Consider the following 72,089-nt stretch of genomic DNA (forward strand, 5'->3'; position numbering starts at 1 on the left):
CTACTTCTATCGTTCAATTCACCCCTCCTCCTCTCCCCCTAAATGCCTCTCCCTTCTGCTCTCCCTCTTTTTTTCTCTCCCTCCTAATCTCCCTCCTACTCCCCCATCTGATCTCTCTCCTAATCTCCCTCATACTCCCCCATCTGATCTCCCTCCTAATCTCCCTCCTACTCACCCCTCCTTCTCCCCCTCCTGCTCACCCTCATGTCTTCCGCCTGCTCTCCCTCCAGCTCTCCCTCCTGCCCTCCTCCTGTTCTCCCTCTGTCCAGACTAGCTCATAACAAATGAGGGTGATAATTTGAACCACAAAGAGACGGGGGCAGGAAATTAGATGGTGTGTGTGTGTGTGTGTGTGTTTGTGTGTGTGTGTGTGTGTGTGTGTGTGTGTGTGTGTGTGTGTGTGTGTGTGTGTGTGTGTGTGTGTGTGTGTGTGTGTGTGTGTGTGTGTGTGTGTGTGTGGTTGGGAAGTCCCAGAGAACCGTCTCCAGTGTCCTCTATTATTCTCGGACTAATTCCTGTAAGATAAGATTCTACCCAGGAGGATAAACCAGAAACAAATGTTTAGCAGAGACACATTTCAACACACACACACAGATCCTGTACACTGAAACACACACACACATACACACACCCACAGATCCTGTACACTGAAACACACACACACATACACACACCCACAGATCCTGTACACTGAAACACACACACACATACACACACCCACAGATCCTGTACACTGAAACACACACACACATACACACACCCACAGATCCTGTACACTGAAACACACACACACATACACACACCCACAGATCCCGTACACTGAAACACACATACACACACCCACAGATCCCGTACACTGAAACACACACACAAACATACACACACCCACAGATCTTGTACACTGAAACACACACACAAACATACACACACGCACAGATCTTGTACACTGAAACACACACACACCCACAGATCCTGTACACTGAAACACACACACAAACATACACACACCCACAGATCCTGTACACTGAAACACACACACCAACATACACACGCGCGCAAACATACACACACCCACAGATCTTGTACACTGAAACACACACACAAACATACACACACACACAGTCTTTCACACAGGTCTGGCCTTGATTTACTTTAAGAACATTTCTCACCTTTTCAATTGACAGAGAAAATAATCACTGATCCACAACACAAATGTTTGGCAGAGTGAGGTTTCTACACACACCATTGTTCAATCACCTTATGTTCAGTGAGGTTGACATTTCATTTTCAGTAGCATAGTCCCTCTCTCTCTTTCGTTTTTTTTTATTGAACTAGGCAAGCCAGTTAGGGACTAATTCTAATTTACAATGACGGTGTAGACCGACCAAACCCCGATGACGTTGGACCAATTGAGTGCCACCCAATGGCACTTTCAATCACGTCCGGTTATGATACAGCCTGAAATGGAACCAGCATGTCTGTAGTGATGCCTGTTGCACTGATACAGTGCCTTCGACCACTGCGCCACTAGGGAGTCCTTTCATACTTTCTTCCTGATGGTCTGTCTTCTATCTGCAGGCTCTCCCCCTCTTTCTTCCTGATGGTCTGTCTTCTATCTGCAGGCTCTCCCCCTCTTTCTTTCAGCTCAACTTCACCCCCCCCCCCCATCTCTCTCTTTTATTCTTGCTCTTTGTGTCGTTAAAACTCTGCCATCCTCTTCTCTAATCAAACCCACATGCCTGGTCAGCCTGCCATCCTCTTCTCTAATCAAACCCACATGCCTGGTCAGCCTGCCATCCTCTTCTCTAATCAAACCCACATGCCTGGTCAGCCTGCCATCCTCTTCTCTAATCAAACCCACATGCCTGGTCAGCCTGCCATCCTCTTCTCTAATCAAACCCACATGCCTGGTCAGCCTGCCATCCTCTTCTCTAATCAAACCCACATGCCTGGTCAGCCTGCCATCCTCTTCTCTAATCAAACCCACATGCCTGGTCAGCCTGCCATCCTCTTCTCTAATCAAACCCACATGCCTGGTCAGCCTGCCATCCTCTTCTCTAATCAAACCCACATGCCTGGTCAGCCTGCCATCCTCTTCTCTAATCAAACCCACATGCCTGGTCAGCCTGCCATCCTCTTCTCTAATCAAACCCACATGCCTGGTCAGCCTGCCATCCTCTTCTCTAATCAAACCCACATGCCTGGTCAGCCTGCCATCCTCTTCTCTAATCAAACCCACATGCCGGGTCAGCCTGCCAGCAACCCAACGAGCTAAAGAGTCACTGCTGCTGTTTGTGTGTGCGCGCGCGTGTGTGTGTGCTGTGTGGGTGAATGAGTTTACTTGTGCTACAGTGGGATAAACCTCAGCTATCAGAAACAAACAGACATATTTACAGGAAAGTCAGATCTCGTGCTCTCTCTCTCTCTCTCTCTGAATCGGAATAGAGGAACAACCATCTCTCAGTAGCATTCTCTAGAATTAGAGGCAAGTAATGGGGTTCAGGGTTCAGAGTTCAGTGTGTATATGTGTGTGTGTGGCTCTCAGTGGTTTCCTGTGAGAATAAAGGCGGTAATGAAGGTCAGGGGTCAAAGGCTGTATAGGTCAGGGTCAAGTTAATCTCTGGTGGGGTTACCGGGGTGACTGGTTTTACTTGGGGTCAACTGGATGATAAAGTGGGGAACGCCACAGACGTGTGTCTTTACTGCAGGCTGGCAGTACACATACGGTCACAGACGTGTGTCTTTACTGCAGGCTGCCAGTACACATACGGTCACAGACGTGTGTCTTTACTGCAGGCTGGCAGTACACATACGGCCACAGACGTGTGTCTTTACTGCAGGCTGGCAGTACACATACGGTCACAGACGTGTGTCTTTACTGCTGGCTGGCAGTACACATACGGCCACAGACGTGTGTCTTTGCTGCAGGCTGGCAGTACACATACGGTCACAGACGTGTGTCTTACTGCAGGCTGGCAGTACACATACGGCCACAGACGTGTGTCTTTACTGCAGGCTGGCAGTACACATACGGTCACAGACGTGTGTCTTTACTGCTGGCTGGCAGTACACATACAGTCACAGACGTGTGTCTTTACTGCTGGCTGGCAGTACACATACGGTCACAGACGTGTGTCTTTACTGCAGGCTGGCAGTACACATACGGCCACAGACGTGTGTCTTTACTGCAGGCTGGCAGTACACATACGGTCACAGACGTGTGTCTTTACTGCTGGCTGGCAGTACACATACGGTCACAGACGTGTGTCTTTACTGCAGGCTGGCAGTACACATACGGCCACAGACCTGTGACTTTACTGCAGGCTGGCAGTACACATACGGTCACAGACGTGTGTCTTTACTGCAGGCTGGCAGTACACATACGGCCACAGACGTGTGACTTTACTGCAGGCTGGCAGTACACATACGGCCACAGACGTGTGTCTTTACTGCAGGCTGGCAGTACACATACGGTCACCGACGTGTGTCTTTACTGCAGGCTGGCAGTACACATACGGCCACAGACGTGTGTCTTTACTGCAGGCTGGCAGTACACATACGGCCACAGACGTGTGACTTTACTGCAGGCTGGCAGTACACATACGGTCACAGACGTGTGTCTTTACTGCAGGCTGGCAGTACACATACGGTCACAGACGTGTGTCTTTACTGCAGGCTGGCAGTACACATACGGCCACAGACGTGTGACTTTACTGCAGGCTGGCAGTACACATACGGTCATAGACGTGTGTCTTTACTGCAGGCTGGCAGTACACATACGGTCACAGACGTGTGTCTTTACTGCAGGCTGGCAGTACACATACGGCCACAGACGTGTGACTTTACTGCAGGCTGGCAGTACACATACGGTCACAGACGTGTGTCTTTACTGCAGGCTGGCAGTACACATACGGTCACAGACGTGTGTCTTTACTGCAGGCTGGCAGTACACATACGGCCACAGACGTGTGACTTTACTGCAGGCTGGCAGTACACATACGGTCATAGACGTGTGTCTTTACTGCAGGCTGGCAGTACACATACGGTCACAGACACAGACACACATGCTCAGCCTGACACACACTCCCCATTCAGTCATTCAAGGAGCTTGGGAGGCTGTGAGTAAGAGAGAGCTTCAGAACCACCATAGAACTGACAGAGACTATCCAGAACCATACGTCTATATGACCCTGATGACTGGGAGGCTGTGAGTAAGAGAGAGCTTCAGAACCACCATAGAACTGACAGAGACTATCCAGAACCATACGTCTATATGACCCTGATGACTGGGAGGCTGTGAGTAAGAGAGAGCTTCAGAACCACCATAGAACTGACAGAGACTATCCAGAACCATACGTCTATATGACCCTGATGACTGGGAGGCTGTGAGTAAGAGAGAGCTTCAGAACCACCATAGAACTGACAGAGACTATCCAGAACCATACGTCTATATGACCCTGATGACTGGGAGGCTGTGAGTAAGAGAGAGCTTCAGAACCACCATAGAACTGACAGAGACTATCCAGAACCATACGTTTATATGACCCTGATGACTGGGAGGCTGTGAGTAAGAGAGAGCTTCAGAACCACCATAGAACTGCTAGAGACTATCCAGAACCATACGTCTATATGACCCTGATGACTGGGAGGCTGTGAGTAAGAGAGAGCTTCAGAACCACCATAGAACTGACAGAGACTATCCAGAACCATACGTCTATATGACCCTGATGACTGGGAGGCTGTGAGTAAGAGAGAGCTTCAGAACCACCATAGAACTGACAGAGACTATCCAGAACCATACATCTATATGACCCTGATGACTGTCTACTCTGCATATACATCCTTCTCTGCTGCAATGTAAATAGAAGTCAGTATGAGCCAAGTCCATTCTAAGCATTCTATTAGAGTGAAGTGGAACACTGTGTCATTTGACTTAGGGGGAACCAGGAAGTGATACCAGGGAGAAGAGGAAGTCACAGTGGAGATAGGGAATGGTAATCCGTTAGAGTTCCTAGGGGAGAGTGTTGACACAAGACTGAGCCTGATTTGAATGAGAGGGAGGCAGGAGGAGAGAGGGAGACAGAAGGAGAGAGGGAGACAGAAGGAGAGAGGGAGACAGAAGGAGAGAGGGAGACAGGAGGAGAGAGGGAGACAGAAGGAGAGAGGGAGACAGAAGGAGAGAGGGAGACAGAAGGAGAGAGGGAGACAGGAGGAGAGAGGGAGACAGGAGGAGAGAGGGAGACAGAAGGAGAGAGGGAGACAGGAGGAGAGAGGGAGACAGAAGGAGAGAGGGAGACAGAAGGAGAGAGGGAGACAGAAGGAGAGAGGGAGACAGGAGGAGAGAGGGAGACAGGAGGAGAGAGGGAGACAGGAGGAGAGAGGGAGACAGGAGGAGAGAGGGAGACAGGAGGAGAGAGGGAGACAGAAGGAGAGAGGGAGACAGGAGGAGAGAGGGAGACAGGAGGAGAGAGGGAGACAGGAGGAGAGAGGGAGAGGGAGACAGGAGGAGAGAGGGAGACAGGAGGAGAGAGGGAGACAGGAGGAGATAGGGAGACAGGAGGAGAGAGGGAGACAGGAGGAGAGAGGGAGACAGAAGGAGAGAGGGAAGGATGTAAAACAGTTAAGGAGGAGAGGGATTTTGAGTTACAACAGAGGGGAGAAAAGGGTCCCAATAAAAGAGGAGGTGATGAGGGAGGAAGTGAGGGAGGGAGGGAGTGAGGGAGGGAGGGAGGGAGGGAGGGAGGGAGGGAGTGAGGGAGGGAGGGAGGGAGGTAGGGAGGGAGGGAGGGAGGGAGGGAGGGAGGGAGGGAGGGAGGGAGGGAGGGAGGGAGGGAGGAGGGAGGGAGGGGAGGGAGGGAGGAGGGAGGGAGGGAGAACCAGAGATGGTGGGGTCAAGACTGAGAAATATCAGTCAGTCAGTTGTACCTACAGTGAGGGGGAAAAGTATTGTTTTCCCACTGACAAAGAAATGATCAGTCTATAATTGTAATGGAAGGTTTATTTGAATAGTGAGAGACAGAATAATAACAACAAAATCCAGAGAAACGCTTGTCAAAAATGTTATAAATTGGTTTGCATTTTAATGAGGGAAATAAGTATTTGACCCCCTCTCAATCAGAAAGATTTCTGGCTCCCAGGTGTCTTTTATACAGGTAACGAGCTGAGATTAGGAGCACACTCTTAAAGGAAGTTCTCCTAATCTCAGTTTGTTACCTGTATAAAACACACCTGTCCACAGAAGCAATCAATCAATCAGATTCCAAACTCTCCACCATGGCCAAGACCAAGGATGTCAGGGACACGATTGTAGACCTACACTAGGCTGGAATGGGCTACAAGACCATCGCCAAGCAGCTTGGTGAGAAGGTGACAGTTGGTGCAATTATTCGCAATTGGAAGAAACACAAAAGAGCTGTCAATCTCCCTCGGCCTGGGGCTCCATGCAAGATCTCACCTCGTGGAGTTGCAATGATCATGAGAACGGTGAGAAATCAGCCCAGAACTACACGGGAGGATCTTGTCAATGATCTCAAGGCAGCTGGGACCATAGTCACCAAGAAAACAATTGGTAACACACTACGCCGTGAAGGACTGATGTCCTGCAGCGCCCGTAAGGTCCACCTGCTCAAGAAAGCACATATACATGCCCGTCTGAAGTTTACCAATGAACATCTGAATGATTCAGAGGACAACTGGGTGAAAGTGTTGTGGTCAGATGAGACCAAAATGGAGCTCTTTGGCATCAACTCAACTCACCGTGTTTGGAGGAAGAGGAATGGTGCCCCCAAGAACACCGTCAAACATGGAGGTGGAAACATTATGCTTTGGGGGTGTTTTTCTGCTAAGGGGACAGGACAACTTCACCTCATCAAAGGGACGATGGACGGGGCCATGTACCATCAAATCTTGGGTGAGAACCTCCTTCCCTCAGCCAGGGCATTGAAAATGGGTCGTGGATGGGTATTCCAGCATGACAATGACCCAAAACACACGGCCAAGACAACAAAGGAATGGCTCAAGAAGAAGCACATTAAGGTCCTGGAGAGGCCTAGCCAGTCTCCAGACCTTAATCCCATAGGAAATCTGTGGAGGCAGCTGAAGGTTCAAGTTGCCAAACGTCAGCCTCAAAACCTTAATGACTTGGTGAAGATCTGCAAAGAGGAGTGGGACAAAATCCCTCCTGAGATGTGTGCAAACCTGGTGGCCAACTACAAGAAACGTCTGACCTCTGTGATTGCCAACAAGGGTTTTGCCACCAAGTACTAAGTCATGTTTTGCAGAGGGGTCAAATACTTAAATCCCTCATTAAAATGCAAATCAATTTATAACATTTTTTACTTGCGTTTTTTCTGGATTTTTTGTTGTTATTCTGTCTTTCACTGTTCAAGTAAACCTACCATTAAAATTATAGACGGATCATTTCTTTGTCAGTGGGCAAACGTACAAAATCAGCAGGGGATCAAATACTTTTTTCCCTCACTGTATAGGGCTCTGAGTTGTTTCTGACTATGTGACCTGACCTGGAAAAACTGACCTGGAAAAACCCTATAGTTATAAGGCCCTCATTGGCAACGTTGTTCTGAACAGGTAAAAGGCACCGATTATTATGGCATGAATGTTGGTGAATGTTAGGAGTGTGTGTCTGCGTGGTTCAGCTTGGGGTTGTATGAGTTGACAGATTGGAGATATCACTTACCAATACTGTTCTTGGCAAGATAAAGAGGAGTGAGAAGAAAGGAGAGAACACTGTGAAGGGGCTGAGAGGAGGGGGGAAGGGAGGGAGAGAGGGAGGGAGGAGAGAGAGAGGGAAAAATGTGCAGAAATTTGACAATGAGGCGGAAAATATTTCCGTACGCCTCAGAAGAATCAGGAGTCTCCTTTTACATCTGTCACCATCCCTCTGTTTACCAGTCTCTCTTTATTCTTCTCTAGTACCTGTCCATCTCTGTCTTCTTCCTTCCATACATCTCTCTTTCACTCCATCTCTGTTACTCTCTGTTTGCCTTTGATCTCTCATTCTTTCTCTCTCTCTGCTGACTCAAAACTCCTTTGCTTTTCTACAGGTGAAACAATGAGCTAACAAATGACCTGGATCTCTCTCTCTTCTCCCTTTCACTCCCCTTCTCCTCTCCACTTCTGTCTTCCCCCCTCTCCCTCACCTCTTCCTCAAAATGCTTGAGGAATGTGTCACACCAGCACAAAAGATAAAAGCAAGAGAAACAGAGGGAGGGAGGAGGGAGGGAGAAAGTTTGTGAGGTAAAGGAGAAGTAGAGAGGGGAGGGAGAAAGTTTGTGAGGTAAAGGAGAAGTAGAGAGGGGAGGGAGAAAGTTTGTGAGGTAAAGGAGAAGTAGAGAGGGGAGGGAGAAAGTTTGTGAGGTAAAAGGAGAAGTAGAGAGGGGAGGGAGAAAGTTTGTGAGGTAAAGGAGAAGTAGAGAGGGGAGGGAGAAAGTTTGTGAGGTAAAGGAGAAGTAGAGAGGGAGGGAGAAAGTTTGTGAGGTAAAGGAGAAAGTAGAGAGGGGAGGGAGAAAGTTGGTGAGGTAAAGGAGAAGTAGAGGAGGGGAGGGAAGAAAGTTTGTGAGGTAAAGGAGAAGTAGAGAGGGGAGGGAGAAAGTTTGTGAGGTAAAGGAGAAGTAGAGAGGGGAGGGAGAAAGTTTGTGAGGTAAAGGAGAAGTAGAGAGGGGAGGGAGAAAGTTTGTGAGGTAAAGGAGAAAGTAAGAGAGGGGAGGGAGAAAGTTTGTGAGGTAAAGGAGAAGTAGAGAGGGGAGGGAGAAAGTTTGTGAGGTAAAGGAGAAGTAGAGAGGGGAGGGAGAAAGTTTGTGAGGTAAAGGAGAAGTAGAGAGGGGAGGGAGAAAGTTTGTGAGGTAAAGGAGAAGTAGAGGAAGGGAGGGAGAAAGTTTGTGAGGTAAAGGAGAAGTAGAGAGGGGAGGGAGAAAGTTTGTGAGGTAAAGGAGAAGTAGAGAGGGGAGGGAGAAAGTTTGTGAGGTAAAGGAGAAGTAGAGAGGGGAGGGAGAAAGTTTGTGAGGTAAAGGAGAAGTAGAGAGGGGAGGGAGAAAGTTTGTGAGGTAAAGGAGAAGTAGAGAGGGGAGGGAGAAAGTTTGTGAGGTAAAGGAGAAGTAGAGGAGGGGAGGGAGAAAGTTTGTGAGGTAAAGGAGAAGCAGAGGAGGGAGAGAAGGAGAAAGAATAAGAGAAAGTTTGAGAGGACGATTGCATGGTTGAGTGCAGATGAATGCTGAGGGCTGCTTTGTCATCACGTGCTGATGTGCCACATCCCACACACATTCACAAGGCTGTATCAACCCCCTCGTTCCACTGCTGGGATAACATTTCCCTACACACTGATCTAAGATCAGTTTTGTCCCCCCGCTATTTCTAAAGGTTAGGATTGTGGATGTAAGATGAATAGCTGATCCTATCTGTGCCAACCGGTGCAGGCAACTTAGTTCCAACACTTTGAACATGTGTTGGTTAAACTGCTGGGGTCGTGGGCTTGATTCATGCTGTACGCTAACTAGGTCACTAAGGATCATATCACACTGGCCAAATGATCTGCATATATATACAGCACAATACCAGCCACATCTCTCACACCTTATTATATATGACCATGACAATGTTGTGGTCTGAATTCATATGACCACCAAGAACAATAGTGGCAATAAGACTCTTCATTCAAATTATTGCAAGTCTCCTTCTTGAGACAAAATGCTACTACCATGCTTGACAATTATTATAAACTTCATCTTGATATAATGTGGTTTTCTGTTTTAATCACGGTTAATGTACGTCACCCAAAGAGTTAACAGGTACTAGCCACCGCAACGAGCAAAACCAGAAAGAGTTATGAGTAACACGGAGAAAGAGAGAAGAAGAAAGTACACATGGAGAGATAGATGTATGGATAGATTAGAAAACTGATAAGTGTGGCTAATGACTCGTGTCTGCTGTTGGACAAGAGGAGGAACTTGTGTGGCATGCTGCAGTGTGTGTGTGTGTGTGTGTGTGGTGTGTGTGTGTGTGTGTGTGTGTGTGTGTCTGTGTGTGTGTGTGTGTGTGTGTGTGTGTGTCGGGGGCAGTGGATGATGCATGTGGTGGCGTAGTGAGTCCAATATCACTCATCTCCAGCCATCATTGCCAACAGCTGAAAACACAAGCAGCGACTTTGTTCACTACAAACTAACAACTCTCTATTCGAGGCGTTGGATTGTGTTCCTTGGACAGACGGCCTCTGCGTAAAAAGTGTATTACATTACCATATAGTTATATAAACGTACATTTGCAGGTTAGATTACAACTCGGCGGCGATGGTATAGTATTCCCTGTGCGGTTAGCCAAAGTGTCTATATCAGACGGATGTGGACATGTGTGAGGTGGTGTCTGTGGGGCTCTAAGTGCGTGTGGTTTCCGGGGAGTGCCCCCTTGGTCGCCACGGTTACCCTCGAGTTAATCCAGCGTGCAGTGTAGTGGATGGGATCATCCATCAAGAGTCAATAGTTAACGTCCCCTTTGTCCTGCAGTCATCCATCATACAGTGTGTGTCTTTATTAGGACCCTACATCCGACCCCGCGCCCCCCCCACCCCGACCCAGCACGAGCCCCGCCCGGAGCTCTGTGCCAAATACCCCCCCCCCCCTCACTCTTCTCCCTCTCACCCCTTTCTTCCACCGAACAGCGGGGGGCAACACCAAAGGCACTGAGAGGCTACCGCTCCCTGCCCTTCTCTCCAATCGCTGCTCTCTCTCAATTCAAGGGCTTTATTGGCCTGGGAAACATGTGTTAACATTGCCAAAGCAAGTGAGGTAGATAATATATAAAGTGAATATATAAAGTGAAATAAACAATACAAATTAGCAGTAAACATTACACATACAGAAGTTTCAAAACAATAAAGACATTACAAATGTCATATTATATATATACAGTGTTTTAACAATGTACAAATGGTAAAGGACACAAGATAAAATAAATAAGCATAAATATGGTTTGTATTTACAATGGTGATTGTTCTTCACAGGTTGCACTTTTCTTGTGGCAACAGGTCACAAATCTTGCTGCTGTGATGGCAGCAGCTGTGGTATTTCACCCAATGGGAGTTTATCAAAATTTGATTTGTTTTGGATTCTTTGTGGGTCTCGTAATCTGAGCGAAATATGTGTATCTAATATGGTCATACATTTCGCAGGAGGTTAGGAAGTGCAGCTCAGTTCTCCTCATTTGTGGGCAGGGAGCACATAGGACCAGTTTCTGCCTACAGGCGGCCTTTCTCAATAACAAGACTGTGCTCACTGAGTCTAAACATAGGCAAAGCTTTTCTTACAATTTGTGTCAGTCACAGTGGTCAGGTATTCCGCCCTCTATTTAGGGCCAAATAGCATTCGATTTGGTCAGTTTTAATTCTTTCCAATGTGTCAAGTAATTATATTTTTGTTTTCTCTTGATTTGGTTGGGTCTAATTGTGTTTCTGTCCTGAGGCTATGTGGGGTTTGTGTTAGTCTGTTTGTGTGTCTCAACTCAATTCAAAGGGCTTTATTGGCATGGGAAACATATGTTGACACTTGCCAAAGAAAGTGAATAGACAATAAATAAAAATCTCTATCTCTCAATTCAATTCAAATGGATTTATTGGCATGGGAAACATATGAAACACCTCTCATGTCTCTTTCTTGCTCTCTCGTGAGTTCGGTATGTTCTGCACGCGAGTCCGGTTAAATAGATATCCGCTGGTCGAGGCCAGTGGCTGTATCCCGTTACCACCGCTTTTTTTTTATGGACACATCGCTGCGGCGCTGGGGGAAGAGGGTAGAGAAAAGAGAGAGGGAGTGAGGAAGAATGGAGAAAGGGGGGTGAGGTGAACTTGTTCTCAACATACCATCCTGGTACCTGGACTGGTACCTGACTTCCTGACACTCAACACTACATCCATGCCAACGATAAATTGGCTAAATCCGAAAACTGGCACTCAGAACAGTTTTTCCGGTTTCAATTACAAACACAATGGTCAACCACGAACCACGTATCTGACAAACACCACAAATTAAATAATATATTGCACTCATAAAATAATGTTTCATGAGGTTATGCACCTTGTGCGCGTGCGTCTAGGGCCGCGGTCACTCCATGGCACATTAATTAAGGTGCGCGGGGATAAAGAGGCGTGACAAGTGGCTCAGCTGGGAGGTCCTGGAACGCACATGTTCTCTCCGGGCGCGTGGTCCGCTCGGCGCGGGGTGGGTTGGTTTAGGAACCATAGGCGATTCCGGTTGGCCTCCTGGACATGACCAGACCGTGGGTCGGGCGGTCTGTCTGAGTGTTGAAAGTGGGCATGTTATCAGCGGTTCTCAAAGGAGACGTGGCTAGTTTTCCATTCCATCCATTCATAGCGCAACCCGCTCATAACGTGCACTGCCGTCATAGGCGAGGATTAGGGAATTCAGCGAGGAGAGGACAGAGAGAGGGTTGGATTAGGGCACTGACAGCCACCCTCAGTTTTTTCAACAGTTGAGAGACCACACGGTCACAAACTGCAGCGCAGGGGGCCAAATCTAGCGGGACCGGGGAAATTCTAAATCCAATCCAGATCACCTCTTAACCGGTTAGGGAGAGNATACCAGCCACATCTCTCACACCTTATTATATATGACCATGGGGGGACAATGTTGTTGTCTGATTCTATGACCACCAAAGAACAATAGTGGCAATAAAACTCTTCATTGAATTATTGCAAGTCTCCTTCTTGAGACAAAATGCTACTACCATGCTTGACAATTATTATAAACTTCATCTTGATTATAATGTGGTTTTCTGTTTTAATCACGGTTAATGTACGTCACCCAAAGAGTTAACAGTTACTAGCCACCGCAACGAGCAAAACCCTGAAAGAGTTATGAGTAACACGGAGAAGAAGAGAGAAGAAGAAAGTACACATGGAGAGATAGATGTATGGATAGATTAGAAAACTGATAAGTGTGGCTAATGACTCGTGTCTGTGTGGACAAGAGGAGGAACTTGTGTGGGCATGCTGCAGTGTGTGTGTGTGTGTGTGGTGTGTGTGTTGTGTGTGTTGTGTGTGTGTGTGTGTCTGTGTGTGTGTGTGTGTGTGTGTGTGTGTGTGGTCGGGGGCAGTGGATGATGCATGTGGTGGCGGTAGTGAGTCCAATATCACTCATCTCCAGCCATCATGCCAACAGCTGAAACACAAGCAGCGACTTTGTTCACTACAAACTAACAACTCTCTATTCGAGGCGTTGGATTGTGTTCCTTGGACAGACGGCCTCTGCGTAAAAAGTGTATTACATTACCATATAGTTATATAAACGTACATTTGCAGGTTAGATTACAACTCGGCGGCGATGGTATAGTATTCCCTGTGCGGTTAGCCAAAGTGTCTATATCAGACGGATGTGGACATGTGTGAGGGTGGTGTCTGTGGGGCTCTAAGTGCGTGTGGTTTCCGGGGAGTGCCCCCTTGGTCGCCACGGTTACCCTCGAGTTAATCCAGCGTGCAGTGTAGTGGATGGGATCATCCCATCAAGAGTCAATAGTTAACGTCCCCTTTGTCCTGCAGTCATCCATCATACAGTGTGTGTCTTTATTAGGACCCTACATCCGACCCCGCGCCCCCCCACCCCCCGACCCAGCACGAGCCCCGCCCGGAGCTCTGTGCCAAATACCCCCCCCCCCCCTCACTCTTCTCCCTCTCACCCCTTTCTTCCAACCGAACAGCGGGGGGCAACACCAAAGGCACTGAGAGGCTACCGCTCCCTGCCCTTCTCTCCAACTCCTGCTCTCTCTCAATTCAAGGGCTTTATTGGCCTGGGAAACATGTGTTAACATTGCCAAAGCAAGTGAGGTAGATAATATATAAAGTGAATATATAAAGTGAAATAAACAATACAAATTAGCAGTAAACATTACACATACAGAAGTTTCAAAACAATAAAGACATTACAAATGTCATATTATATATATACAGTGTTTAACAATGTACAAATGGTAAAGGACACAAGATAAAATAAATAAGCATAAATATGGTTTGTATTTACAATGGTGATTGTTCTTCACAGGTTGCACTTTTCTTGTGGCAACAGGTCACAAATCTTGCTGCTGTGATGGCACACTGTGGAATTACACCCAATTGGGAGTTTATCAAAATTTGATTTGTTTTGGAATTCTTTGTGGGTCTCAGTGATCTGAGCGAAATATGTGTATCTAATATGGTCATACATTCACAGGAGGTTAGGAAGTGCAGCTCAGTTTCCACCTCATTTTGTGGGCAGTGAGCACATAGCCTGTTTTTTTTTTTAGAGCCAGGTCTGCCTACGGCGGCCTTTCTCAATAGCAAGGCTATGCTCACTGATTCTAAACATAGGCAAAGCTTTTCTTAAATTTGTGTCAGTCACAGTGGTCAGGTATTCCGCCCTCTATTTAGGGCCAAATAGCATTCGATTTGGTCAGTTTTTTAAATAATTCTTTCCAATGTGTCAAGTAATTATATTTTAGTTTTCTCTTGATTTGGTTGGGTCTAATTGTGTTTCTGTCCTGAGGCTATGTGGGGTTTGTGTTAGTCTGTTTGTGTGTCTCAACTCAATTCAAAGGGCTTTATTGGCATGGGAAACATATGTTTACATTGCCAAAGAAAGTGAAATAGACAATAAATAAAAATCTCTATCTCTCAATTCAATTCAAATGGATTTATTGGCATGGGAAACATATGAAACACCTCTCATGTCTCTTTCTTTGCTCTCTCGTGAGTTCGGTATGTTTCTGCACGCGAGTCCGGTTAAATAGATATCCCGCTGGTCGAGGCCAGTGGCTGTATCCCGTTACCACCGCTTTTATTTTTATGACACATCGCTGCGGCGCTGGGGGAAGAGGGTAGAGAAAAGAGAGAGGGAGTGAGGAAGAATGGAGAAGGGGGGGTGAGGTGAACTTGTTCTCAACATTACATCCTGGTACCTGGACTGGTACCTGACTTCCTTGACACTCAACACTACATCCATGCCAACGATAAATTGGCTAAATCCGAAACTGGCACTCAGAACAGTTTTTCCGGTTTCAATTACAACACAATGGCTTCAACCACGAACCACGTATCTGACAAACACCACAAATTAAATAATATATTGCACCTCATAAAATAATGTTTCCATGAGGTTATGCCCTTGTGCGCGTGCGTCTAGGGCGCGGTCACTCCATTGGCACATTAAAGGTGCGCGGGGATAAAGAGGCGTGACAAGTGGCTCAGCTGGGAGGTCCTGGAACGCACATGTTCTCTCCGGGCGTGGTCGTGGCGGGGTTTAGGAACCATAGGCGATTCCGGTTGGCTCCTGGACATGACAGACGTGGGTCGGGCGTGTCTGAGTGTGAAAGTGGGCATGTTATCAGCGGTCAAAGGAAGTGGCTAGTTTTCCATTCCATCCATTCATAGCGCAACCGCTCATAACGTGCACTGACGCATAGGCGAGATAGGGATCAGCGAGAGAGAGACAGAGAGAGGGTTGGATTAGGGCACTGACAGCCACCTCAGTCAAACAGTTGAGAGACACACGGTCACAACCTGCTGAGGGGGCAAAACTAGCGGGACCGGAAAGTCTAAATCCAATCCAGATCACCTCTTAACCGGTTAGGGAGAGAGGACCACCGACCACCTCGAGACCCCGCACTGATTGAAAAGAGGGCAGAGTTGGAGAGTAAAACAATCCGTTTAGAAAAAGATGGAGCGCAAAATCCCCGACTTCGCTGGAACCTGGAAGATGAAGAACTCGGAGAACTTCGAGGAGCTTCTCAAAGCGCTGGGTGAGTGATGGTAATGATGATGGTGGTGGCGATGAAGGGGATGGTGGTAAATATTTGTGGTACATATATCCCTAACTTTATTATAGCCTATTATTATAGCAGTTACTTAATTATTACTAATTGAATATAGCTATCTGAACACACTAATACATTGTAGGTCAGATGCGTGGCTCTCTCACACACACACACAATGGTTCATGCATGCACTTATTAATCAGCCATGTGGGGTACTCTGTGCGTCGCGTGAGTGGGGGGGGTCTTTGTAATTCTGGCGAACCCAAACCTCAATGCTTGTCCCCCCCCCCCCCCCCCCCAGCCAGCTTCACCCTTCTCTCCCCCTCCCCTCACTGCCCCACTCCCCCAGCCAGTCTCCCCTCCCCCTCGCCTCACTCCGCCAGACAATGGAGACAAACGGCGGCACCTCTGTCCGTGTCACCGCACGGGGAAAAATAACATCACATCGTGCAAGTGTGTGTGTGGGATCGGAAGAAACAGACGCTTCAAAGAGAAGAGTCCGTTATGACGTGACATTTGGAATATTATCAGCCCGCATGCCGAAACTAAGAGCTGTTTCACTGTCATTTCATTCTCAATCTTAAAGGCCTCGCTCCACACCTGCAGCAGTTTGCATGGAATAAAAAGACAACGCCTGTTCATTTATCTGGCAGGGTGTGTGAGTGTCTGTCAGTGGTTGCCAATTGTATTATTTTTACTCAAATACAAGGGCATACCAGGAATACATGTATATCAACACATAAGCACATATGGGAGGGAGGATCGAGAGAGAGAAGCCTGTGTTCATGCACAAAAGTGCAATATGTGTCTGTGTTATGAACTAGTTCTAAATGCCACCATTGTTCCTGCCGGAATAACCGGAGTCAGTGGCGCATCACCAGCCAGGCGCTCGCATTCCAATTTCCTGGTTTGACTGACTCACCAATTAACATAATCTGCTCTCAGTCTTTACCCATCATTAACCACGCGAGGGGTGTGTGTGAGGGGTAGCGTGCTGAGAGATAGAGAAGGGGGTGAGGTGGGGGCCAGAGGATAGAAAGGAAAAAGGGTCAAACAAAAGAAGAAAGAAATGAAATGAAACTGACAGAGAGATAGGCCAGGGAGATGGGGTGTGTGTGTGTGTGTGTGTGTGTGTGAGTGTGTGTGTGTGTGTGTGTGTGTGTGTGTGAGAGTGAGTGTGTGTGTGTGAGTGAGTGTGTGTGTGTGTGAGTGTGTGAGAGTGTGTGTGTGTGTGTGTGTGTGTGTGTGTGTGTGTGTGTGTGTGTGTGTGTGTGTGTGTGTGTGTGTGTGTGTGTGTGTGTGTGTGTGTGTGTGTGTGTGTGTGTGTGTGAAGGGAGGGACTGTATGTGAGGAAAGTAACTCAGACAGACAGACAGAGAGGAGAGGACAGACTGACTGGGTCTAATGCTTTACCTGGCCTTAACATGCACACACACACACAGGCACGCACACACACGCACACACACGCACACACACACACGCACACACACAGGCGCAGGACATTCACAGACGCAGACGTGCACACAGACCTACTGGCATGGTGAGGAGCAGAAATATTTGGCCAGACTCTCTAGAGAGAACAGAGGCAACTCTATCTGCACACACTTGGATGCTAAAACACACACACACACATGGTAGTTCTCTAATGTACCTAGGTATTGGTGTGACTGACAGTGAGGAATGATCCCATGATCCTTTGGGTTTTATTAGAGGCTAAAGCGCAGCTGGATGCAACCTGTCACCACTCCTCCCTCGTCCCTCCTCCCCCTCCTCCTCTGTCTACCCCGTTCCAAATGCTTCCTATGGCCTCTGCTCTTTGACCTTTAACCCTGACCGTCTGTGTGAGTGTGTGTGGTGTGGGTGTGTGTGTGAGTAGTGTGTGTGTGGTGTGGGTGTGTGAGTAGTGTGTGGGGTGTGGGTGTGTGAGTAGTGTGTGTGAGTGTGTATGGTATGGGAGTGTGAGTAGTGTGTGGGGTGTGGGTGTGTGAGTAGTGTGTGTGAGTGTGTATGGTATGGGAGTGTGAGTGGGGTGTGGGTGTGTGAGTAGTGTGCGGGTGTGTGAGTAGTGTGTGTGTGAGTAGTGTGTGTGTGGTGTGGGTGTGTGTGTAGTGTGTGGGTGTGTGAGTAGTGTGTGTGTGGTGTGAGTGTGTGAGTAGTGTGGTGTGGTGTGGGTGTGTGAGTAGTGTGTGGGGTGTGGGTGTGTGAGTAGTGTGTGTGTGAGTAGTGTGTGTGTGGTGTGGGTGTGTGTGTAGTGTGGGTGTGTGAGTAGTGTGTGTGGAGTGTGGGTGTGTGAGTAGTGTGTGGGTGTGTGAATAGTGTGTGTGGGGTGTGTGTGTGAGTAGTGTGTGGGGTGTGGGTGTGTGGTGTGGGTGTGTGAGTAGTGTGTGAGTAGTGTGTGTGGAGTGTGGGGTGTGTGAGTAGTGTGTGGGGTGTGGGTGTGTGAATAGTGTGTGTGGGGTGTGTGTGTGAGTAGTGTGTGGGGTGTGGGTGTGTGAGTAGTGTGTGTGGTGTGGGTGTGTGAGTAGTGTGTGTGGGGTGTGGGTGTGTGAGTAGTGTGTGTGGGGTGTGTGAGTAGTGTGTGGGGTGTGGGTGTGTGAGTAGTGTGTGGGGTGTGGGTGTGCGAGTACTGTGTGTGTGGTGTGAGTGTGTGAGTAGTGTGTGGGTGTGTGAGTACTGTGTGGGTGTGTGACTAGTGTGTGGGGTGTGAGTAGTGTGTGGGTGTGGGGTGTGTGAGTAGTGTGTGGGTGTGTGAGTAGTGTGTGGGGTGTGGGTGTGTGAGTACTGTGTGTGTGGTGTGAGTGTGTGAGTAGTGTGTGGGTGTGGGTGTGTGAGTACTGTGTGGGTGTGTGACTAGTGTGTGGGGTGTGAGTAGTGTGTGGGTGTGGGGTGTGGGTGTGTGAGTAATGTGTGTGGGGTGTGGGTGTGTGAGTAGTGTGTGGGGTGTGGGTGTGCGAGTACTGTGTGTGTGGTGTGAGTAGTGTGTGGGTGTGGGGTGTGGGTGTGTGAGTACTGTGTGGGTGTGTGACTAGTGTGTGGGGTGTGAGTAGTGTGTGTGGGGTGTGGGTGTGTGAGTAGTGTGTGGGGTGTGGGTGTGCGAGTACTGTGTGTGTGGTCTACACCTGCATTGCTTTCTGTTTGGGGTTTTAGGCTGGGTTTCTGTACAGCACTTTGAGATATCAGCTGATGTACGAAGGGCTATATAAATACATTTGATTTAGTGTGTGGGTGTGGGGTGTGGGTGTGTGGGTGTGTGAGTAGTGTGTGGGTGTGGGGTGTGGGTGTGTGGGGTGTGTGTGTGTGAGTACTGTGTGTGTGGTGTGAGTGTGTGAGTAGTATGGGGGTGTGGGTGTGTGGGTGTGTGACTAGTGTGTGGCGTGTGAGTAGTGTGTGGGTGTGGGGTGTGGGTGTATGAGTACTGTGTGTGTGGTGTGAGTGTGTGAGTAGTGTGTGGGTGTGGGGTGTGGGTGTGTGAGTACTGTGTGTGGGTGTGTGAGTAGTGTGTGGGTTGTGGGGTGTGGGTGTGTAAATAGTGTGTGTGGTGTGGGTGTGCGAATAGTGTGTGTGGGGTGTGGGTGTGTGAGTAGTGTGTGGGGTGTGGGTGTGTGAGTAGTGTGTGGGGTGTGGGTGTGTGAGTAGGGTGTGGGGTGTGGGTGTGTGAGTAGTGTGTGTGGGTGTGTGAGTAGTGTGTGGGGTGTGGGTGTGTGAGTAGTGTGTGGGGTGTGGGTGTGTGGGGTGTGGGTGTGTGAGGAGTGTGTGAGTAGTGTGTGGGTGTGGGGTGTGGGTGTGTGAGTACTGTGTGGGTGTGTGACTAGTGTGTGGGGTGTGAGTGTGTGAGTAGTGTGTGGGTGTGGGGTGTGGGTGTGTGAGTACTGTGTGTGGGTGTGTGAGTAGTGTGTGGGTGTGTGAGTAGTGTGTGGGTGTGTGGGTGTGTGACTAGTGTGTGTGTGACTAGTGTGTGGGGTGTGGGTGTGTGAGTACTGTGTGTGTATGGGTGTGTGAGTAGTGTATGGGGTGTGTGAGTAGTGTGTGAGTACTGTGTATGTATGGGTGTGTGAGTAGTGTGTGTGGTCATCTTGTAAGGCCACACACTCCGACACTTCAAACTAATGTGGAAGACTATGTGACGACCCTCCCACTCTGTCTGCCGTATTCTGTCTGTTCTTGTTTCCTTATTAGGATGCCGGTGGGTGGAGTTGGGAGGGTCGTCAGCTTCATGGGAAACACCTGGGCCATGTGTCTCCCAGGATAAATAGACCTCTTCCACATTCATGGAAGAGACTCTCTCCATGCAGACACCTTTGTAGATTGTGTTGTGGTTCTTGGTGGCCTTTTGTTTGTTTGCTTTGGCACCTTTCAACACCCTGCATTATCACATTCATGCATGCAAAACATTCACTTACACTACTGATTACTGATTACACACACCATTGTATATTTTCCTTAGTTGCTTTAGTTAATAAATATATATTTTGTTACTCCTTATCTCCACGTTGTCTCCCTTTGTTACGGGCTTTGAGCCGGTTCGTGACAAGTGGGGGCTCATCCGGGATCTTTGAACTATTGGTTTGGGAGACCGTGGAGGTATGTGTTTGGTTTGCATATTGAGTTTGATAGGCCCAGTATTGGTTGCCTTTGTTGTTTGGTTTGTGTGCTGCGTTGGAGAGAGAATGGTTAGTTTCCAGGCCCTGCCTAGCCTGGAAACTCTTGTTCTACTTTCTGTTGGGAAGTCAGTCTGAGGAGGTGAGTAAATCGGCTGTGTACCTCAGGAGATTTGTGTAGGGTAGTGGAACTTGCTACCCGGAGCTATAGCCTTTTTCCCCTGATAGGCTTAGCGACGTGTTTAAATTTTGGACATGTTGGGCATGGTTAAATGTTTGTTATTTTTGTGTGGTGTCTGTGGACTGAGCAGTTGTCTCGGGGGCACATCCGTGGCTTGGTGGAATTTGCCAGCATGCTGGGGAGTTTTTCCTTGCCAGCGGGCTACAGTGCGTAAATTCCCACCGCAAATCTGCACGAAGACTAGGGTTGAGTTATTGTAGGTTTTGGGGAAGCTCCATATCTCATCTCTCTTCTGTGGTGCTCAGGGTGATTGTCATTTCTCTGGTTGTGGTCTGATGTGCTCAGCAGAGGGGTTGAGCAAGATTATTTACTTATGACTATGGTGTCTCATGTATACAAGTTCATTCGCTTTCCATCAGAGGACCTGTTAGAATTATGTACTAAAGAACAGCCGTTGAAGATCGCTGAACACTACAAGGTTAAATGATTGAAATTAGTGAAATTCTGTTTCGTTGGCAGTGACTATGAATCGTTGGAAGTGACTATGAATCGTTGGGAGTTGTAAAAATTAAGAAGGACCCTGATGTTCTTTTCGTTGGAGTTTGTAGCTGTTGGTCTTTTGTGCCATGTTTCTGAATGTTTACGTGACTGACCATTGTTTCGGGTTGTCATGTTCTATCTTTCCTGTCTGTTCCCTCCTGGTCTTGTGTTCTTCCCTCTTAAATATTGCTTCCTATGCACAAAGGTTGCTGAGGTCTGGGGAGGAGGTTGGTTGGTGCAGGTGGAGGTGTGAACACATAACCCCTCATAATGTCTGTTCCTCCTGGTCGTGTTCTTTCCTCTTAAATATTGCTTCCTATGCACAAAGGTTGCTGAGGTCTGGGGAGGAGGTTGGTTGGTGCAGGTGGAGGTGTGAACACATAACCCCTCATAATGTCTGTTCCCTCCTGGTCGTGTTCTTCTTTCCTCTTAAATATTGCTTCCTATGCACAAAGGTTGCTGAGGTCTGGGGAGGAGGTTGGTTGGTGCAGGTGGAGGTGTGAACACATAACCCCTCATAATGTCTGTTCCCTCCTGGTCGTGTTCTTCTTTCCTCTTAAATATTGCTTCCTATGCACAAAGGTTGCTGAGGTCTGGGGAGGAGGTTGGTTGGTGCAGGTGGAGGTGTGAACACATAACCCCTCATAATGTCTGTTCCCTCCTGGTCGTGTTCTTCTTTCCTCTTAAATATTGCTTCCTATGCACAAAGGTTGCTGAGGTCTGGGGAGGAGGTTGGTTGGTGGAGGTGTGAACACATAACCCCTCGTCAATTTGGGACGCAGAGGCTTGTGCAATTTGGGACGCAGAGGGCTGTGTCAATTTGGGACGCAGAGGCTGTGTCAATTTGGGACGCAGAGGCTGTGTCAATTTGGGACGCAGAGGCTGTGTCAATTTGGGACGCAGAGGCTGTGTCAATTTGGGACGCAGAGGCTGTGTCAATTTGGGACGCAGAGGCTGTGTCAATTTGGGACGCAGAGGCTGTGTCAATTTGGGACGCAGAGGCTGTGTCAATTTGGGACGCAGAGGCTGTGTCAATTTGGGACGCAGAGGCTGTGTCAATTTGGGACGCAGAGGCTGTGTCAATTTGGGACGCAGAGGCTGTGTCAATTTGGGACGCAGAGGCTGTGTCAATTTGGGACGCAGAGGCTGTGTCAATTTGGGACGCAGAGGCTGTGTCAATTTGGGACGCAGAGGCTGTGTCAATTGGGACGCAGAGGCTGTGTCAATTTGGGACGCAGAGGCTGTGTCAATTTGGGACGCAGAGGCTGTGTCAATTTGGGACGCAGAGGCTGTGTCAATTTGGGACGCAGAGGCTGTGTCAATTTGGGACGCAGAGGCTGTGTCAATTTGGGACGCAGAGGCTGTGTCAATTTGGGACGCAGAGGCTGTGTCAATTTGGGAGGCTGGTATGATGTTCCGGGGTCCTTGTTGGTCCCCGGTTTTATGGGGGGGAATGTGACGACCCTCCCACTCTGTCTGCCGTATTCTGTCTGTTCTTGTTTCCTTATTAGGATGCCGGTGGGTGGAGTTGGGAGGGTCGTCAGCTTCATGGGAAACACCTGGGCCATGTGTCTCCCAGGATAAATAGACCTCTTCCACATTCATGGAAGAGACTCTCTCCATGCAGACACCTTTGTAGATTGTGTTGTGGTTCTTGGTGGCCTTTTGTTTGTTTGCTTTGGCACCTTTCAACACCTGCATTATCACATTCATGCATGCAAAACATTCACTTACACTACTGATTACTGATTACACACACCATTGTATATTTTCCTTAGTTGCTTTAGTTAATAAATATATATTTTGTTACTCCTTATCTCCACGTTGTCTCCCTTTGTTACGGGCTTTGAGCCGGTTCGTGACTAACACACAGAATCACTTCAGCTCCTTAGGTATTCAGGCAGTAACATTCTGTAGAACCAGCTCCCCGATCCCTCCTGACCCAGGCTCTCCCAAATGCTCAGGACCCACTGGTTGGTTGCAGCTGATTTCCACTGCAGACATTTTGTTGACTCATGACATTACACAAATGTTTCAGAGGGTCACACGATAAACAATGTTTTGAAACCATTGCAAACTAGCATAATCGAGAAAACTTTAAGGTGTAGTTTGTTACAGAATCATTTTAAGTTCAGACGTCAACTGCCAAAGTGATGTATGAGTCTCTTCATGCATATAGCTTGTGACAGTGCAGACACACACACTGACGCCTAGACACACTCACACACACACACACACACACACACACACACACACACACACACACACACACACACACACACACACACACACACACACACACGCTCACACCTCCCCTTTCACACACATACTACTGCCCCCTCTCTCTCTTTTCTCTTTCCACATCTCCAGCTCTATTTTTCCCCTTTCACTCTTCTCTTTCTTTCCTCCTCTTTCTTTCTTTCTTTCTCTCTTTCTTTCTTTCTTTCTTTCTTTCTTTCTTTCTCTTCTTTCTTTCTTTCTTTCTTCTTCTTTCTTTCTTTCTTCTTTCTTTCTTCTCTTTTTTTCTCTTTCTCTTCTTTCATCTTCCGTTCTCTTTCCTTTCTTTCCATCTCCAGCTCTATTTTTCCCCTTCACTCTTTAGCTTCTCTTTCTTTCTTTCTTTCTTTCTCTTGCTTTCTTTCTTCTTTCTTTCTCTTTCTCTTTCTTTCATACTCTCCTATTATTCTTCTCTCATTCAACCAGATGTATTTTTCTATCTCTCTGTCTTTCTATCCCCCTCATGCCCTCTTCTCCATCCCTCTCTTCCTGACAGGAAGGTGTAACAGATTACTCTGTCCCCCGGGCGACTCCAATAACTTCCCCCTCTCTCTGCACTCTGTCCTGCTGTCCCTCCACACACACACACACACGCACGCACGCAACGCACACACACACACACACATACACAAACGCACGCACGCACACACACACACACACACACACACACACACACACACCACACACACACACACACACACACACACACACACACACACAAATGCAAAACACACACACGCGGATACAAACACACATGCATAAATACACACACTCCTCCTCATTGTGGTGTCCAGGGTGTGTGTTGGCTTCTGTCTCTCTATCTGACAGGTGTTAGATGCCACTGCTCTACGCAGCATTGTGATGAGCAAGAGTTTAAGTTGGGATATGAGTCTGTGTGTGTGTGCATGTGAGTGTGTGTGTGCATGTGTGTCTGCTGGTGTGTGTGTGGGTGCGTGTGCATGTGTGTCTGCTGGTGTGTGTGTGTGTGTCTGCTGGTGTGTGTGTCTGCTGGTGTGTGTGTCTGCTGGTGTGTATGTGTGTCTGCTGGTGTGTGTGTCTGCTGGTGTGTGTGTCTGCTGGTGTGTGTGTCTGCTGGTGTGTATGTGTGAAGGAGCTTCCTTTGCTCAGAACTCACCCCGTGGCATCCAGTAAAGTTCTAGAGACAGTTGTGTGTGTGGTGTGTGTGTGTGTAGTGTGTGTGTGTGTGGTGTGTGTGTGTGTGTGTGGTGTGGTATGTGTGGTGTGTGTCTGCTGGTGTGTGTGTGTGTGTGCATGTACATGTGTGTCTGCTGGTTTGAGACTGTGTGTGTGTGCATGTGAGTGTGTGTCTGCCGGTATGTGCATGTGTGTCTGCTGGTGTGTGTGTGTGTGTGTGTGTGTGTGTGTGCGTGCGTGCATGTGTGTCTGCTGGTGTGTGTGTGTGCATGTACATGTGTGTCTGCTGGTGTGTGTGTGTGGTGTGTGTGTGTGTGTGGTGTGTATGTGGTGTGTGTGGTGTGTGTGGTGTGGTGTGTGTGTGTGCTGTGTGTGTATGGTGTGTGTGTGTGTGCTGTGTGTATGTGGTGTATGTGGTGTGTGTGTGGTGTGTGTGTGTGTGTGTCCAGACTAGATTTTGGAGCAGATGCTCTCTCTCAGAGGAGTACAGATGTGCTAAACGTTCTTGTCACATGACCTCACTGTTTCCTCTGGCTGTGGCTCTGGTGTTGTCATCATTGTTGGACAGACTATTGCATAGCACACTCTCTCTCCCCCTAACCATACATGACCTCACACAAACACGCAAGTGCAAATGCACACGCACGCACACACACACACACCACACACACACACACACCACACACACACACACACACACACACACACACCCACACACACACACACACACACACACACACACACACACACACAGGTTTGTGGTTTAACAGATTTTGAGTAAAACAGGTTTTTCCCTCTCCTTGAGGCGATACTACAGAACTTTAAATGTCCTTTGATTGAGTTGATTTATTGAATGCCAATGTATGTGCCTGTTTCTACAGTCTCACCATGCAAATAATGTCTGTGCCTGTGCCTGGAAATGTATTTACTCTGACCATGTGTTGAGCAAGAGAGTGTGTAGCCTGTCTCTCTGTGTGTATCATTACTGTGTTTTTCCTCCGTGTGTGTGGTATGCTTGCATGTGTGTGTTCGTGCGTGTTCCAGGTGTGACGTGATGCTGCGTAAGATAGCGGGTGGCAGCAGCCTCCAAGCCGTCGGTGGAGATCACCCAGGAGGGAGAGACTCTGTCCATACGAACCTTCACCTCCGTCAGAACCACCCACGTCACCTTCACGTGGGAGAGTCCTTCAACGAGGCCACGGTCGACGGACGCCCCTGCACGGTACACACACGCGCGCACACACGCATGCACGCACACACACACACACTTATGCAAGCATATACACACACACATATATAGTGCCTTTCACACCCCTTGACTTTTTCCACATTTTGTGGTGTTACAGCCCTGAATTTAAAAATGGATGACCTTTTCATTTGTGTCACTGGCCTACACCCAATATTCCATAGTGTCAAAGTAGAAGTATTTTTAACAAATCTTTACAAATGAATTAAAACATACATCTGAAATGTATTGAGTCAATAAGTATTCAACCCCTTTGTTAGGCCTCAATAAGTTCAGGAGTAAACAATATGCTTGACAATATGCTTGTCACATCCTAATTTGAAGGACTCACTCTGCAATTCTAGTGTTGACTACCTCATCACTGTAAACCCACACATACAATTATCTATAAGGTCCCCTAAGTCGAGCAGATAATTTCAACACAGATTCAACCACAAAGAACAGGGAGGTTTTCCCAATGTCTCGCAAAGAAGGGCACCTATTGGTAGATGGGTAAAAAATCCATTGAAGTATCCCTTTGAGCAGGGTGAAGTTATTAATTGCAACTTGCACTACAAATTGCACTACAAAGATACAGGCGTCCTTCCTAACTCAGTTGCTGGAGAGGAAGGAAACTGCTCAGGGGATTTCACCACGAGGCCAAAGGTGACTTTAAAACTGTTAGAGTTTAATTGTCATGGGAAAGGACTAGGAGTAGTTTAGGGATAAAAGAACGGAATAGAGCTAAGTACAGGCAACATTCTGGAGAGGAAAACCAGGTTTCAGTCTGCTTTCCAACAGACCACTGGGGGACAAATTCCCCTTTCAGCAGGACAATAACCTAAAACACAAGGCCAAATATACATGGGAGTTCCTCACCAAGGCGACATTGAATGCTCCTGAGTAGCCTAGTTACATTTTCTACTTAAATCGTCTTGAAAATCTATGGCAAGACTTAAAAATGGCTGTCTAGCAATGATCACCAACCAACTTGACAGAGGTTGAAGAATCTTTTTAAAGAATAATGTGTATATTTGTACAATCCAGGTGGGCAAAGCTCTTAGAGACTTACCCAGAATACTGACAGCTGTAATCACTGTCAAAGGTGATTCCAACATGTATAGACTCAGGGGTGTGTGAGTACTTATGTAAATTATAGACTCAGGGGTGTGAGTACTTATGTAAATTACAGGACTCAGGGGTGTGAGTACTTATGTAAATTATAGACTCAGGGGTGTGAGTACTTATGTAAATTACATATTTCTGTGAATGTTCAATACATTTGCAAAAACCTCTAAAAACATATTTTCACTTTGTCATTATGGGATATTATGTGTAGATGGGTGAGAAAAAAATCATATTAAATCCATTGAATTCAGACTGTAACACAACAAAATGTGGAATAAGTCAAGGGGTATAAATACTTTCTGAAGGCACTGTATACATCACACACACACACACACACACACACACACACACACACACACCACACACACATCACACACCACACACACACACACACACACACACACACACACACAACCACACACCTCTGTACTCACATTCTTCTCCTGTCCCACACCCTATCCACTGTCCCTAATGAAAGCCTTGACTCATGTTTGACCCCTAAGCTACAGCTACCCAGGTTTTATCTGTTAGGGGAAACCCCAGACCTGTGGGACTGTGGAGTGTTCGATGGACTATGGGATATGATCCAGTGTGGCTTGGCTCTCTGCTTCCACTGGGTTGATCTATGCTTTTACTAATGCCTCTTTAAGGTCTACAGACTCTATTTAATTTGGCCATTTTCCATATATTCACTGATGCCATATGAAACCCCTCCCGTCTCCTAGGAACACATCTCCCTGAACCACTCTTCANCCAGGATAAATAGACCTCTTCCACATTCATGGAAGAGACTCTCTCCATGCAGACACCTTTGTAGATTGTGTTGTGGTTCTTGGTGGCCTTTTGGTTTGTTTGCTTTGGCACCTTTCAACACCCTGCATTATCACATTCATGCATGCAAAACATTCACTTTACACTACTGATTACTGATTTACACACACCATTGATATTTCCTTAGTTGCTTTAGTTAATAAATATATATTTGTTACTCCTTATCTCCACGTTGTCTCCCTTTGTTACGGGCTTTGAGCCGGTTCGTGACTAACACACAGAATCACTTCAGCTCCTTAGGTATTCAGGCAGTAACATTCTGTAGAACCAGCTCCCCGATCCCTCCTGACCCAGGCTCTCCCAAATGCTCAGGACCCACTGGTTGGTTGCAGCTGATTTCCACTGCAGACATTTGTTGACTCACTGACATTACACAAATGTTTCAGAGGGTCACACGATAAACAATGTTTTGAAACCATTGCAAACTAGCATAATCGAGAAAACTTTAAGGTGTAGTTTGTTACAGAATCATTTTAAGTCAGACGTCAACTGCCAAAGTGATGTATGAGTCTCTTCATGCATATAGCTTGTGACAGTGCAGACACACACACTGACGCATAGACACACTCACACACACACACACACACACACACACACACCACACACACACACACACACACACACACACACACACACACACCACACACACACGCTCACACCTCCCCTTTCACACACATACTACTGCCCCCTCTCTCTCTTTTCTCTTTCCACATCTCCAGCCTCTATTTTTCCCCTTTCACTCTTTCTCTTCTCTTCTCCTCTTTCTTTCTTTCTTTCTCTCTTCTTTCTTTCTTTCTTTCTTTCTTTCTTTCTTTCTTTCTTTCTTTCTTTCTTTCTTTCTTTCTTTCTTTCTTTCTTTCTTCTTTCTCTCTTTTTTTCTCTTTCTCTTTCTTTCTCTTCCGTTCTCTTTCTCTTTCTCCATCTCCAGCTCTATTTTTCCCCTTTCACTCTTTAGCTTCTCTTCTTTCTTTCTTTCTTTCTCTTTGCTTTCTTTTCTTTCTCTTTCTTTCTCTTTCTCTTTCTTTATACTCTCCTATTATTCTTTCTCTCATTTCAACCAGATGTATTTTTCTATCTCTCTGTCTTTCTATCCCCCTCATGCCTCTTCTCCATCCCTCATCTTCCTGACAGGAAGGTTGTAACAGATTACTCTGTCCCCCGGGGCGACTCCAATAACTTCCCCCTCTCTCTGCACTCTGTCCTGCTTGTCCCTCCACACACACACACACACGCACGCACGCACGCACACACACACCACACACATACACAAACGCACGCACGCACACACACACACACACACACACACACACACACCACACACACACACACACACACACACACACCACACACACACACACAAATGCAAAACACACACACGCGGATACAAACACACATGCATAAATACACACACTCCTCCTCATTGTGGTGTCCAGGGTGTGTGTTGGCTTTCTGTCTCTCTATCTGACAGGTGTTAGATGCCACTGCTCTACGCAGCATTGTGATGAGCAAGAGTTTAAGTTGGGATATGAGTCTGTGTGTGTGTGCATGTGAGTGTGTGTGTGCATGTGTGTCTGCTGGTGTGTGTGTGGGTGCGTGTGCATGTGTGTCTGCTGGTGTGTGGTGTGTGTGTCTGCTGGTGTGTGTGTCTGCTGGTGTGTGTGTCTGCTGGTGTGTATGTGTGTCTGCTGGTGTGTGTGTCTGCTGGTGTGTGTGTCTGCTGGTGTGTGTGTCTGCTGGTGTGTATGTGTGAAGGAGCTTCCTTTGCTCAGAACTCACCCCGTGGCATCCAGTAAAGTTCTAGAGACAGTTGTGTGTGTGGTGTGTGTGTGTGTAGTGTGTGTGTGTGTGGTGTGTGTGTGTGTGTGTGGTGTGGTATGTGTGGTGTGTGTCTGCTGGTGTGTGTGTGTGTGTGCATGTACATGTGTGTCTGCTGGTTTGAGACTGTGTGTGTGTGCATGTGAGTGTGTGTCTGCCGGTATGTGCATGTGTGTCTGCTGGTGTGTGTGTGTGTGTGTGTGTGTGTGTGCGTGCGTGCATGTGTGTCTGCTGGTGTGTGTGTGTGCATGTACATGTGTGTCTGCTGGTGTGTGTGTGTGGTGTGTGTGTGTGTGTGGTGTGTATGTGGTGTGTGTGGTGTGTGTGGTGTGGTGTGTGTGTGTGCTGTGTGTGTATGGTGTGTGTGTGTGTGCTGTGTGTATGTGGTGTATGTGGTGTGTGTGTGGTGTGTGTGTGTGTGTGTCCAGACTAGATTTTGGAGCAGATGCTCTCTCTCAGAGGAGTACAGATGTGCTAAACGTTCTTGTCACATGACCTCACTGTTTCCTCTGGCTGTGGCTCTGGTGTTGTCATCATTGTTGGACAGACTATTGCATAGCACACTCTCTCTCCCCTAACCATACATGACCTCACACAAACACGCAAGTGCAAATGCACACGCACGCACACACACACACACACACACACACACACACACACACACACACACACACACACACACACACACACACACACACACACACACACACACACACACACACACACACAGGTTTGTGGTTTAACAGATTTGAGTAAAACAGGTTTTTCCCTCTCCTTGAGGCGATACTACAGAACTTTAAATGTCCTTTGATTGAGTTGATTTATTGAATGCCAATGTATGTGCCTGTTTCTACAGTCTCACCATGCAAATAATGTCTGTGCCTGTGCCTGGAAATGTATTTACTCTGACCATGTGTTTGAGCAAGAGAGTGTGTAGCCTGTCTCTCTGTGTGTATCATTACTGTGTTTTTCCTCCGTGTGTGTGTGTATGCTTGCATGTGTGTGTTCGTGCGTGTTCCAGGTGTGAACGTGATGCTGCGTAAGATAGCGGTGGCAGCAGCCTCCAAGCCGTCGGTGGAGATCACCCAGGAGGGAGAGACTCTGTCCATACGAACCTTCACCTCCGTCAGAACCACCCACGTCACCTTCACCGTGGGAGAGTCCTTCAACGAGGCCACGGTCGACGGACGCCCCTGCACGGTACACACACGCGCGCACACACGCATGCACGCACACACACACACACTTATGCAAGCATATACACACACACATATATAGTGCCTTTCACACCCCTTGACTTTTTCCACATTTTGTGGTGTTACAGCCTGAATTTAAAATGGATGACCTTTTCATTTTGTGTCACTGGCCTACACCCAATATTCCATAGTGTCAAAGTAGAAGTATTTTTAACAAATCTTTACAAATGAATTAAAACATACATCTGAAATGTATTGAGTCAATAAGTATTCAACCCCTTTGTTATGGCCTCAATAGTTCAGGAGTAACATATGCTTGACAATATGCTTGTCACATCCTAATTTGAATGGACTCACTCTGCAATTCTAGTGTTTGACTACCTCATCACTGTAACCCACACATACAATTATCTATAAGGTCCCTAAGTCGAGCAGATAATTTCAACACAGATTCAACCACAAAGAACAGGGAGGTTTTTCCAATGTCTCGCAAAGAAGGGCACCTATTGGTAGATGGGTAAAAAATCCCATTGAATATCCCTTTGAGCAGGGTGAAGTTATTAATTGCACTTTGCACTACAAATTGCACTACAAAGATACAGGCGTCCTTCCTAACTCAGTTGCTGGAGAGGAAGGAAACTGCTCAGGGATTTCACCACGAGGCCAAAGGTGACTTTAAAACTGTTAGAGTTTAATTGTCATGGGAAAGGACTAGGAGTAGTTTAGGATAAAAGAAACGGAAATAGAGCTAAGTACAGGCAACATTCTGGAGGAAAACCAGGTTCAGTCTGCTTTCCAACAGACACTGGGGGACAAATTCCCCTTTCAGCAGGACAATAACCTAAAACACAAGGCCAAATATACATGGGAGTTCCTCACCAAGGCGACATTGAATGCTCCTGAGTAGCCTAGTTACATTTTCTACTTAAATCGTCTTGAAAATCTATGGCAAGACTTAAAAATGGCTGTCTAGCAATGATCACCAACCAACTTGACAGAGGTTGAAGAATCTTTTTAAAGAATAATGTGTATATTTGTACAATCCAGGTGGGCAAAGCTCTTAGAGACTTACCCAGAAATACTGACAGCTGTAATCACTGTCAAAGGTGATTCCAACATGTATAGACTCAGGGGTGTGAGTACTTATGTAAATTATAGACTCAGGGGTGTGAGTACTTATGTAAATTACAGACTCAGGGGTGTGAGTACTTATGTAAATTACAGACCCAGGGGTGTGAGTACGTATGTAAATTACATATTTCTGTGAATGTTCAATACATTTGCAAAAACCTCTAAAAACATATTTTCACTTTGTCATTATGGGATATTATGTGTAGATGGGTGAGAAAAAAATCATATTAAATCCATTGAATTCAGACTGTAACACAACAAAATGTGGAATAAGTCAAGGGGTATAATACTTTCTGAAGGCACTGTATACATCACACACACACACACACACACACACACACACACACACACACACACACACACACACACACACACACACACACCACACACACACACACACACACACACACACCACACACCTCTGTACTCACATTCTTCTCTGTCCCACACCCTATCCACTGTCCCTAATGAAAGCCTTGACTCATGTTTGACCCCTAAGCTACAGCTACCCAGGTTTTATCTGTTAGGGGAAACCCAGACCTGTGGACTGTGGAGTGTTAGATGGACTATGGGATATGATCCAGTGTTGGCTTGGTCTCTGCTTCCACTGGGTTGATCTATGCTTTTACTAATGCCTCTTTAAGGTCTACAGACTCTATTTAATTTGGCATTTTCCATATATTCACTGATGCCATATGAAACCCCTCCCGTCTCCTAGGAACAATCTCCCTGAACCACTCTTCACTTCTGTCCCATCTGAACTCCCCTCCCTCCCTCCCTCCCTCCCTCCCTCCCTCCCTCCCGTCATTCATTCTTGCCATGTGTAAGTACCTATCAAACTCTCCCTCTGATGGCCTCTGCTTGGCTGTCTCCAGAGGAAACAGACAAACACCCAGAGCCTCTCTCTACTAACGATGAGCACATCACACATTATCATCTCCTAGATATTCCCCCTCTCCTTTCCTCCTTCTCTCTCCCCCCAAAGGCCATGCAATAGCATACACACTAGGTCACTTCCCTCTTTTTCTCTCACTCTTACCAATTATTGTTCTATCCATCCATCTATTCTCCACCCGCCTATCTGTCCAAAACATGACTTTCATCTTTCTGATGCTCATCTAACTATATTGCATGTCTGTCTCTGTCTCTGTCTGTCTTTCTGTCTTTCTGTCTGTCTGTCTGTCTGTCTGTCTGTCTGTCTGTCTGTCTGTCTGTCTGTCTGTCTGTCTGTCTGTCTGTCTGTCTCTGTCTGTCTGTCTCACAGAGTCTTCCAAAGTGGGAGACAGACAGTAAGATCAGCTGTGAGCAGACTCTGCAGAAAGGGGAGGGACCTAAGACCGCCTGGACCCGAGAGATAACCAATGACGGTGAGCTCATCCTGGTAAGACTCTCTACTGGCTACCTGTCCTGTCAATCAACCACAGCTAGAGGCATTGTACTGTACAACCGTCCATTGATACATTTTGAACACAGTATGCTTGAGGACCTCAGTCATTTTCCTTCCACACAAATAAGGGAGGACTCACCTTATCCACTACCAATGTGTAACACCCATCTACTGGAGCCTACACACTGTGGGGCCAGGAAGGTTTTCCATAATAGGATAGTCATCCCTCCACTCCATTCAGATCAGTGTTAATGAGGGAGGGAGGGAGGGAGGGAGGGGAAGAGGAGGAAGACAAACAATTTAGGTCTACTGGAACCAGGGGCGCAACTTTCAATTTCATTCTGAAATTGCATTTTTGTCCCCCCCAGTTTTATCATTGGAATGTGATACAAAACGTGGCAACGGTGAGCTTTAGGACCATGCGGGTGCCTCCGAGCGGTCGGGTAGGCTGTTTGGAGTGTTTATCTGACTGATTTAGTTAGGGTTAGGGTACAGCTAATGATCATCATGTGTGCCACTGTGTGGAGTGACATGAAGCTCAAAATGAAAACTGCCACTCTGTAAAAAGACGTGTCGTTAGAGCGAACACAAGTGAACCCGTCAAACCAGAGACAACTCCCTCGTTTCCTGGAATCAGTTTGTTTTCCCATTTGTCAAGGACCATGAACAAATGCATCTGATGCATTGCACAATATGTGGTCTGTCTCTGATCATTCCATCTCTCATGCTGAGTGTTTGGCTTCTAATTCAATTAGTCAACTAAGATCTAAAATTGTATGGTTTCCATGGTAAAAAAGGCCAAAACGTTGTAACACAGAACCATAAGGAGTCGTTCAGGACACCTCTTGTTGTAAGAGACACAGTCACAGACAGAGACTGAACAGGATGGATTGAGACAGTGTTAATGTTGGATATGAATGCTTCTATTGAATACTGCACATCTTTATAAATTCCTTGGATATGAATACCTATATTAAATACATCTATAAATTCCTCTCATTCCAGACCATGAGTGCGGACGATGTGGTGTGCACCAGAGTCTACGTACGAGAGTGAAAGAGAAGACATCTCTTCATCCTTCCATCTCTCTCACCACTCACTCACTCACTCCACAAACCCCCAGCCAGAATGGGCAGGGTGAAATCAGCTTGTAGAATCTAGTTTAACTCCAGTATATCTGTCACAAAGCCATGGGATTGAACCCAGTCTAGTTGACCTATATCTATTAAAGTCAGTCTTGCCAATGTTCTGTCCACTTACTCAGTGAGGTCGTAAACCTGAAATTGTGTCTTTTTCTGAGTCTTTGTACGTGCAAGGTTGTTGATCCATGTGTGTGTGTGTGTGTGTGTGTGTGTGTGTGTGTGTGTGTGTGTGTGTATGTGCTAGTCAGTGGAGTAGGTCTAAGTGTGTGTATCAGTGTCTGACTATATTTGTAGTTGTGTAAACCTATCTATGAGCTCTTCCAGTTATAACTACGGGAAGACAATAAAACACCATGTTGACTCCATACGGTTTGGGTTTTTGGTATCACACACACACACACACACACATCCTGGCACTCACATGAACGCATGCTCACACACTTACTTGCTCACACACACAAACAGTACAGATGTAGGATCTTAATATGAGCCAGTTTGCTACAGTAGGAAAATAATCCTGCAGAAACAGGAAATGTGAATTATTATCTGGATTATAACTAATGGCCATTTTTGTAGGGGGTTGGTACATTTTTGTAGGGGGTTGGTACATTTTTGTAGGGGGTTGGTACATTTTTGTAGGGGGTTGGTACATTTTTGTAGGGGGTTGGTACATTTTTCTTAAGGAAAAATCAAGTCAAATTTTGAAGTGGAAATTACAAACTTCAGAAGCCCTTTTAAACCTCAACTACACAACAAGTTTTAGATTTCCTGCAGTGCAGGAACATTCTCCGGCAACAGACAGGGTGATCTTTCATCTGTAAATACTCAAGGACTAAGATTTTACTGGTAAATACCGCTTCATGGTTTGTGAGTATAACTGTAACTCACCGTTGGCGTCTAAATACACACACACAGACACACACACACACACAGAGACACACACACACAGAGAGACACACACACACACACACACAGAGACACACACACACACAGAGACACAGACACACACACACATTAGTACTAGTGCTGGCACAATTACCATATAACTGTGTAACCGACGGTTATGGATGAAGACCGTCATAAAAGTTCAACAACTGTCATAATCGTTTAAAAAATGAATAGAACGGCCGGGCATTCGTGTGTTTGAGTCTGTTTCCGCGGTAACATGGACTCTTAAAAATGTGATGAAACTTTGTTGCTCCTTGCTGAAAGGTGTTGTAGCAAACAAGTCTTGGGGTGCCAACGCCCCAACAATGCAGCAACAGCACACATAGAAATAGAATGAATCATTCTAAGCACATGCAGTCAGGAGCAGAGGGGGAGAAAATGTCTCAAAAATAAATAAATAAATACCAATAGATTTTGTATTATTTGCTACTTGAACAGTTATTAGGGAGACGGTGGTCATTTGGCTGGCCAATTAGCATCATCCAAAATTACATGACCGTCACAGCCCTAGCTAGTACACATCTTATTTTAGACTTTGTCTCAGCTGTCTGCAACAAGAATAACTTGTCTGTCTCTCCACCCCCTCGAGACTCTCCCTTTTTCCTTCTCCCCATCCCTCCCGTCTTTCTCTCTCTGTCAATCATCTCTCTACCACATGCCCTCCTTTCTCCACTCCTTTCTTTCTCACTGCCACTCTTCTCGGTCATTTTCTCCATTCATCCTCTCTTCTCGGTCATTTTCTCCATTCATCCTCTCTTCTCGGTCATTTTCTCCATTCATCCTCTCTCTCTCTCCCCCTTCTCCATTCATCCTCTCTTCTCTCTCCCCCTTCTCCATTCATCCTCTCTCTCTCTCTCTCTCCCCCTTCTCCATTCATCCTCTCTCTCTCCCCCCTTCTCCATTCATCCTCTCTCTCTCTCTCCCCCTTCTCCATTCATCCTCTCTCTCTCTCCCCCCTTCTCCATTCATCCTTTCTCTCCCCCTTCTCCATTCATCCTCTCTCTCTCTCTCTCTCTCTCTCCCCCTTCTCAATTCATCCTCTCTCTCTCTCTCCCCCTTCTCCATTCATCCTCTCTCTCTCTCCCCCTTCCTCCATTCATCCTCTCTCTCTCTCTCTCTCTCTCTCTCTCTCTCTCTCTCTCTCTCTCTCTCTCTCTCTCTCTCTCTCCCCCCTTCTCCATTCATCCTCTCTCTCTCTCCCCCTTCTCCATTCATCCTCTCTCTCTCTCTCTCTCTCCCTCTTCTCCATTCATCCTCTCTCTCTCTCCCCCTTTCTCCATTCATCCTCTCTCTCTCTCTCTCTCTCTCTCTCTCTCTCCCCCTTCTCCATTCATCCTCTCTCTCTCTCTCCCCCTCCTCCATTCATCCTCTCTCTCTCTCTCCCCCTTCTCCATTCATCCTCTCTCTCTCTCTCCCCCCTTCTCCATTCATCCTCTCTCTCTCTCTCTCTCTCTCTCTCTCTCTCTCTCTCTCTCTCTCTCTCCCCCTTCTCCATTCATCCTCTCTCTCTCTCTCTCTCTCTCACCCCCCTTCTCCATTCATCCTCTCTCTCTCCCCCTTCTCCATTCATCCTCTCTCTCTCCCCCTTCTCCACTCATCCTCTCTCTCTCTCTCCCCCTTCTCCATTCATCCTCTCTCTCTCTCCCCCTTCTCCATTCATCCTCTCTCTCTCTCTCTCCCCCTTCTCCATTCATCCTCTCTCTCTCCCCCTTCTCCATTCATCCTCTCTTCTCTCTCTCTCCCCCTTCTCCCTTCATCCTCTCTTCTCTCTCTCTCCCCCTTCTCCCTTCATCCTCTCTTCTCTCTCTCTCCCCCTTCTACATTCATCCTCTCTCTCTCTCTCTCTCTCCCCCTTCTCCATTCATCCTCTCTCTCTCCCCCTTCTCCATTCATCCTCTCTCTCTCTCTCTCTCTCTCTCTCTCTCCCTTCTCCATTCATCCTCTCTCTCTCTCCCCCTTCTCCATTCATCCTCTCTCTCTCTCCCCCTTCTCCATTCATCCTCTCTCTCTCTCTCTCTCTCTCTCTCTCTCTCTCTCTCTCTCTCTCTCTCTCTCTCTCTCTCTCTCTCTCCCCCCCCTTCTCCATTCATCCTCTCTCCCTCTCTCTCTCTCCCTCTTCTCCATTCATCCTCTCTCTCTCTCCCCCCTTCTCCATTCATCCTCTCTCTCTCTCTCTCTCTCTCTCTCTCTCTCTCTCTCTCTCTCTCTCTCCCCCTTCTCCATTCATCCTCTCTCTCTCTCTCCCCCTTCTCCATTCATCCTCTCTCTCTCTCTCTCCCCCTTCTCCATTCATCCTCTCTCTCTCTCTCTCCCCCTTCTCCATTCATCCTCTCTCTCTCTCTCTCTCTCTCTCTCTCTCTCTCTCTCCCCCTTCTCCATTCATCCTCTCTCTCTCTCACCCCCTTCTCCATTCATCCTCTCTCTCTCTCCCCCTTCTCCATTCATCCTCTCTCTCTCCCCCTTCTCCACTCATCCTCTCTTTCTCTCTCCCCCTTCTCCATTCATCCTCTCTCTCTCTCCCCCTTCTCCATTCATCCTCTCTCTCTCTCTCTCCCCCTTCTCCATTCATCCTCTCTTCTCTCTCTCTCCCCCTTCTCCCTTCATCCTCTCTTCTCTCTCTCTCCCCCTTCTCCATTCATCCTCTCTCTCTCTCTCTCTCTCTCTCCCCCTTCTCCATTCATCCTCTCTTCTCTCTCTCTCCCCCTTCTCCCTTCATCCTCTCTTCTCTCTCTCTCCCCCTTCTCCATTCATCCTCTCTCTCTCTCTCTCTCCCCCTTCTCCATTCATCCTCTCTCTCTCCCCCTTCTCCATTCATCTTCTCTCTCTCCCCCTTCTCCCTTCATCCTCTCTTCTCTCTCTCTCCCCCTTCTCCCTTCATCCTCTCTTCTCTCTCTCTCCCCCTTCTCCATTCACTCTCCCACTGTGAGAGCTTTTTCACAGATTTTCCTGGCTCTCCTAGAGATGACTGTAGAGTATAGCTTTACATATTGATCCCAGAGGATGTATCAGTCCTATTATCTGTGTTGTCCTGATTGGAGTTCCACATGGTAACAGTGCTGGGCATTGCCAGTGCTCTGGTGCTGGATATTTAGGTTCAACATATTTCTGGAAGTTTCCCTACTTCTGTTAGCAGTTCCAACACACAGACACACACACACACACACACACACACACACACACACACACACACACACACAAAAGATACATTTGTGTTTAGTGAGTCTGCCAGGCCGGAGGCAGTAGGGATGACCAGGAATGTTCTCTGTTTAGTGAGTCTGCCAGGCCGGAGGCAGTAGGGATGACCAGGGATGTTCTCTGTTTAGTGAGTCTGCCAGGCCGGAGGCAGTAGGGATGACCAGGGATGTTCTCTGTTTAGTGAGTCTGCCAGGCCGGAGGCAGTAGGGATGACCAGGGATGTTCTCTGTTTAGTGAGTCTGCCAGGCCGGAGGCAGTAGGGATGACCAGGGATGTTCTCTGTTTAGTGAGTCTGCCAGGCCGGAGGCAGTAGGGATGACCAGGGATGTTCTCTGTTTAGTGAGTCTGCCAGGCCGGAGGCAGTAGGGATGACCACGTGTTCACTTGATAAGTGTGTGAATTTGACTATTTTCCTGTCCTGCTAAGCATTCAAACTGTAATGAGTACTTTTGGTTGTCAGGGAAAATGTGTGGAGTAAAAATAAAAGTAAAAGTTGTCAAAAATATAAATAGTCAAGTAAAGTATATATACCCCAAAAAACTACTTAAGTAGTACTTTAAAGTATTTTTACTTAAGTCCTTTACACCACTGCAAACACACACACACACACACACACATAAGTGTGCATGCGCGGGCACACACATTCACTTCAATGTTAGTCCTTCATCTCTGAAATCACACAAACATATCTGTCATTAAGGCAACAGTTAAAGATGATGATGATAAGTGGAATGAAGTTGAACATGAGTCTATTTGATGGACAGGTGAGTTGGCCAGTTGGAATGGCCAGGGTGGGGCCCAACCAATCCGACCAATCAATGACCAGAAAAAAAAGGGTCAGGAGGTGTGTCCCGACAGGCAGGAAATGCCAAAGGGATTATAGGGTACAGTTGATTGACAGCAGATGTGCTTAACGAGGAGCAGAATCTATAAAGAAAACCTGGAAATGGAAGAGAACTGGAGACACTCTCACACACAGAGCAGGGTAATAGAGGTAGAGGAAATGGAAAAGAGAGCGGGAGGTATACAAGGAAAGGAATTTAGAAATGTTCAAAATGGTCTTTCTCTCATGTTTGACCCCTAAACTACAACTCCCCTGTTAGGGGAAACCCAGACCTGTGGACTGTGGAGTGTTAGAGGGACTATGGGATATGATCCAGTGTTGGCTTGGTCTTTGCTTCCACTGGGTTGATCTATGCTTTTACTAATGCCTCTTTAAGGTCTACAGACTCTATTTAATTTGGCATTTCCATTTCACTGATACCATATGAAACCCCTCCCTTAGTCTCATAGGAACAATCTCACTGCACCATTCTCCACTTCTGTCCCCTCTCTCTTTCTCTCTCTCTCTCTCTCTCTCTCTCTCTCTCTCTCTCTCTCTCTCTCTCTCTCTCTCTCTCTCTCTCTCTCTCTCTCACTCATTCTCTCTCTTATTCTATCTCCCTCTGCAGCTGTGTGTAGTTACAGTGTGACCTCAGTAAAGTCCCGTCCTGGCCAGTAAAAGAGGTAGATAACTGCCCTTCTCTGCCTGTTTATTAGCCCCTGGGGCAGTAAAAGGCAGCTGTTTCGCCCCCTTCAAAAACACACAGCCTGCACTGGACCCCCGTAAAAACACACAAAGAGTCAGAGACACACACGCACTCGCATACCGAACCAAACACACACATTCTGCAAACTCTTCACACGTACCATCAAACACTCACACTGTACGCGCAGCTCGTAAAACACACACTCGGTACACACACACACAAGGTGAGCACACACACACTATGCTGCACTAAAGCAAGCAAGTGAAAACAACTCACATGCATACGATACAATACACACCTACTGTACACTCCAACCAGAGTGCCTGCAAACCATATATTTTACCATAAAGACAGCAGAAAAAAACCTTAAATGTATATCTGGGCCCAGACTAAATCTGACATTTGTATCCTGATTTTAACAACATTGTCATATTCCATGGATAAAACTGAAGCTATACAGTACATGTTGATTGGCACTACTGTATTGGGCTTGGTTTGAATTGATGCACTAGCCCGCGTTACAGTATGTTGAACACAAAACTGTCAACCTTTCCTGGTGATGGAGTGCACTGGTTATGCTAATCTGATATGATGAATGAGACTTCCTAAAGACAAATGGACTTCCAATACCTGCTAGCATAGCTAGCCTGGTTACCATTGGTAATCAAGGGATATGCGAACCGAGACGTAGCACAAGCTCTAACGAGGTCTGTGTGAATGCAGGTTTGTTTAGGTGCCCTGAGGCCATGCCTGTCTCAAAGCAGAGTGCGATGGATGATTTGTGTTCAGGCTGGTGAGAGAGTGGTGTGTGTGCATGTGTGCGGTTATTGACACCTGGGTCAACTGCATTCTGGGGAAGCTAGTAAAGTTGTGGGAGGACCGATGCAAAAATGTCCCACAGGCGACAGTACCACAGGGCATGATGGGTAAGAGGCCCACGCCTTCATAGACACAGAGTGCTCGTGACAGCCTGACTAAACACACACACACACACAACATACACACCAGCTAGCACATTTGGTGTCTTGGAAGTTTTGGAACGTAAGTCTTTGGTTTCCCATTGGTTCTGGGAACAAAGCCATACGTTTCCTGACCAGTAAAACTGCATTTTTTTTAAAACATTCTGAGAATGGAAGTGAAAATTTTGCCTGAATGTACATTTTCAGGTTTTATTAACGTTCTGAGAACAGAAACTGTATGCTATTTGAAGTTAAGTTAGTAACGTTCTAAGAACATTTTCTGAATGTTGTGAATGTTTTGAACGAAATGTAAAGGTTATTTGGAGGTTTTTTAAATAACTTCCTTAAAACCTTCACTACATGTTTCAATAAGACTGCTAGCTTAGGTTAACTGTTTTGAACTCCATGCACGGATAGGACACATGGAAATTCATTTCTTAGGCATTATTCATGCAAACACATGTATTTTCTATTGGGGCATGGCGTCAGTGAGATTCAAACCTATGTCCTCTATCCATAGAATTAGTCCTCTGCACCACCAGGCGAATGGAATGTAGATGTTTTTAAATAACATTCTTAGAACATTCTATTAATGTTACTAATGTTTTCTTGTGGTTTTTATGGAACATTTTCTTAATGTTCTGAGAACATGACTTTAAATTGAACTATAAGGAAACCTACTGAAAATGTTATGCTGAAGTACTCAAATTCCCACAGAAGAACATTGTTTCTTAACGTTCTCTGAACTATTTGAGAACATTCCCAATGTCAAATCAAATCAAATCCAAAATCAATTGTATTTGTCATATGCTTCGTAACGAATAACAATAACGAGTAGTGATCGCTGTTTCGGTCACAGGAAATGATGGCGGAGACAATAAGTTTAAAAAAAGTTTTGGTCAGGAGCCTGTAAGATGGCTGCTATCCACTGCAATGCCATCAAACCAGTTGGAGAATGCTCCTAGAACGTTAACATTTTAATTAAATGTAACCATGTTTAAATGTTTAAAGTCTGTTAAATGAATGAAATACCAAGAAAATACATGTATCTACACTACCGTTCAAAAGTTTGGGGTCACTTAGAAATGTCCTTGTTTTGAAAGAAAAGCATCTTTTTTGACAATTAAACAGATCAGAAAAACAGTGTAATGACTATTGTAGCTGGAAAGAGCTGATTTTTAATGGAATATCTACATAGGCGTACATAGACCCATTATCAGCTACCTTCACTCTTGTGTTCCAATTGCATGTTGTGTTAGCTCATTTTTTAACCTTTATTTAACTAGGCAAGTCAGTAAAGAACAAATTCTTATTTTCAATGACGGTCTAGGAACAGTGGGTTAACTGCCTTGTTCAGGGGACAGAATTTTTACCTTGTCAGCTCTGGGATTCAATCTTGCGACCGTCCGGTTACTAATCCAACACTCTAACCACTAGGCTACCTGCTGCCCCCTAATCCAACACTCTAACCACTAAACTACCTGCTGCCACCTAATCCAACACTCTAACCACTAAACTACCTGCTGCCCCCTAATCCAACCCTCTAACCACTAGGCTACCTGCTGCCCCCTAATCCAACACTCTAACCACTAAGCTACCTGCTGCCCCCTAATCCAACACTCTAACCACTAAGCTACCCGCTGTCCCCTAATCCAACACTCTAACCACTAGGCTACCTGCTGCCCCCTAATCCAACACTCTAACCACTAGGCTACCTGCTGCCCCCTAATCCAGCACTCTAACCACTAAACTACCTGCTGCCCCCTAATCCAACACTCTAACCACTAAACTACCTGCTGCCCCCTAATCCAACCCTCTAACCACTAGGCTACCTGCTGCCCCCTAATCCAACACTCTAACCACTAAGCTACCTGCTGCCCCCTAATCCAACACTCTAACCACTAAACTACCTGCTGCCCCCTAATCCAACACTCCAACACTCTAACTCTAATCACTAAGCGCAACATAGCTTCTGCGTGCATATCAGCTAGAAAGATGTGTCGGCATCGAGTAATTGTCTCTGGCCCCCTCCCAGTTAGGGGGAGTGATGAGCTCTACAGCAGAGTCTCACAACTCAATTGCTGGTTGAAAACTGTTTTCTGCCCCTCCCAAAAGTTAGAATTTGTAGATAATTGGCCCTCTTTCTGGGACTCACCCACAAACAGGACCAAGCCTGACCTGCTGAGGAGTGACGGACTCCATCCTAGCTGGAGGGGTGCTCTCATCTTATCTACCAACATAGACAGGGCTCTAACTCCTCTAGCTCCACAATGAAATAGGGTGCAGGCCAGGCAGCAGGCTGTTAGCCAGCCTGCCAGCATAGTGGAGTCTGCCATTAGCACAGTCAGTGTAGTCAGCTCAGCCATCACCATTGAGACCGTGTCTGTGCCTCGACCTAGGTTGGGCAAAACTAAACATGGCGGTGTTCGCCTTAGCAATCTCACTAGGATAAAGACCACCTCCATTCCTGTCATTACTGAAAGAGATCATGATACCTCACATCTCAAAATAGGGCTACTTAATGTTAGATCCCTTACTTCAAAGGCAATTATAGTCAATGAACTAATCACTGATCATAATCTTGATGTGATTGGCCTGACTGAAACATGGCTTAAGCCTGATGAATTTACTGTTTTAAATGAGGCCTCACCTCCTGGCTACACTAGTGACCATATCCCCCGTGCATCCCGCAAAGGCGGAGGTGTTGCTAACATTTACGATAGCAAATTTCAATTTACAAAAAAAAAAATGACATTTTCGTCTTTTGAGCTTCTAGTCATGAAATCTATGCAGCCTACTCAATCACTTTTTATAGCTACTGTTTACAGGCCTCCTGGGCCATATACAGCGTTTCTCACTGAGTTCCCTGAATTCCTATTGGACCTTGTAGTCATAGCAGATAATATTCTAATCTTTGGTGACTTTAATATTCACATGGAAAAGTCCACAGACCCACTCCAAAAGGCTTTCGGAGCCATCATCGACTCAGTGGGTTTTGTCCAACATGTCTCTGGACCCACTCACTGTCACAGTCATACGCTGGACCTAGTTTTGTCCCATGGAATAAATGTGGTGGATCTTAATGTTTTTCCTCATAATCCTGGACTATCGGACCACCATTTTATTACGTTTGCAATTGCAACAAATAATCTGCTTAGACCCCAACCAAGGAACATCAAAAGTCGTGCTATAAATTCACAGACAACACAAAGATTCCTTGATGCCCTTCCAGACTCCCTCTGCCTACCCAAGGACGCCAGAGGACAAAAATCAGTTAACCACCTAACTGAGGATCTCAATCTAACCTTGCGCAATACCCTAGATGCAGTTGCACCCCTAAAAACTAAAAAAATGTCTCATAAGAAACTAGCTCCCTGGTACACAGAAAATACCCGAGCTCTGAAGCAAGCTTCCAGAAAATTGGAACGGAAATGGCGCCACACCAAACTGGAAGTCTTCCGACTAGCTTGGAAGGACGGCACCGTGCAGTACCGTAGAGCCCTTACTGCTGCTCGATCATCCTATTTTTCTAACTTAATTGAGGAAAATAAGAACAATCCGAAATTCCTTTTTAATACTGTCGCAAAGCTAACTAAAAAGCAGCATTCCCCAAGAGAGGATGACTTTCACTTTAGCAGTGATAAATTCATGAACTTCTTTGAGGAAAAGATTATGATTATTAGAAAGCAAATTACGGACTCCTCTTTAAACCTGCGTATTCCTCCAAACCTTAGTTGTCCTGAGTCTGCACAACTCTGCCAGGACCTAGGATCAAGAGAGACGCTCAAGTGTTTTAGTACTATATCTCTTGACACAATGATGAAAATAATCATGGCCTCTAAACCTTCAAGCTGCATACTGGACCCTATTCCAACTAAACTACTGAAAGAGCTGCTTCCTGTGCTTGGCCCTCCTATGTTGAACATAATAAACGGCTCTCTATCCACTGGATGTGTACCAAACTCACTAAAAGTGGCAGTAATAAAGCCTCTCTTGAAAAAGCCAAACCTTGACCCAGAAAATATAAAAAACTATCGGCCTATATCGAATCTTCCATTCCTCTCAAAAATTTTAGAGAATGCTGTTGCGCAGCAACTCACTGCCTTCCTGAAGACAAACAATGTATACGAAATGCTTCAGTCTGGTTTTAGACCCCATCATAGCACTGAGACGGCACTTGTGAAGGTGGTAAATGACATTTTAATGGCATCGGACCGAGGCTCTGCATCTGTCCTCGTGCTCCTAGACCTTAGTGCTGCTTTTGATACCATCGATCACCACATTCTTTTGGAGAGATTGGAAACCCAAATTGGTCTACACGGACATGTTCTGGCCTGGTTTAGATCTTATCTGTCGGAAAGATATCAGTTTGTCTCTGTGAATGGTTTGTCCTCTGACAAATCAACTGTAAATTTCGGTGTTCCTCAAGGTTCCGTTTTAGGACCACTATTGTTTTCACTATATATTTTACCTCTTGGGGATGTTATTCGAAAACATAATGTAAACTTTCACTGCTATGCGGATGACACACAGCTGTACATTTCAATGAAACATGGTGAAGCCCCAAAATTGCCCTCGCTAGAAGCATGTGTTTCAGACATAAGGAAGTGGATGGCTGCAAACTTTCTACTTTTAAACTCGGACAAAACAGAGATGCTTGTTCTAGGTCCCAAGAAACAAAGAGATCTTCTGTTGAATCTGACAATTAATCTTAATGGTTGTACAGTCGTCTCAAATAAAACTGTGAAGGACCTCGGCGTTACTCTGGACCCTGATCTCTCTTTTGAAGAACATATCAAGACCATTTCGAGGACAGCTTTTTTCCATCTACGTAACATTGCAAAAATCAGAAACTTTCTGTCCAAAAATGATGCAGAAAAATTAATCCATGCTTTTGTCACTTCTAGGTTAGACTACTGCAATGCTCTATTTTCCGGCTACCCGGATAAAGCACTAAATAAACTTCAGTTAGTGCTAAATACGGCTGCTAGAATCCTGACTAGAACCAAAAAATTTGATCATATTACTCCAGTGCTAGCCTCTCTACACTGGCTTCCTGTCAAAGCAAGGGCTGATTTCAAGGTTTTACTGCTAACCTACAAAGCATTACATGGGCTTGCTCCTACCTATCTCTCTGATTTGGTCCTGCCGTACATACCTACACGTACGCTACGGTCACAAGACGCAGGCCTCCTAATTGTCCCTAGAATTTCTAAGCAAACAGCTGGAGGCAGGGCTTTCTCCTATAGAGCTCCATTTTTATGGAACGGTCTGCCTACCCATGTCAGAGACGCAAACTCGGTCTCAACCTTTAAGTCTTTACTGAAGACTCATCTCTTCAGTGGGTCATATGATTGAGTGTAGTCTGGCCCAGGAGTGGGAAGGTGAACAGAAAGGCTCTGGAGCAACGAACCGCCCTTGCTGTCTCTGCCTGGCCGGTTCCCCTCTTTCCACTGGGATTCTCTGCCTCTAACCCTATTACAGGGGCTGAGTCACTGGCTTGCTGGGGCTCTCTCATGCCGTCCCTGGAGGGGGTGCGTCACCTGAGTGGGTTGATTCACTGTTGTGGTCATCCTGTCTGGGTTGGCGCCCCCCCCCCCCTTGGGTTGTGCCGTGGCGGAGATCTTTGTGGGCTATACTCAGCCTTGTCTCAGGATGGTAAGTTGGTGGTTGAAGATATCCCTCTAGTGGTGTGGGGGCTGTGCTTTGGCAAAGTGGGTGGGGTTATATCCTTCCTGTTTGGCCCTGTCCGGGGGTGTCCTCGGATGGGGCCACAGTGTCTCCTGACCCCTCCTGTCTCAGCCTCCAGTATTTATGCTGCAGTAGTTTATGTGTCGGGGGGCTGGGGTCAGTTTGTTATATCTGGAGTACTTCTCCTGTCCTATTCGGTGTCCTGTGTGAATCTAAGTGTGCGTTCTCTAATTCTCTCCTTCTCTCTTTCTTTCTCTCTCTCGGAGGACCTGAGCCCTAGGACCATGCCCCAGGACTACCTGACATGATGACTCCTTGCTGTCCCCAGTCCACCTGGCCATGCTGCTGCTCCAGTTTCAACTTCCACCTGACTGTGCTGCTGCTCTAGTTTCAACTGTTCTGCATTTATTATTATTCGACCATGCTGGTCATTTATGAACATTTGAACATCTTGGCCATGTTCTGTTATAATCTCCACCCGGCACAGCCAGAAGAGGACTGGCCACCCCACATAGCCTGGTTCCTCTCTAGGTTTCTTCCTAGGTATTGGCCTTTCTAGGGAGTTTTTCCTAGCCACCGTGCTTCTACACCTGCATTGCTTGCTGTTTGGGGTTTTAGGCTGGGTTTCTGTACAGCACTTTGAGATATCAGCTGATGTACGAAGGGCTATATAAATAAATTTGATTTGATTTGATTTGATTTGATTTAACCACTAGGCTACCTGCTGCCCCCTAATCCAACACTCTAACCACTAAGCTACCTGCTGCCCCCTAATCCAACACTCTAACCACTAAGCTACCTGCTGCCCCCTAATCCAACACTCTAACCACTAGGCTACCTGCTGCCCCCTAATCCAACACTCTAACCACTAGGCTACCTGCTGCCCCCTAATCCAACACTCTAACCACTAAACTACCTGCTGCCCCCTAATCCAACACTCTAACCACTAAGCTACCTGCTGTCCCCTAATGCAACACTCTAACCACTAGGCTACCTGCTGCCCCCTAATCCAACACTCTAACCACTAAACTACCTGCTGCCCCCTAATCCAACACTCTAACCACTAGGCTACCTGCTGCCCCCTAATCCAACACTCTAACCACTAAACTACCTGCTGCCCCCTAATCCAACACTCTAACCACTAGGCTACCTGCTGCCCCCTAATCCAACACTCTAACCACTAAACTACCTGCTGCCCCTTAATCCAACACTCTAACCACTAGGCTACCTGCTGCCCCCTAATCCAACACTCTAACCACTAGGCTACCTGCTGCCCCCTAATCCAACACTCTAACCACTAGGCTACCTGCTGTCCCCTAATCCAAGATTATCATTTTAAAAGGATAATTGATCATTAGAAAACCCTTTTGCAATTATGTTAGCACAGCTGAAAAATATTGTTCTGATTAAAGAAGCAATACAACTGGTATTACTGTTCAATTTGATGTTATAATGGACAAAAAAATGGCTTTTCTTTAAAAAACAAGGACATTTCTAAGTGACCCCAAACTTTTGAATGGTATTGTATATTTTTGTCAAGTTCCTTAAATGTGTTGAGAATGTTCCTTGTGGGAAGGTTGTATGCAAAATAACAATTGGACAACCATGCTCTCACCAAGCTCTAACAAACTTATTGTTCTCAGAACGTTATGTGCTAGCTGGGACACACACCACACACACACACACACACACACATAAAACTGTCTGCAGGCACACCAACATCAATCCCCTCCAGTACCCTCCACTCCAGACCACCCAGAAACCTCAGAGATCTTGTAAAACGTTGGTCAATAGTTACACACAACTTACACACACACACACACACACACACACACACACACACATACACACACACACACACACACACACACACACACACACACACACACACACGCACACACACGCACACACACACACACACACACACACACACACATATATTAACTCTCATGCCCTTTTCCATGCAACACACATTTAATGGAACACACCATCTTCTCAGGTACGTGTGCACTCACGCACGCACACGCACACACGTGCACACACACACACACACACACTGAAGTGTTGAAACTTAGAGCAGGTTTTGGGTATAGTAGAGGAATGAAGAAATGGAGAGGTTGAGTCAGAAAGACCAACGGAGGGGTGAAAAGAGGACAAACTCTTCCTGGTTTCAGCCCAAGTCTTCCTCCTCGTCTTCTTTGCTGGAAGAGAAAGATGCAGCTGTGTTTAATGTAGCTGCGAGAGAGACTTTGGTCCTCCAGTATGACACATAGATAACAACTGTTAGGTCTGAATGAAGCCTTTGTACACAGATAGACCCTGTGATATGGGACTCACCTAAATCGGATTACAGACTCTGAGACTAAACTCAAATATGGACAGAACTGTCTCTATATGTGTGAGAAATAGAGAACCAGAGAGAGAATGAGGAGGATGGAGAGACAGAGGCAGAGAAAGAAAGGATGGAATGAGAGAGAGAGAGCGACAGAGACAGAGAGAGAGAGAGAGAGAGAGAGAGAGAGAGAGAGAGAGAGACATTAGATCAACGGACTCTACAGATACCACACATTCACATGCACATACACATTAACCCCCTGGCCGGCTCAAGCCTTTTGGGGGCCCTAAGCGAGGTTGGGGTTCCCTAAGCGATGCCCACCACCAAGCGGGCAAACATTTTTAGTGGCCCCCCTCTTGACTGCTAGGAGAAAAAAATATGTTTTAATAAAGTTTATTTCCTGCAGTTCTACACATTTTGCCATGGGGCGGAGAGAAAATGTTGCAGCTTTAAAGCAAGTTTTCTGTAGTTCTACACATTTTGCCATGGGGCGGAGAGAAAATGTTGCAGCTTTAAAGCAAGTTTCCTGCAGTTCTACACATTTTGCCATGGGGCGGAGAGAAAATGTTGCAGCTTTAAAGCAAGTTTTCTGTAGTTCTACACATTTTGCCATGGGGCGGAGAGAAAATGTTGCAGCTTTAAAGCAAGTTTCCTGCAGTTCTACACATTTTGCCATGGGGCGGAGAGAAAATGTTGCAGCTTTAAAGCAAGTTTCCTGCAGTTCTACACATTTTGCCATGGGGCGGAGAGAAAATGTTGCAGCTTTAAAGCAAGTTTCCTGCAGTTCTACACATTTTGCCATGGGGCGGAGAGAAAATGTTGCAGCTTTAAAGCAAGTTTCCTGCAGTTCTACACATTTTGCCATGGGGCGGAAATACATTATTGAAAGTTTTAAAGCAAATTCCCTGCAATTCTACGCATTTTGCCATGATGTGGAGATACATGTTTGCAGCTTTAAAGCTATTTTTCTGCAATTCTACACATTTCGCCCTGACTTATGCCATGTTAATGATATCTGAATGAGAGTGACTAACAAAATCAATGGGGCCCTCTGGAGGTCAGTGCCTCTAGGTCCAGTCCAGGGTGTGTCGAACTCATTACATGGAGGGCCGAGTGTCTGCAGGATTTTGTTTTTTCCTTTCAATTAAGACCTAGACAACCATGGGAGTTCCTTACTAATTAGTGCCTTTATTCATCAATCAAGAGTGGAGCAAAAACCTGCAGACACTAGGCCCTCGGTGGAATGAGTTTGACATGTGGACTAGACTAACTTATCAATCTAAAAATGTTTCGCACACATGGCTAATTGAGTGACTGTCAGTGATTTACAAAACAAGAGAAAAACTGCTGTTGGACAACCACATTTCTAACTTGCAACTTGTGTATTCTACTATTGTAACTTTCAACAGTAAGTTGAGACTCCGTCTGAGTAAAAAACAACAATAAAAATGTTTTATTTATTCATGTTGTTGAAAGTTCAACAGGTTCACAGCACAGCACAGATACTGAACTAAACAGCATGACATGATGCAGATCAACGCAGGAGCACAAGACTGTAAGGCCCAGATTCAATCTGATCGCGGGTGACAGGCATTACGGCTTTTAAAGGCAATTTCCGAATGTTATTTAAAAAAATGTATTGAAACTTTATTTAACGTATGTCGATTAAGCCGACATATGCAGTGTTTACCGTGAATGTGATCTCCGCAAACATTGAATCCCGGCTTAAGTTGCTCTGGATAAGAGCGACTGCTAAATGACTAATGTAATGTAAAATGAGTAGAGAGGAGGCAGGCATAAAAGAGACAAACAGTAAAGACAGACATCTAAAATGGAGGTGGGATTTAGAGTGCCTGTATTTGATTACTGACTCTCTCTCTCGCTCGCTCTCTCTCTACAGCGGTCAGGGCAGTTTATGCTGGAGACGGTGATGTCATTGCTGGACGTGCGGTCTGATTGGCTCTGGTGGGGCATTGATGTGATTTGATTGGCTGTGGTGGTCTATGGTTTGGGGAATGGAGAATAGGGAAAACATCCTAAAACTGTCTGGCCACTAGACTGGCAGTACAACAGATGTTAATTTTTACTAACACACAAACATGCAGATACACAACACACACACGTAAAGTTTGCTAACACCAACTTAGATGACCCCGGGGAACCCCATAGACAAGGTGGAAACATGCAGCTCTTTCCAGACGGTCTACTGCTTCCCACTGTCCACATATACAGGCTGTTAGTGTGCTACTGCATAGCTCAGCTAATGTCTGACGTATGGGTCAGTACAGACACGGTATCTGACACTTTACATCTACCTGTTACCCCTCTACCACAACTACAGCACATCTGACAGTAGTGTTCTCTTTCTATCCCCCTCTCCTGCATATCTTAGCTTTGTGAGGGACAGTATCATACTCCTACATAGTTTAGATAGTATTGATTCAATAGTTTCCTGCTGCATAACTCATGTTTATAGGGTGTGTGTGTGTGTGTGTGTGTGTGTGTGTGTGTGTGTGTGTGTGTGTGTGTGTGTGTGTGTGTGTGTGTGTGTGTGTGTGTGTGTGTGTGTGTGGTGTAAGTGTTTTTGGCTCTCACACTAGTTCTTCTATCCATTCCATTTCTATGGTCTGGCAGTAGGACACATTTTCATAGTTGCACTTTCTGACTGACATACAGTGGGGAGAACAAGTATTTGATACACTGCCGATTTTGCAGATTTTCCTACTTACAAAGCATGTAGAGGTCTGTAATTTTTTATCACCGGTACACTTCAACTGTGAGAGACGGAATCCAGAAAATCACATTATGATTTTTAAGTAATTAATTTGCATTTTATTACATGACATAAGTATTTGATCACCTACCAACCATTAAGAATTCCAGCTCTCACAGACCTGTAAGTTTTTCTTTAAGAAGCTCTCCTGTTCTCCACTCATTACCTGTATTAACTGCACCTGTTTCAACTCGTTACCTGTATAAAAGACACCTGTCCACACACTCAATCAAACAGACTCCAACCTCTCCACAATGGCCAAGACTAGAGAGCTGTGTAAGGACATCAGGGATAAAATTGTAGACCTGCACAAGGCTGGGATGGGCTACAGGACAATAGGCAAGCAGCTTGGTGAGAAGGCAACAACTGTTGGTGCAATTATTAGAAAATGGAAGAAGTTCAAGATGACGGTCAATCACCCTCGGTCTGGGGCTCCATGCAAGATCTCACCTCGTGGGGCATCAATGATCATGAGGAAGGTGAGGGATCAGCCCAGAACTACACGGCAGGACCTGGTTAATGACCTGAAGAGAGCTGGGACCACAGTCTCAAAGAAACCATTAGTAACACACTACGCCGTCATGGATTAAAATCCTACAGCGCACGCAAGGTCCCCCTGCTCAAGCCAGCGCATGTCCAGGCCCGTCTGAAGTTTGCCAATGACCATCTGGATGATCCACAGGAGGAATGGGGGAAGTTCATGTGGTCTGATGAGACAAAAATAGAGCTTTTTGGTCTCAACTCCACTCGCCGTGTTTGGAGGAAGAAGAAGGATGAGTACAACCCCAAGAACACCATCCCAACCATGAAGCATGGAGGGGACAGGACGACTGCACCGTATTGAGGGGAGGATGGATGGGGCCATGTATCGCGAGATCTTGGCCAACAACCTCCTTCCCTCAGTAAGAGCATTGAAGATGGGTCGTGGCTGGGTCTTCCAGCATGACAACGACCCGAAACACACAGCCAGGGCAACTAAGGAGTGGCTCCGTAAGAAGCATCTCAAGGTTCTGGAGTGGCCTAGCCAGTCTCCAGACCTGAACCCAATAGAAAATCTTTGGAGGGAGCTGAAAGTCCGTATTGCCCAGCGACAGCCCCGAAACCTGAAGGATTGGAGATGGTCTGTATGGAGGAGTGGGCCAAAATCCCTGCTGCAGTGTGTGCAAACCTGGTCAAGAACTACAGGAAATGTATGATCTCTGTAATTGCAAACAAAGGTTTCTGTACCAAATATTAAGTTCTGCTTTTCTGATGTATCAAATACTTATGTCATGCAATAAAATGCAAATTAATGCAATAAAATGCAAATTAATTACTTAAAAATAATACAGATTCCGTCTCACAGTTGATGTGTACCTATGATAAAAATTACAGACCTCTACATGCTTTGTAAGTAGGAAAACCTGCAAAATCGGCAGTGTATCAAATACTCTCCCCACTGTAGCTGAGCTTTATGTGTGACAATGGTTTGTGTCTGCATTGCCTCTGTTCTATCACTTGAGCTTATAACAGTAGTTAGCTCTGTCACATCTAAGCTTAATTCTTGGAAGACAGTTTTTTTTTGGCTCTGACAAATAGGTTCTGTCAGAGCAAAAAAGGTTCCACCTATATATGAATCTGTGGCTGTGCACTGGGAGGCTGGGAGACTGGTTGCGTGTGAGTGTGTGAGTGTGGTAGTTTGTGAGTGGGTGTGTGAGCTAACTCATCTGACTTAATTGCGTAAGTCTGAGGATCAAAGCCAGCATGCTGCCAGTCTAGTAAACTTTACTGACAAACAATGCTATATGGGTCATTGTGTGTGTGTGTGTGTTGCACATAACTGTTACTTGATTATGATCACATACCTCCTCCATTCGCTGTGGTCCCTGAGGCAACAACAAAAGAGAGAGGGAACAGCAGGAGGAGAGAGGGAACAGCAGGAGGAGAGAGGGAACAGCAGGAGGAGAGAGGGAACAGCAGGAGGAGAGAGGGAACAGCAGGAGGAGAGAGGCAACAACAAAAGGAGAGAGGGAACAGCAGGAGGAGAGAGGGAACAGCAGGAGGGGATAGGCAATAACAAAAGAAGAGAGGGAACAGCAGGAGGGGAGATGGAACAGCAGGAGGAGAGAGGGAACAGCAGGAGGAGAGAGGGAACAGCAGGAGGGGATAGGCAATAACAAAAGAAGAGAGGGAACAGCAGGAGGGGAGATGGAACAGCAGGAGGAGAGAGGGAACAACAAAAGGAGAGAGGGAACAGCAGGAGGAGAGAGGGAACAGCAGGAGGGGAGAGGGAACAGCAGAGGAGAGAGGGAACAGCATGAAGGGAGATGGAACAGCAGGAGGAGAGAGGGAACAGCAAAAAGAGAGAGGGAACAGCAGGAGGAGAGAGGGAACAGCAGGAGGAGAGAGGGAACAGCAGGAGAGAGGATGGAACAGCAGGAGGAGAGAGGGAACAACAAAAGGAGAGAAGGAACAGCAGGAGGAGAGAGGGAACAGCAGGAGGGGATAGGCAACAACAAAAGGAGAGAGGGAACAGCAGGAGGGGAGAGGGAACAACAGGAGGAGAGAGGGAACAACAAAAGGAGAGAGGGAACAGCAGGAGGAGAGAGGGAACAGCAGGAGGATAGAGGGAACAACAAAAGGAGAGAGGGAACAGCAGGAGGAGAGAGGGAACAGCAGGAGGATAGAGGGAACAACAAAAGGAGAGAGGGAACAGCAGGAGGAGAGAGGGAACAGCAGGAGGGGAGAGGGAACAGCAGAGGAGAGAGGGAACAGCAGGAGGGTAGATGGAACAGCAGGAGGAGAGAGGGAACAGCAGGAGGAGAGAGGGAACAGCAGGAGTAGAGAGGGAACAGCAGGAGGTGTAAGGGAACAGCAGGAGGAGAGAGGGAACAACAAAAGGAGAGATGGAACAGCAGGAGGAGAGAGGGAACAGCAGGAGGAGAGAGGGAACAGCAGGAGGAGAGAGGGAACAGCAGGAGGAGAGAGGGAACAACAACAGGAGAGAGGGAACAGCAGGAGGGGAGAGGGGACAACAAAAGGAGAGAGGAAACAGCATGAGGAGAGAGGGAACAACAAAAGGAGAGAGGGAACAGCAGGAGGAGAGAGAGAACAACAGGAGGAGAGAGGGAACAGCAGGAGGAGAGAGGGAACAGCAGGAGGAGAGAGGGAACAGCAGGAGGAGAGAGGGAACAACAGGAGGAGAGAGGGAACAACAGGAGGAGAGAGGGAACAGCAGGAGGAGAGAGGGAACAGCAGGAGGAGAGAGGGAACAACAGGAGGAGAGAGGGAACAGCAGGAGGAGAGAGGGAACAGGAGGAGGAGAGAGGGAACAACAGGAGGAGAGAGGGAACAGCAGGAGGAGAGAGGGAACAGCAGGAGGAGAGAGGGAACAGCAGGAGGAGAGAGGGAACAACAGGAGGAGAGAGGGAACAACAGGAGGAGAGAGGGAACAACAGGAGGAGAGAGGGAACAGCAGGAGGAGAGATGGAACAACAGGAGGAGAGAGGGAACAGCAGGAGGAGAGAGGGAACAGCAGGAGGAGAGAGGGAAAAGCAGGAGGAGAGAGGGAACAACAGGAGGAGAGAGGGAACAGCAGGAGGAGAGAGGGAACAACAGGAGGAGAGAGGGAACAGCAGGAGGAGAGAGGGAACAGCAGGAGGAGAGAGGGAACAGCAGGGGAGAGAGGGAACAGCAGGGGAGAGAGGGAACAGCAGGAGGAGAGAGGGAACAGCAGGAGGAGAGATGGAACAACAGGCCTAGAAAATAGAAAAAGGTAGGCATAGATCCTTATCCACAAACAATAGAGTAGGCTGAAGTTGATCTACCTAACAACTACAGTAGGATGAAGTTGATCTACCTAACAACTACAGTAGGATGAAGTTGATCTACCTACTAACTACAGTAGGATGAAGTTGATCTACCTAACAACTACAGTAGGATGAAGTTGATCTACCTACTAACTACAGTAGGATGAAGTTGATCTACCTAACAACTACAGTAGGATGAAGTTGATCGACTTAACAACTGGAGTAGGATGAAGTTGATCTACCTACTAACTACAGTAGGATGAAGTTGATCTACCTAATAACTACAGTAGGATGAAATTGATCGACTTAACAACTGGAGTAGGATGAAGTTGATCTACCTAACAACTACAGTAGGATGAAGTTGATCTACCTAATAACCACAGTAGGATGAAGTTGATCTACCTAACAACTACAGTAGGATGAAGTTGATCTACCTAACAACTACAGTAGGATGAAGTTGATCTACCTAACAACTACAGTAGGATGAAGTTGATCTACCTAACAACTGGAGTAGGATGAAGTTGATCTACATAACAACTACAGTAGGATGAAGTTGATCTACCTAACAACTACAGTAGGATGAAGTTGATCTACCTAATAACTACAGTAGGATGAAGTTGATCTACCTAATAACTACAGTAGGATGAAATTGCACTAAACACAGATTTGTGATCTGCCATATGGTAGAGTTAGGATTTGGGGAGGATAAACTGATCCTAGACCTGGGCAGCTTCTACTACTGTAGGAACCACTTGCTTTACAGAGTTGATTTACGAGAAAAAACAAAGATGCTTGGTTACCACCAACCACGCCACAGAAGACACAAACAACCGTAGAAGTTGCCCTTAGGCACAGATGTAGGATCAGCTTACCCTCACCAAATCTGGCCTTAGACCAGTGTGAGGGCTCAACATTCACTCTAGTCCCAGAATTAGGAACGCTATTAGAGAACAGCGACATCCACTAGTGCAACAGTTGTACTGTCGTATTAAAGGGGCTCTGCCTATGTATCCAACAGTTGTACTGTCGTATTAAAGGGGCTCTGCCTATGTATGCAACAGTTGTACTGTCGTATTAAAGGGGCTCTGCCTATGTATGCAACAGTTGTACTGTCGTATTAAAGGGGCTCTGCCTATGTATCCAACAGTTGTACTGTCGTATTAAAGGGGCTCTGCCTATGTATCCAACAGTTGTACTGTCGTATTAAAGGGGCTCTGCCTATGTATCCAACAGTTGTACTGTCGTATTAAAGGGGCTCTGCCTATGTATCCAACAGTTGTACTGTCGTATTAAAGGGGCTCTGCCTATGTATCCAACAGTTCCACCTGCAGAGGCCTTCATGTCTTTGTCCGTAGCTGTAACAGAATACAATTCCATAAACAAAAAATTGAATTTCACAAACCATGAGGATCAAGGAATTTGATAAATATTTGAGTAAAGCACTTTTAAGTGTGATCAGGTGGGTCAAACCTACAGTGTGTCTCAAAAGTCTAACGAAGTGGCTAGCTGACACACAGCATTTGGGAGACTGAATTAGTGATGCACTGGCGCAATCCTGTGGATCTTGAGTGAACTACATCCACAACTCTCAACCAGGAGACCAGAGATCACCAGATGGCCTCAGAGAGCTTTAAAGTGGTCTCTAGTACTTTGTGATTCGTTGAATGTATTTATGACAGTTAGACAGACAGACAGACTGACAGAGACACAGTGTGTGTGTGTGTGTGTGTGTGTGTGTGTGTGTGTGTGTGTGTGTGTGTGTGTGTGTGTGTGTGTGTGTGTGTGTGTGTGTGTGTGTGTGTGTGTGAGAGAGAGAGAGAGAGAGAGAGAGAGAGAGATAAAGAGAGAGAGAGTGACTAGATTGCTATGTGGCCCTAAACAGAGAGTACACAGTGGCAGAATACCTGACCACAGTGACTGACACTAAATTAAGGAAATCTTTGACTATGTACAGACACAGTGAGCATAGCCTTGCTATTGAGAAAGGCCGCCGTAGGCAGACCTGGCTCTCAAGAGAAGACAGGCTATGTGCATACTGTCCACAAAATTATGTGGAAACTGAGATGCACTTCCTAACCTCCTGCCAAATATATGACAATATTAGAGACACATATTTCCCTCAGATTACACAGACCCACAAATAACTATTGTTACAACACTGTATGTAGACATAATTTGACATTTGAAACGAGTGTAATGTTTACTGTTGATTTTTTATTGTTTATTTCACTTTTGTATATTATCTATTTAACTTGTTTTGGCAATGTTAACATATGTGTCCCATGCCAATAAAGCCCTTAAATTGAATTGAGAGAAAGAAAGAGACAGAAATATAATTGAGAGAGATTTAATTGAGAGAGAGAAACAAAATGAATTTAGAGACAGAAAGAGAGAGAACGAGAGATAAAGAAAGAGAAATAGGGATAAAGAGAGAGAGAGAGAGAGAGAGAGAGAGAGAAAGAGAGAGAAAGAGAGAGAGAAAGTCGTTTGGGGTTTTCAAAATGCGAACCAGGCGCGCGCTGAGAGAGAAGTCGAGTTGAGGGACGCGCGAGGGAAGGAAGGTCTCCTCGCGCTGGAATAAAAGCGCTATTGATTGTTGCTTTGGAGTAAAACTCTACTATCCAGAGAGGGATACAATCGCTATAAATGAGGGAAAACGACGAAAAAGATGGATATCACCAACCAGAAGTGTGAAAATTGAAACAGAAAAGTTGTCAAGAAAACCCAAACATTGATTAACCTCAAACGTTTAGGTTGAAAGATGAACATGGGTACTTTCTTCGGATAATTTTTGGAGAGTCGAGCCAGGAGGAACATTCAGCAATAGAAAAGTAGACTATCTGACTGATAGTTAGGCCTATGGGTTTTTCTTTATTGGAAGCAATTAAACATGCATTAGTGAAGGTTTAACGACACTAAATTGGACTTTTCTTCGGGACAGGTGTTGGTTTTGAGCTTGAATCAGTTGTTGAGTTGTTTTTGACTAGTTGTTTAGACGTTTGAGGTGTTAGTTGCGCACAGGTTAAGGTAATAATTTATGGCACATTTTCCGACCCAAAAATATTTAGATAGTTTAGGCTACTGTTTGTCAAAAATAAAATAAACCTAGAACAACCTCTGTTTAATTCATTAAAAAGCTGTCAACATATCGTTCAACCTGATAGTGGTTACAGCAACAAACCATAACTAAGTAGTCTGTTTTTCAATATATGAAGCAGGGTTGTCGGAAGCAACACGACACGGTTACATTACAACGCGCCCAAGCAATACCAGTGGAACTGTGTTTTTACGGTTTTCACGGATCCCTGGGGAACACATCGAGTTGAAAGACTCGTGCCGGAGCACTGAATTTAAACCAACTCTAGGGGAATTAAAGCCCAAGTCCGGAACAGAAAGAGAGATAACACGAAGCACTTCCATCCTTTACAACATGGAGCTGCACAAATACCTGCTACTCCTCAAGTTCATAGTTCTCCTCAAAGGTAGGTTTGGAACCAGTGTGAGTTGTCACGTTGTCTATCATCTCTACCTTTCTAGAGCTGTTTTTCTTCTCACGAATACCTTTAAATCCTTGACCCCGACCATGACCCTTTACAAAGTCACTTCAATGACAGCATTTTGAAAGTTTAAGTAGCCTATACAAACATGTTCATGAAAATTAGGCATTTTCTAGTTCGAAATTCATCAGTGTATTCGTTATCCCAATGGCATTGTAGGACCGACAACCTCTGCAGAGAAGTCTCTGGAACTTTATGGCACAGCCAGCTAATGCACCTACAGTACATCATAGGTCCTAGAACATAAACACAGATCCTGTAAACCAGTTGAAAGACCTCTATAACCACTACAGTGTGCAGGGTCATTCTCTATGCTGAGACTTGGCCCAGCTATTTACTGTGTAGGCATACAGCTGTTTCCCTGGTTCCCCCCTGCTGCTGCTCCCCTGTCCAATTGTATGATATGGTAATCAGGTTACCTACTGGAGCTCCCTCAGTGGACTCACTCCTTATCTTCAAACAACCAAGAATAATGAATAATGTGTTATATTTATACACAATGTGGCTTTTCTCCAGGTCTCAAAGCTCAAAGAACTTGAAGTTTAAGTGATTCACCTAAACAACTGCAGGCATCATTCTCTAAGGTACAAAGTCTGAGGCAGGGATATTTAGAAAGCTACATATAGCCTCCCTGTAGGCCTACATCATGTGAGAGATAATGCCCAACCACTGCCATGGGGCCTAGACCTTTATGGCACAAGAGGTTTTCCACTTTCACCTCTAACCACAGGGTTGCTGGTTCAAACCCCATTTTAACTGCCACCTTAATCACTACATTGGTGGCAGAAGTGGGATTCTGCAGTCTGGCCTTTTTTGCCCTCCTGCAAGGTTAAACTGTACAATGTGGTAATTAACTTACATAGCTTCCTCAATGTGTAGGGCTATCTTCTCTCCTGCTGGTTGCTGGATCAAACCCCACCCCCTCCCCTGAATTGCTACACTGGTGCCAGTGGGAGGGTTAGACCTAAATTCTATCAGTAATATCCATCTCTCCAGAATTCACCTAGAAGCTCCAGTTATAGTAATACGGTATTTCCGTCAGACGAACCACACTCATTTTCACGCTTGTTAATGTCGACTACCCCACCTCCCAACCCCTGCATGTTACCTGTACCATAACACACCCCACTCACTGACTCCTGTTAGATGGCAGGAGAGGAGAGAAAATAAATACTATTATAGTTTCACCAGGAATGAGTGTTGACACAGTCGATAAGCAGGGAGTAAATTGCTACGTTACTGTGCAGTGAGTGGCCATGAAAATAATGAAGATATGCTATTATTAGACAGGGCATATTCACTCCTATGATCTATTTATTGCCTACCTCCTCATGACTGTTGCACACACTGTATATAGACTTTATTTTTTCTACTGTTTACTCCATGTGTAACTCTGTGTTGTTGTCTGTGTCACACTGCTTTGCTTTATCTTGGCCAGGTCACAGTTGTAAATGAGAACTTGTTCTCAACTAGCTACCTGGTTAAATAAAGGTGAAATAAAATGAATTGAATAAAAAAAAGGGCAGAATCACGGTAATCTATTGCAAGGCATGATACAGTAAAGCTAGACCCTGTAAGATTTCTCCATCCCACTCTAGTAGAGCATGTTGAGCTCCATGATGATCCTGGACTGTTCAGAAGTATGTCCACAGTGTATAACACTGTAATAAGTAGGCAGTAGACATCTTACTTAAAGGTGGGGTGTTTAGAAGTAGCTTTTTGGATCTATGAATCCATACACTGAGTGTACAAAACATTAAGAACACCAGCTCTTTCCATGATAGACTGACCAGGTGAATCCAGGTGAAAGTTATGATCCCTTATTGATTTCACCTGTTAAATCCACTTCAATCAGTGCAGATGAAGGGGAGGCAGGTTAAGTAAGGATTTTTAGGCCTTGAGACAATTGACATGGATTGTGGATTGTGTATGTGTGCCATTCAGAATTTGAATGGACAAGACAAAATATTTAAGTGCCTTTGAACAGGGTATGGTAGTAGGTGCCAGGTGCACCGGTTTGAGTGTCAAGAACTGCAGTGATGTTGGGGTTTTCACACTCAACATTTTCCTGTGTTTATCAATAATGTTCCACCACCCGAAGGACATCCAGCCAACTTGACACAACTGTGGGAAGCATTGGAGTCAACATGGGCCAGCATCCCTATGGAATGCATTCAACACCTTGTAGAGTCCAGGCCCTGACGAATTGAGGCTGTTCTGAGGGCAAAAGGGGGTGCAACTCAATATTAGGAAGGTGTTCCTGTCTGAGTGGGAAGTACAGTCCTAGGATCCCTGTATGATGTCAAACATGATCTGAGTGAGACCATGTACCAGTCCAGCACAACACAACACTGCTGTCTGTTCAGGCCATGTACAAGTCCAACACAACACTGCTGTCTGTTCAGGGCATGTACCAGTCCAGTCCAGCACAACACAACACTGCTGTCTGTTCAGGCCATGTACCAGTCCAGCACAACACAACACTGCTGTCTGTTCAGGCCATGTACCAGTCCAGCACAACACAACACTGCTGTCTGTTCAGGCCATGTACCAGTCCAGCACAACACAACACTGCTGTCTGTTCAGGCCATGTACCAGTCTAGTACAACACAACACTGTTGTCTGTTCAGGCCATGTACCAGTCCAGTCCAGCACAACACAACACTGCTGTCTGTTCAGGCCATGTACCAGTCCAGTCCAGTCCAGCACAACACAACACTGCTGTCTGTTCAGGCCATGTACCAGTCCAGCACAACACAACACTGCTGTCTGTTCAGGCCATGTACCAGTCCAGCACAACACAACACTGCTGTCTGTTCAGGCCATGTACCAGTCCAGCACAACACAACACTGCTGTCTGTTCAGGCCACGTCTCTGTCTCCTCCTGCTGATCCTGAGGAATGAATGAGGAAGGAATGCATTGAAGTCACCGTAGTCAGACGCTGTTTGTGGTTGGTCTGTACTACACTTCATTACCTGTTTGAGACATGCATGTATTGACTGTGTGTGTGTGATGTTGATGGTTTGAGCAGGCCTCCCCAGTGTGGTAACCAGGCATACCAGGACTGTTAGTTGCTCTGTTATGTTTTACTGAGATGTAGAACACAGGTGTGTGTATGGGGGGATAGCTGGGGAATTCCTTCTCTTCTCTCTCTCTCTGTCCTCCCCCTAGTCCTTCTCCTACACAATCTCTCTTCTCCCAATCTGTCTCTCTCCTCTCCTATCCTCTCCCCAGTCCTTCTCCTACACAATCTCTCTTCTCCCAGTCTCTCCTCTCCTATCCTCTTCCCAGTCCTTCTCCTACACAATCTCTCTTCTCCCAGTCTCTCCTCTCCTATCCTCTTCCCAGTCCTTCTCCTGCACACTTTCTCTTCTCCCAATGTCTCTTTCTGTTTCTCTCATTGGTCCCTCTCTCTTTCCCTCCCTCTGGCTGTCCATTATGTCTCTTTCTGTTTCTCTCATTGGTCCCTCTCTCTTTCCCTCCCTCTGGCTGTCCATTATGTCTCTTTCCTTCTCTGTCTTCCTTTCCCACTCCCACTCTCTTCCACCCCCATACCGCACTAGGGACTGATAGAGATGGGAACAGAACATGATGGAGGTGAGTCAGAGAGAAAGAGAAATGAGGCGGGGGAGGAGGGGGGGGGAAAGCGAGAAGCCTTGTAATTCAATGAATACTAGAGAAACAGCAAGGCAGACACCTACTGTGGTCATCATTGCACGGACTACCAGAGACGACCAAAGTATAAGCCAAGAGGCCACTGCAGACATGTGAAGACAACAAGAGATGAAGAGGAGAGCAGATAAAGAAGTGGACAAAATAAAATGATGGGAGTGAGTGGTAGAAAGATTGGTAGATAGTTTAAAGTAGAAAATGTGTGTGTGTGGGTGAGAGAGAGAAGCTGTGATAGAGAGACAGTGGTCCATTTGAAATGCCATAAATCAGAGCCACATGTAGTCTCCATACTTAACACACGTCTGTGGTCAGGCTGCCATTCATCTGTAACACACGTAACACTGTGCTGTCAACTCCACTGACCTGTCATCCCTGAATACATACATCATTCAGTAGCAGTACACACAAACACACAAATGCACACACACACACACATAGCAGCAAGAGCATTGCGAGCCGATAGTGTGGTTGAATAGAGAGAAGAATCTGAATCTGGACGGGGTTTGGCTGCATAAATGTTTACAGTCAGTTGTCATGACGATCCATGGTCAGACAGCCTGTGGTACAGACCCATATAATCCAGCTGAAAATGGCAGCGGAAGAGCAGGAGAGGAGGAGGGGAGGGTGGTTTGGTGGTGAGGGTGAAGAGCCGGGGAGGGGGTACAGGAGGAAGTGGATAAAAATGGGATGATTTGAGTGGAGAGTTGAGGGGGTTGGGGGGGGGGGAGTAGGAGAGAGTGGTGAAGGGTGAAGGGGTCTTGGTGATGCGACGGACAGTCTTTGAAACATATGAGAGACGAGTGTGTGTGTGTGAGAGAGAGAGATGCCCGGCCACAATTAAAGAGTTGAAGTGATTAAACAGTAGAGATGTTATGATGTCACATCAGTGAAAGAGAGGAGCAGGATCATGATTACAGTATGGGAGAGGCATGGCTCCTATAATCAAGGAAATTCATCTGGAGGGAGAAAGAGGAGGAGGATGGAGAATAAGATGGAGGGAGCAAGCAGTGAGAAGGAGGAAGAATTGTGGGAAACAGAGAGTAGACATATCCAGTTACTTCTCACAACCCTGCGGAATCCCCTCCTGTTGGTGGTGTGTGTGTGTGTGTGTGTGCATGTATGTATGACTTTGTGTGTTGGTGTCAATGGGTGGGTGTAGCTTGTGCATGGAAGTCAGGCGCAGGAGAGCAGAGATGAGTGGACAAAACACTTTACTCAGGCAATTATTAAAACAGGTCGCAACCGTGTCACGAAAACAAATGCCCAAAGAACAAGTGAGGCAGCACAAAGTACACACAACCAAGTACAAAGTACCGGCTGCCACAAAACACGGGTACACAACAAAACCGGGCATACACCAGCTGGAAGCGTACCAACCTGACAAATAAACAATTTCACACACAGACATGGGGGGAACAGAGGGTTATATACACGAAAAGTAATGAGGGAATGTAAACCAGGTGTGTGGGAAAACAAGACAAACCAAATGGAAAATGAAAGGTGGATCCGCGATGGCTAGAAGACCGGTGAAGTCGACCGCCGAACGCCGCCCGAACAAGGAGAGGAACCGACTTTGGCGGAAGTCGTGACAGTACCCCCCCTTGACCCGCGGCTCCAGCTGCCCGCTGACACCGGCCTCGGGACAACCCGGAGGGCTAGGTGCAGGGCGATCCAGATGGAGACGGTGGATCTCCCGCAGCATTGAAGGGTCCAACACGTCCTCCAGCGGAACCCAGCATCTCTCCTCCGGACCGTACCCCTCCCACTCCACGAGGTACTGAAGGCCCCTCGCCCTACGCCTCGAATCCAGTATGGAGTGAACGGAATACGCCGGGGCCCCCTCGATGTCCATAGGGGACGGAGGAACCTCCCACACCTCAGACTCCTGGAGCGGGCCAGCCACCACCGGCCTGAGAAGAGACATATGGAACGAGTGGTTAATACGATAATCGGGGGAAAGTTGTAACCTGTAACTAACCTCGTTCAGTCTCCTCAGGACTTTAAATGTCCCCACAAACCGCGGCCCCAACTTCCGGCAGGGCAAGCGGAGAGGCAGGTTTCGGGTCGAGAGCCAGACCCGGTCCCCTGGTGCGAACACCGGGGCCTCACTGCAGTGACAGTCTGCGCTGGCTTTCTGGCGCAGCACGGCCTGCTGAAGGTGAACATGAGCGGCGTCCCATGTCGCCTCCGCGCGCCTGAAGCAGTCGTCCACCACAGGAGCCTCGATCTGACTCTGATGCCAATGTTTTGTCCATTTGCAATATGATTTCATAGGAAGTCAAAAGTCAAACTCAAAAGTCACTTTTTTTTGGCCAAATGCCATAAGAAATGTCCAAATGCAATATGAAAGATTTGAAAGTGCCAAATCAGGATTTTATGTCCATTTGCCATGTACCATCAAGAATTTGACATGCTCAAAAATACTGCAGAAATGCAAAATTGACTGGCCTGATGAACTCCGGGCAGTGATAGTGGTTCCTCTCCATCGCTCGTTGTGTTGATTTCATGATGTCCATTTGGTGATGCTTTTTCACTTTTGAATCAGATTGCAAATGCACAGTGTATTTGCAATATGTTTCAATGGGCATTTACCATCACGAATTTGTCATGCTCAAAAATACTGCAGAAATGCAAAATTGACTGGCCCGATGAACTCGGGATGGCCGGGCAGTGTTTCTGGTTCCTCTCCATCTCTCGTTGGTGTTGATTTCAGAATGTCATTTTGGTGATGGTACCTCACTGTTTAAACATATTGCAAATTGACAAAAGTCAGCCAGCAAGTCACCGTCCATCAGTCAATTAGATGTCATTCTGACACCAAACTGATACAAACTGACACCACACCCACTTTTTCCAACTCGTTTAGAAGCCAACTATCACATATTTCAGAGCAGGCCCAAAATTCACAGCGCCTTCTGTTCAAACCATAATAGAATCGTAAAACACATAGTTACGTTCTAGCTGCGGGTCCAGTTCTGACATTATGTGTAGGCCTAGCTGAGGCGACCCCGAATCCCAAGTTTCGGCTCGATAGGTCATTCGGTGCCCGAGCAAGACCTTAATTGGTGCTGAAAATCCACTTTTTTCCATGCCTTGCTACGGAGTCCTTGAATGAGCTATCGGAAAGAAACGTTGGGGCCCGTCTCTATGGGCCGAGCCGGTTTCAATGCACCTAGTCTTGCGAGTCTTGCGAATTGAAGTCATTGCAAATGTACGAGGCTGTTTCTCGGTCCAAGAATCTTCTAGAGCCACATAACTCACCACACACTATCGACCTGAATTCTAGAACAGGTTTCTAAAGTTTCAGAACTCTAGGTCTGACGGTTCTTTAATTGTTCGAACAAAGTTAACTATTGCAGGTCTCTACGCACCACACTGTGTCTCTCTGTCCAAGCTGTGTGTGTGTGTGTATGTGAGTTTTTCTTGGAAATTTAATGGGAGAAATGACTGATTTACAGTTCATAAGGTTTGCCTAATCGCACATATAAAGTTTTGGAAAGATCAGACATTTTTAACCCTTCGCAACAGACCCTATGACACCAATTATGGAACTTCCCGGTTGGCATAGGAAGCTAAAAGTAAACACATATCCTCTTTGGGGTATGCTTTTACAGAAACCTGAGTTTTAAGTCTATACGTTAAGAACTGACTGATTACACAGGGTTGAATTCACTATTTCTATCAAACATCAGGTTGGGTATGGAAAAACACTTTTAGGGTGGTTTTAACCACTTCCGGTTGCTTCAGGAAGCTTGGGAATCGACACAGGTAGACCTCATAGTGGCCTGATGGACTGTCATCGAAGACAGGCTAACCCACATAGGCGTCAGGTTGACTTTAGAGGAGCAGGCAATGTATTCCTATGGGGAGAGAAGTCATTGTAATCTGTGAGATCAAAAAACACTGATTTACTGTTAAGGGTTAATGCCACACGGTCAAGGTTAGGCTTGCACCGATCGGGAGGACCTCGGGAACGTACCTGAGGTTGAATTGTGCTTCTCACCCTAACGGTTCTCTCACCGTCACCCAAAAGCAAATGACATTTAGGGCCAGGCTTCATTTTGGGCCTGCTTTTTTCACGGTCGCTGCACTCAGAGCGAGCTACGGTCAAGCGGGGCATCTCGTTGAACTCGGCACAGCCTAGAGATTATGGTAATGCCATTGCAGGCTCTGAGAGTCTTTAAGCACCGCACTTTGTCACTCCATCCTTGCTGTGTGAATGTATGTATGTGTGTGTGTGTGTGTGTGTATGTGTGTGTAAGAGAGCTTGTCTTTGACATCTGTTGGGTAAAATGACTGATTTACAGTTCATGAGGGTTGCTTAATCACACATATGAAGTTTTAAAAAGATCAGACCTTTTTAACCCTTCAAAACAGCACCTATGACACAATTGTAAGGCACTTCCGGTTTACACAGGAAGCTGAAAGTGAACACATATCATCATTGGTGTAGGCACTTATAGAATTTTGAGTTTTAAGTCTTTATGTTTAGAACTGACTTATTTACGGAGGGTTTAGTGAGTGTGTGTTATTTCAGAAAATCACAGAAAATCACAGAAATCTCACAGAGCTCCGAAGCACACTTTAAAAAGGTTTGTATGAACACGCTGCAACTGGATCTGTAACTTTTTTTAAAACAACAAACAATTTTTGAACATCACCAATTTGACATTGTACAATTTCTCTTAAATTACGATAGATAAATGGCTGTTTCTTTTTTATTGACACCGTAGGTTCATTAACTTTGACATGAAGCGGAAAAATTATTGCTCTATTTTCATTTTTGTCCTTTAATCCCAGAAAAATGGCCATAACTCAAAAACCGTAGAGGCCTAGACGCCATCTTGTTTGGGGCCAACTGCCCATTATGCCAAACCTATGCTCACCAAGTTTCGTCTTCAAAATCTTTTCCGTTTAGGAGATAAGGCCACGTCGTGATTGGTGATATTTTGTACATTTGCAATATGATTCCATTCACCCTCTTGTGGGATTTACCGGGAGAGTGGAAAAATGACCAAAATTCGAACATTTTATAAAACGGAAACCGAAAGTCAGAGAGAGTTCGTTTGATGACTTCCTGGAAGATCCAGCCCTGCCGCACGGCCTGACGCCGTCCGCAAATTTGAGAAACGTTGTCGGACGTCTAGTAAGGGACCGTACATTTGCAATGTGGACTTTCTCACTAACCAAATGTCAAAATGTTCCCTTAAGGTATGGAAGGAGACGGACTGTTGGAAGAACAGGCATTTCTCAGCCTTGACGTACAGGTCATGCTCCAACAGTCGACCAAGCACCCTGTGCACCAGGGACACATGCTCGGCGCGTGTAGCGGAGTATATCAGAATGTTATCAATATACACCACTACACCCAGCCCGTGCAGGTCCCTGAAAATCTTGTCTACAAAGGCTTGGAAGACTGATGGAGCATTCATCAACCCGTACGGCATGACGAGGTACTCATAATGCCCTGAGGTAGTACTGAATGCCGTCTTCCACTCATCTCCCTCCCAGATATGCACCAGGTTGAAAGCATTCCTGAGATCTAGTTTGGTAAAGAAGCGCGCCCCGTGCATTGACTCAATCGCTGTGGCTATGGGAGGTAGCGGGTAACTGTACCTCACAGTGATCTGATTTAGGCCTCGATAGTCAATACACGGGCGCAGACCTTCCTCCTTCTTCTCACCTGGGGTGACACCAGAGTGCCCTGCCTGCTGCCTGGACGCCCAGAGGAACCAACCTGGCACCGACCGGCAGTGTGACCTCTGCGGCCACAGATGGTACATGAGACGGAACCTCCTCCGGTGGTTCCGTCTCATGGGGGGCTGAATAATTTTGCACGCCCAATTTTTCAGTTTTTGATTTGTTAAAAAAGTTTGAAATATCCAATAAATGTCGTTCCACTTCATGATTGTGTCCCACTTGTTGTTGATTCTTCACCAAAAAATACAGTTTTATATCTTTATGTTTGAAGCCTGAAATGTGGCAAAAGGTCGCAAAGTTCAAGGGGGCCGAATACTTTCGCAAGGCACTGTATGTACCCTATGTTTGGGGTTCTAGCCTGGGTTAGGCCTGTATGTACCCTATGTTTGGGGTTCTAGCCTGGGTTAGGTCTTTATGTACCCTATGTTTGGGGTTCTAGCCTGGGTTAGGCCTGTATGTACCCTATGTTTGGGGTTCTAGCCTGGGTTAGGCCTGTATGTACCCTATGTTTGGGGTTCTAGCCTGGGTTAGGCCTGTATGTACCCTATGTTTGGGGTTCTAGCCTGGGTTAGGCCTGTATGTACCCTATGTTTGGGGTTCTACCCTGGGTAACTGTTTGGTCTGTATCTCAATTGTGTTATATGCATTACAGTTGGGGGTGTTTGCTAAAGTGTTCTGGTGTCTGTGAGTCTATTTTAGTGTGGCACTCCACAGGTCTGCTCTCTTTAAATTACATCATCATAAAGAGTGTAGTGTGGCTTTTATTTTGACAGTTGGCCTGTGTGTTTCCATGTCTGTTTTCTCAGTCACACACCTCCCCTGGGCGAGTCAATGAACTATCCTTCTTCCATTCCTTTGCTTGCACCGTCGCTCTACCTCTTTCTCTCGTTCTTCTGTACCTCTTGCTTTCCCTCTACCCTCTCTCTCTCTCTCTCTCTCTCTTTCTCTCTTTCTCTCTCTCTCTCTCTCTCTCTCTCTCTCTCTCTCTCTTTCTCTCTCTCTCTCTTCTCTCTCTCTCTCTCTCTCTCTTCTCTCTCTCTCTCTCTCTCTCTCTCTCTCTCTCTCTCTCTCTCTCTCTCCTCTCTCTCTCTCTCTCTCTCTCTCTCTCTCTCTCTCTTCTCTCTCTCTCTCTCTCTCTCTCTCTCTCTCTCTCTCTCTCTCTCTGTGTCTGTATAAAGGGCAGGTTTGTATGGTATAACAGGGAGCTACTATACTACATAGTTTTTATAACCCACAACCCCCCTCTCTCCCTCCCTCTCTCACATCTCGCTCTCTCCTTTCCCCCCATAGACTGAACTCCCTTTTTCTTAAAAGGTCATCTTTGGTCACTGTTTATTCTTCTCCCCTCCCCCATCTCAATTCAATTTACGGGCTTCATTGGAATAGGAAACATATGTTTACATTGCCAAAACAATGTAAACTCTCTCGCTCCCTCTGTCTTTCACTCTCTTAATTTCCCTCACCCCCAACCCCCTCTTTCTAACCCCCTCTCTCCCCAACAAACCCCTCTCTCCCCACAACCCCCTCTCTCCTCACAACCTCCCCTTTCCTCACATCCCCCTCACATCCCCCTCTCTCCTCACGACCCCCTCTCTCATCACAACCCCAGCCCCTCTCTCCTCACAACCCCCCCTCTCCTCACAACCCCACCCCCTCCCTCCTACAGCCCCCCCTCTCCTCACATCCCCAGCCCCTCTCTCCTCACAACCCCAGCCCCTCTCTCCCCACAACCCCCTCCCTCCCTACAACCCCAGCCCCTCTCTCCTCTCAACCCAAGCCCCTCTCTTCCACAACCCCTCCCTCCTTACAACCCCCCCCTCTCCTCTCAACCCCCTCTCTCCTCACAATCTCAGCCCCTCTCACCCCACAACCCCAGCCCCTCTCACCCCACAACCCCAGCCCCTCTCACCCCACAACCACAGCCACACTAAACTCACAACCCCAGCCACACTAAACTCACAACCCCAGCCCCTCTCTCCTTTCAACCCCAGCCCCTCTCTCCTCACAACCCCAGCCCCTCTCTCCTTTCAACCCCAGCCCCTCTCATCTCACAACCCCAGCCACACTAAACTCACAACCCCAGCCACACTAAACTCACAACCCCAGCCCCTCTCTCCTCACAACCCCAGCCCCTCTCTTTCTATAACCTTCTCTCTGTTGTAATGTTCCCTCAGGGTTGTGTGAGTGTTTCAACATCGATGTTAAGCGACCTCGTATCTACACTGGTCCAGAGGAGGCCCTATTTGGTTTCTCTGTGCTACAGCATGACAATGCGGGGGATAAATCGTGAGTACCAACGTCTGTATGTGTGTGTGTTTGTCAAAGGTCAAAAGGGGGGTGCTTATATTTGTCCTGTTTCACTGCATGTACAAGTGGGTAACCTGTATGAGTGTACAGGTTATTAATGGCGACCCCGGAGCGATTAGGGTTCACTGCCTTGTTCAATGGCAGGCTACCTGCCGCCCTCCAGGCTACCCGCCGTCCTCCAGGCTACCTGCCGCCCTCCAGGCTATCTGCCGCCCTCCAGGCTACCTGCCGCCCTCCAGGTTACCTGCCGCCCTCCAGGCTACCCGCCGCCCTCCAGGTTACCCGCCGTCCTCCAGGCTACCTGCCGTCCTCCAGGCTACCCGCCGCCCTCCAGGCTACCTGCCGGGCTATCAATTAGTGTATCTGTAGTAGGATGCATTGATAAAATTCTCTTACCTGATTGGCTGTGTGTGTGATTGTGATGCAGGATGCTGGTTGGTGCTCCTTGGGATGGACCTTCCAATACCAGGAGAGGAGACGTGTACAAATGCATCGTGGGAGAGGAGAGGAGCTCCAACTGCACCAAAACCTACCTAGGTGAGAGACAAGCAGAGATCTAGGATCAGCTTACCCTTCGCTGATCCTAATCTTAACCATTAGGAGGAGAAACACTAAACTGACCATAGCTCAGCCTCTAGGGAATGTCATTAACCATCTTTCTCCTCCCTCTCTGTCTCAGGTGAGAGCACGTTACAGAATGTATCTAGAAACCTGAAGAACTCTCATCTAGGAATGACCCTCAGTCCAGACTCACCTGATGGATTCTTGGTACGTTCTCTGTCCCATTGGCTGACTGGTTGACTGATTGATTGATGAATTGATTGAGTCAGTGGGCTAACATGGTCTTGAGTCTTGCAGACAACATGTGTTTGATCGTGGGTTACATATGGCTGTAGGAACTGAGTCAGTCCTGGAGGGATGTGGTGGGGGTGAGAGGAGGAGGTGGTGTGTTTGTTTGGTATGGACTTTTCAATGAGTCAGCTGGGGGTGGCCATGTTTAGAAGGAATTAACATTAGATGCCATGTCTGTGTGTGTTCAGAATCCCCCCTCATTATAGGGCAGCTTTTCTTACCATACATTCAAGCGCACACACACACACACACACTCTGGGCCACGTTGTCCTAGCAGAGTCTTCTGATCCAGGTATCTCCAGATCTCTATGGTTACAGAGGAATTACTGGGTGGCTGTGCCAGCAAGCAGCCACTCCTGTGTGTGTGTG

At 46.5% G+C, this 72,089-nt stretch overlaps 2 protein-coding genes across 3 annotated transcripts in view; both read left to right on the plus strand.

The window, feature by feature from the left end:
• The first annotated feature begins 15,323 nt into the window (after nt 1-15,323).
• On the plus strand, nt 15,324-34,778 carry crabp2a (cellular retinoic acid binding protein 2, a). Of its 2 annotated transcripts, none has more exons than XM_031787380.1 (4): nt 15,324-15,792; nt 30,579-30,757; nt 33,149-33,251; nt 34,277-34,778. In XM_031787380.1, exons 1-4 carry the CDS (start codon nt 15,711-15,713, stop codon nt 34,423-34,425), a joined length of 513 nt encoding a protein of 170 aa, XP_031643240.1. In that variant the 5' UTR covers nt 15,324-15,710; the 3' UTR covers nt 34,426-34,778. The 2 variants fall into 2 exon arrangements, with proteins under 2 accessions (XP_031643240.1, XP_031643241.1); XM_031787381.1 differs by having other exon boundaries at nt 15,336-15,792; nt 33,149-33,265.
• A 23,363-nt stretch (nt 34,779-58,141) lies between these two features.
• itga10 (integrin, alpha 10) overlaps nt 58,142-72,089 on the plus strand; it is a 108,272-nt gene continuing 94,324 nt past the window's right edge. The window contains exons 1-4 of the mRNA XM_031787382.1: nt 58,142-59,113; nt 70,736-70,847; nt 71,296-71,405; nt 71,548-71,636. Of these exons, the coding sequence (XP_031643242.1) occupies nt 59,062-59,113; nt 70,736-70,847; nt 71,296-71,405; nt 71,548-71,636 (363 nt within the window). The 5' untranslated portion in view covers nt 58,142-59,061. The remainder of the gene's footprint in view (nt 59,114-70,735; nt 70,848-71,295; nt 71,406-71,547; nt 71,637-72,089) is intronic.

This window comes from Oncorhynchus kisutch, linkage group LG13, assembly GCF_002021735.2.
Source record: "Oncorhynchus kisutch isolate 150728-3 linkage group LG13, Okis_V2, whole genome shotgun sequence".
NCBI lineage: Eukaryota > Metazoa > Chordata > Actinopteri > Salmoniformes > Salmonidae > Oncorhynchus > Oncorhynchus kisutch.

Coding starts and splice junctions, on each gene's coding strand:
- crabp2a (XM_031787380.1), top strand. CDS start 15,711: ATGGAGCGCAAAATCCCCGACTTCGCTGGAACCTGGAAGATGAAGAAC. Junction 30,758..33,148: donor TCGACGGACGCCCCTGCACG/GTACACACACGC, acceptor TCTGTCTCACAG/AGTCTTCCAAAGTGGGAGAC. Junction 33,252..34,276: donor CCGAGAGATAACCAATGACG/GTGAGCTCATCC, acceptor CTCTCATTCCAG/ACCATGAGTGCGGACGATGT.